This window comes from Meriones unguiculatus, chromosome 19 (assembly GCF_030254825.1).
Source record: "Meriones unguiculatus strain TT.TT164.6M chromosome 19, Bangor_MerUng_6.1, whole genome shotgun sequence".
Classification (NCBI taxonomy): Eukaryota; Metazoa; Chordata; class Mammalia; order Rodentia; family Muridae; genus Meriones; species Meriones unguiculatus.
This window is the reverse complement of record NC_083366.1, coordinates 50209085-50281173: the sequence shown is the minus strand read 5'-3', so window position 1 is coordinate 50281173 and position 72089 is coordinate 50209085. Positions and strand designations below refer to the sequence as shown.

General features: G+C 46.7%; 1 protein-coding gene across 1 annotated transcript; it reads left to right on the top strand.

Annotated features, from left to right (window-relative positions):
- The first annotated feature begins 34248 nt into the window (after positions 1-34248).
- On the top strand, positions 34249-59807 carry Pxdc1 (PX domain containing 1). The gene is made up of 5 exons (XM_021652578.2): positions 34249-34806; positions 48293-48384; positions 49121-49238; positions 56732-56843; positions 58706-59807. Exons 1-5 carry the CDS (start codon positions 34551-34553, stop codon positions 58821-58823), a joined length of 696 nt encoding a protein of 231 aa, XP_021508253.1. The 5' UTR covers positions 34249-34550; the 3' UTR covers positions 58824-59807.
- Positions 59808-72089: the final 12282 nt, after the last annotated feature.

Sequence of the window (72089 nt, the reverse complement as noted above, 5' to 3'; positions counted from 1 at the left end):
TCCCCTTCCTTGCTCACAGTTGCCAAGCTGGTCCTATAGAGCAGAGACTGGGGATCCTTTTGGCCCTTTGCTGCTCCTGACCAACAATGCAAAGGTACCATCAGACACTAGATCCTGGCTGAAGTATCCATGCAGCCAAGTTCCTAGAAGTTGGAAAAGGCTCCTTTGTCTAAGTATTATTTTGATAAGAAAGATACTTTATCGTGAAAAAAATCTAGAAACAGAATTGTGAGCGTAAGGACAGGAGTGAACACAGAATTTTCATCAGGACCCGAAAAAGGTCCTCCTGGAAGGCTCTTTCAACACTTCTGCCCAGTTGGGGAGAAAATTCCAACAAAGACTTTCACCTGTGGTCCTGACAGCTGGCGGGGGGGTTATCTGTAATACCTGTTATCAGTATCTGTAATTAATTAAAAATTAATTAACTAACGTGTGTAATACTCTGGAGCAGTGCAAAAAGTGCAAGTCTAAAGTCACACACAGTCATCAAATGTCAGGCTTTGAGCCTGAGTGTGGGGACCATCTTCTTCTTCTGGAGTTGACTGCATTGGGAGCTGCCCTGCTGGCACAGCTGAAAAGCATCATGGAGAAGGAAGCGGGGTGAGGAGATGATCTGATCCAGGCTTCCTGCACCTTATGAGAAGCAGTAAACCCAGCACTGTGGGGGCAGGGGCGAGTGTGGATTCAGCACTAGGAATCCTAGCTCTCCACTCACTTGCTGTGAGTGGCGCAAGCTCCTGGCAGGGCCCGAGGTGTAGAAACGGTCACAACCGGAAGACCAGAGGGCAGTGCTTAGCACAGGTGGCAATGTAAATGCTGTTGGCAGCGCAGCTCACACAGTCTAACCTCGACATCTGTTGGGGGAGAGGACTGAACCCTCCTAGAGCCCTGTGTCTTTCTCTGGATCATATTCCAGGTAACTTGGACCCAAAATTTCCTGCTCAAACTGTCCATGTTCTCGCTATGTGGTCAGGACGGGTGGATTCTCTGGGGTCTGTCCTCCAGGTAAGGGAATCCCAGGGCCATGGGATGAAGATAGTTAGTTGGGATATAGTTACAACACAAGCAGACAGTAGAGACGAGAGCCCGGACTATAGGAATGTGTTACCCATGCTAAGTCTCAGTTCCCTTTTCAGTTAGTCCTCTCTGGAAAAGCCCTCACCAATGTGATGCCTCAGGTGATTTGCGGGAGCGGGTTGCTGGGCATAGGACTTAGAGCCTAGCTCTACAACTGAACTACCCAAAGGCTCAGGCTTTGGTGTTTAGAGGCAGGACCTTTCTGTATAGCCTGGACTAGTCTCAAACTTAGCATACTTCCCTCTCCTGGGTACTGGGATGACAGGTGTACACCATTATGGTGGGTGACTCTAAGTCCATTTAAGTTGATAAGAAAGACTAGCTCTCATAATGTCCCAGGAGCACTCTGAAGCAGCTGGCCCGTGGGCTGCAGCTTATAAAGCTCTGATACAAACTTCTAGCCTTTCTACTCAAAAGTGTGGCCCTAGGCTGGCAGCATCACTTCAGGGGTGACAGGTACGCGGTAACCCCACCCCCTCCCTGAACCTGAGGAGAAGAATCCCCAGTTAGGCAGTACTGAGGGCAATTTGAGCACAAACATGTTTGGGAGGGGCCACCCCCGAGGCTGGTGCTCACACCACGCTACTGATCAGAGCCACATGGGGAGCTGTAAAAAGTACTGTGGTCGTCACATGCTCATTCACTTGGAACACAGTAGCACCCAGCTACCGGCAGTCTCAGAAAGCCTCCAGGTGGCTTCAGTCTATGGGGAGATTGAGAATCTAGAGCTTGTCACCAGAGCACGACTAAACGCAGCAGAGTGACAAAAAGAAAAATCGCTGGCCCTCAGAACGGCAAGCGAAGCACTGTGCATCCCTCGCTCCGCTGAGAAATTCCTACTTCCTTTCAAGTGGGACCACACTTGGCAGTGTTTAGACCTCGGCCTGGGGCAGAGAACTGTGAGGACATCTACCAAACAGGAACTTCGCCACCAACTGATTCATATTCTCCTAAGCTAGTTCCCTTGTGACTTTCACCCCTGCCCTGGGAAGACACAGGGTCCTCAGATCCAGGCCCAGGCATGCAGATGTTCAGATGCTAAGGTTTGGCTCTAGGAGAACATGGAAATACTAGATGTCATCAATCGGGAAAGAAGGGACTGTCAGGATGAACCACGTGGTCAGAGCCTTGGTTTCGTCACAGAACTTGTTTACACAAAGAACCAATATAAAGATGCTAAACACCAGATGGGTTCCTTTTGAAATCTCCTGAGGGGTGGGAAAAGGGGAGGGGAGCCACACAGCAGATGCTGCAGCCTTCAGATCTGCTGAGGGGAAGCACCAAAGGAGAGGCCTCCTGAGGCTCTAAAATGTTTTTGAAGAGAATGCCTTCCTGTAGCGCTTGCCTGTAACACTGCAGCAGTGTGCAAACCTGTTCCTCAGAGTGAATCCCTGTGATGCTTTGGCAAGGTTCAAATCAGAAATCCGCAGCCCAGTCTCTTAAGAACAGCCAAGTAGGGCTGGGTAGGTAGCTCGGTGGTTAGGCTTTATATATACCTCATGTTTGAGACCCTAGGTTCCATCCCCAGTGAGACACACATGCAGACACACACACACACACACACACACACACACACACACACCCCAAAACAACAACAACCAACTCAAGGATGTAAATGGAAGACAGGATTGGCATTGATCTAACTTAGCTTAGCTACCTTCCTCCCAAACAAGCATCTTCCTTGTTGGCGAAACGTTCTGATTTTGAGGTCCACCCAGATGCAACTTTGGGCCCCTGAGATGAAAGGATGTGAAGCCTCTAACTGAGCTTGCTCAACCATGACGTCTCACCCACTGATTTGAACTGTGTGTATTTTTGGAATGTGGTTTTGTTCTTCTAGTGTCCACAGACTGCATGTTTGAGATTTCCGGCTGGTGGCATAATTAGCACAGAGTGAGGGAATGGGTGTGTTCACCTAGGGAGACTTATCTGGCCTGTTATTTTCCAAGTCTGGGGAAGAGAGTGACTACAGGCTTTGGTCAGGAAGTAGGTATTTTTTTTTTCTTTCTCAAATTAGTGTGAGAAGCCTCAATGGACCAGAAAGAGAAGTGAGCATGGGCTGTATCGTCCAAATTGGGACTACAGCCACGCACTGGGGCTGCTCTGGACAACGGCAGTTGTCGACACTCATCTACTCTCCCCTGAAGGCCTGCAACAGACCACACTAGTGATGGCGTTGAAGTCCAACTTGGCGAATTGTTGCGTTTTTACTGGGGTGACTGACTGGAGCGTGGCGGGGACTGACTCAAAGACCCAAGGACGACCAAGGGCAGCATCAGCGCAGAAAGCCCAGCCCCCAACAAGTGACGGCCCAGAAAGCCACAACCCCAGAGCTCCGCACAACTTTCAGGCATTTTCACAGGTGGGAGATCTCCTTCAGGCAGCTTGGCTGGTCAGACTCCTCCTCCCACCGCTGGTTATTATTTCTATAAGGCAGGGAGGGGAGGGCCTTCAAGAAGCTTCCAAGTTTCAGAGTGTGGGTTTGTTTTCCTCCTGAGTCTCACGAGCCCTTCCCGGAGGGACTATTTGGATTTGGGGCACACTACCATCTGCAGAGACCCCGCCCCTTCCTGGTACTGAAGCATGTTTTGTTTCCTTCAGCAGAGCAATGGGGTTACATGCCTAGGAAATGTCCTTAAATGAATTATATGTGATTTTCTCTAGGGCGACTGAGCAGCTCAGGTCTTAAGACAAACTGGAGATAGCAGCCTGGCATGCAAATGTGCACTGGCTTTAAATAGGGAGATGTGCAAAGAACCATACAGAGACCCTCTGCTGAGGTGTTCTCACAGGGACATTTCCCTAAAGGAATGTTATTAGGGATTGTCAATACAACTGGGGAATTAAAGAATGAGTCATGACCATTTATGCCATAGGTCTATGGCTTTGATTCCTATGCCTCAAATTCCTCATTGTAGGATGTTAATAGTGTTGCCCTCTCTCAGAGAGAAAAATCAGAGCCTCACACAGGGCTTTGGGGCACATGTTTTAACTATCTTCTCCTATTATTATATTCTACTCCTTCCCATGATGAATCTCGGCGAAAGCAACCAAGTCAGGGCCCTCCTCCCCTAGAGATGCAAACTCTGTCCATCCTTCACAAGTTTCAGAAGTCCTTCCATCTATAGAAACATTATCCAGGGAAGCTCTGTGTCCCTGTGGCTCTGTGCTGCACTCAGGGTCCCTATACTTCCTCTAAGTCACAGAACTGCAACTAACTTCCTAGGTCCAGCCTAGCCCCAATGGTGCCGAAGACCTCAAAGTCACCACTTGCCACGAGGAATCGCCATCCTTTTTTCTCTCTAGCCTCAGCATGCACAGTACCCTTTAGTCTCTGAGAGAAAAGTACCACCAGCTCCTCCCAGGCACCCTGGTAAGGAAGCCTGCATATGGCTTCAATCTTCCTCTCCTTTGCTCTCACTAGTAGACTCCTAGGTCTCCCAGGGTGCTCTGCTATGTGTGAATATGGTTTGATCTCTCCGAAACTCATTTGATTGTGGTTGTGATGGTATGAAGAAGTGGGGCCGCGACGGAGAGATGGCTCAGTGGATAAAACTCTTGCTGCATAAGCATACAGACCTGAGTTCAGAGTCCTAGGACACATAAAAAGTCAAGCATGATAATGAATGCCTATAATTCCATCTCTGGGAAGTGTAGAAAAGAGGAGCTGGCCAGCCAGTCTATCAAATGGTAAGGTCTGGTCCTAGGTGCTTTGGGAGCTGTGGATTACTATGACGACCATGGCCAAGTCCAAGAACTTTACCACACACACGCAATTTTGAAAATAGCACAGAAATGGCATCAAGAAACCCCAGTCAGAAAGACATGAATCTCTTCAGTGGGTCAATGCCAAGTTCCTGAGGAGTCTGTGTTTTGCTAAGAAACACGACAGGAAGGCCTGAAGAAGACACAGGCAAACAATATAAGAGTGCCCAGGCCCGACACCTTCATCTGCCAGGATGAAAATGGACGAATTAATGCGATCTTCCTCTCTCCCCCCATGCTATTCGCAGGTTCTAGATGTCTTGTGCTCTTTACAAATAAGTGGAGGCAATATCTGTTTTTAAAAATAAAGTGCAGAGCAATAGAGAAAGATACTAGTGTTGACCCTTGGCCTTTACATGGACATGTGCCTGCACACATGTGTACACATATACAGAGTGAGAGCGAGAGAAGAGGGGGGCATGAAGTGGGGCCTGTACTTTTATATCATTGTGACCACACACCTGGAATCTTTGTCTCAGGGTTTGATCCTAGGTCTCCTGGCTTCAGGCAATCCTGTCACTCTACTCCATGGTTATAATATCTCTCTACTATAGTGTTTTAAATTTTTCCATTGTACCCTGCTGAGAAAAAGAGAATGTTATGGAGTGATGCCCAAGAAACTAGTCAGGGGCAATGTGTCATGGCCTCTGTATCTTATATTCAATTCATTAGCAGACGTTGATTCTAATGTTCTTCATATTACTCTGTCAAAGTTTAAAGATGGTTGGAGCTCAGAATATACCTCAGTGGTAGAGCATATAATCAGCATGCACAGTGCCCTGGATTCAACCCCCTATATAACTCAAAAATGAAATAAAATAATTAAGAGAAAGAATTGTATTTTTAAAATCTCTACAATAACCATTAGGAAAATATATATCAAAACCACACTGGCTTACCATTTTACTCTCATTAGTGTGGCCACTGTGAAAATAAGTGTTGGTGAAGTCATGGAGAAATTAGAACTCTTGTGCACTGTTGGTAGGAATATAATGCAGTGCAGCCACAGAAGGAACAACATGAGGTTTCCTCAAAAAATTCCAAACCAATAGCAGTTCAAACACAGGGACTTGAGTAGATACTCAGACACAGCATTATTCACAGTAGCCAGGACATCTCTACAGACAGGTGAAGTGGATGGCCATACAATGGAAGGAAATTCTGACACATGCTACAGCATGGGTGAGCCTGGTAGCATTTTGGGTGAGCCATGTCCCCCCTAGGTTTGTGTATTTAAAGATTTGGCCCCTGGTTGGTGACTACTGTTGGCGAGTTTATGGAATTTTGGGAGCATAGAGCCTAGATGGAGGACATATGTCATGAGAAGCTGGCTTGGAGAGTCTAAAGCCTTGTCCCACTTCTAGTTTGCTCTCTCTGCTTTTGGAGTGTGGTTGGATACATGATCTTTCAGCTTCCTGCTCCTGATGCCATGCCTGCTTCTTGCTGCTGTATCTTGTCCCAGTGAGGAGCTTGTCCTCTAGAACCATAAGCCAAAATAGACTTTGTCTTCAATACGTCACTTTTGGCCATGATGTTTCCTCAAAGTAACAAAAAGTAACTGATACAAACTTTGAAAACATACTTATCAAAATAAGCCAGACATAAAAGGACAATATTACAGATTCGCTCACGAGGTTCCTGTGACATTAAACTCAAAACAAACAACAACAGCAGCAGCGACAAAACAGGAAAGTGATTCCCAGAAACCATAGGGCCTCCAGGAATCTACACAGAATGTAGGTTCTACACAGAATGAGCCATCACAACAGACACTCTAGTATCCTGTGCTAGGGCCTCAGAAAACAGTCACCTTGATCCTTTAGTGCCAGTGCCGTGACTCTCATAGGTCATAGAACCATGGAACACACTCTGAAAAATACTATGTTAGTATGTCTATATTATGTGAATGTTACATAAACCTGGATTTCCAGGTCTGTCAATCTGATAGCTACAATGCAGTCAACACATTCAGTAGACAGGATGGATGAGGTGGTTGTATGTGTCACTCAGAAGGCTGTTTTACAACCATTTTTTTAAAGATATAATAAAACACAAAGCAAAGCATAGCTAATATGTAAACCAGAGCCATAGCTGATTATTATTGTTATCAAGTATCGTGAAGCGTGCATAATTGTATGTGTTCTGTTCTACAAGACTGACGGCATGGTAGATGCATCGACACCAGCATCTCCACTAACCCATGAGTAATGTGTTATTTTACTATGATGAAACCTACAATGTCACCAAATGATAAGGACTTTTCAGCTCCATTATAATCATATGGGGCCATGTATGTGGCCTTGTTTGACCAAAACATCACTATACAGTCTGGGCTTGAGTTTTGGTACAGAGTCCCATTGTGGTGAGAGTTTGGGACAGGAGCACACTGAAGAGGAGAGCCTTCACCTGGCACACCCACTGAGTAAGGGCACACTGGCCTGAACCTCCAGGCGCCTTCTCAGCCCTGCATCCGTAGGGCCCCTGCAGGAGTCATCACCATCCTGGAAAGAGTAACACAGCCCTGGCAACAAGAGAAAAGCAGCGGGCACAGGCTTCTGGCCAAATGGCATTCTGGAATCTGGGATGATTGGGAAGTTAGAGCACTGGAAAACTTCCCACTTACCACCCCCAGGATGCTCTGCTAAGCGACCTGGAGCCACACAAGCACACACTGGAAAGGGCGCATCTGCCGAACCATGAGACAGATTACTGTCCTCACTAGGCAGGCTGAAAGAGGCGGGGCACCAGCCACAGGCACCATTTCCTCAGAACCAAAGTTGGAGTATTTTTTCATATCATTGCGGGAAGGATGGCTGCTCATATTCCAAGGACAGGAAATATCTGAGATTTCACTTCAGATGTAGACACCGGGTAGCTTCAGACTGGTTTGGACGTGCAGGTTGAAGCAGAGAACAGTAAGCCATTTACAGGATTAATTAGGACATGAGTCAGGGCAATTTGTCTGACACTCTGATATCGCATTTCATGCTAATTTTTAAATGGTAGAAATGACAGGAGGCTGAGGAACCAGTGTTCTGTGCTGGAAGAAGGAGGGGGTTACAATCATGCTCTAGTGATTGATGTCATGGTCCATGAGAGATTGCAGTTCTGGGGCTTTTACTGACGGATTGTCCAAATTTCACTAACTTTGGCAGTGCAGGTCTACTAGTGCCTGAAGCATAAGAGGAAGCATAAGAGGTAAAGTTCCTCGGGTTGAATCAAATAAAGCATACAACAGATACTTTATGAGACTCACGTACCCTAATATATGAAATAATAAATTATCATGAGTGTGGTTTCGGAAGTAGACGTGGATTTCAATCACGGGCAAGGGAGGAGAAACTGAAATTATCTTCTTGCCAGCTGAACTGGCTTAACTTAAACACACATTGCTTTTCTGGTCAGGAAGGAACTGTATTTTCATCCCGAACAGGCAGCCTTGGAGATGAGCTTATGCCTGGCACACACCCAGTCATGCATGTCCGTACATACCCTTGCTGATTTCATCCCATTTTGTTTTCCTGGAAGGGAATTCAAGCTGTTGCAGGAAAATTACAGTTAAGGGCGGAAAAAAGAGAACAAGCGAAGCACAGCTTTCTTGCCTAGCCCGCAGCAAGGGGGGGGGGGAGGGGGCTGTGGGAGTCAGAAACCATTTCTTCCTGCTCTGCTGCCAATTGTCGCTTATGGATCTATTTATCTGGAGCAGAAAAGAGCAGACACACAAAAAGCCCTCTCAGGATCTCAAAGCAAGGAACAAAGGGGCCAGTGCGAGAAGTGGAATTTCATTAGAGGACTGTCTAGCAGACCTCCTCCTCAGCTATCCTGACCCAGGCAGAGAAGCCGCAGCCACCAGTTGCTGGAGTGTGCACAGCAAGTCAAGAAAAGACCCACGCTGTGCAGTTCCCACGGGCTTGCCTCAGCTGCCTCGAGTTCGCACAGACCTGGGAGTAACCACTCACCAGGGACCGCATTCTGGAGGCTGCTCCATATTGTCACCACTTCCTGCCCTCTGAAACATTTCTTCCTCCCATTCTCTAAGACAGCATTTTAACAAGTATTTCTATGGTATATTAAATAAATAGAATTAAACAACTCTTGAGTTTCAAGTTCCTGTCAGCAAAAAAGCCTTTACTGACTCAAACTCAACTGAACCTAAATCCTGTCTTCTACCCAGTGTCTCCTAGAGCCCTGTGCCTGTGTGAAAGGCTCTCATAATGGCGGAAAGAAATCCCACAGTCCATCATCCTCCAGACCTGGAATTAGTGCAGTTCCCTTTGACTATGTTCTGCTGGTACCCCTCTCCGCGTCCTCCCATGCTGCTGGAGTTCATAGCACTACCTGTTCTCCCATCCCAGATAAGAATGTCCCCAATAGTAGCTTTGCACACACTTCCAAGAGTCCTCAGCGATGACTATGGGTCTGTCTCTGTCACACCCATCTTCAACACAAAGGTGTGTATAAACACATACCCAATATGTACATTCCCAGAGAGATACCTAATATACACATACACCCTCAATATATGCATTTATCAATACAACATTTATTATTTATCATTCAACATGGATACCCAATGGACATACATATACATTCAACATTTATGCCCAATAGATAAATATATATATGATCAGCAGACACACACACACACACACACACACACACACACACACACACATATATATAATAAAACCACACTCAACATGTATATTCAACAAATAAACCCGACAGGCACACAAATTCAACATGTACCTATTCAACATACGTATACAATAGACACACCCAGCAGACATTTACACTTAACAAATACACACTCAAACTGTAAATCCAGCCCACACACATGCCCAATCCGTGTTCTCCCATTCAACTCACATGCACGCCCAACACACATACACACCTTAAACACTCGTGACTAGATACATATGCATGCCAAATATATATGTATCCAACACATAATATTATCAACAACACGTTCAGTATACACCCAACACAATACACACAAACCCGCTGCATACACATTTCCAACACCCATATGCCAACATACACATATACACACCCAAGATACACATATCTAGCATCTACCACATGTATACACACTTCTCTACGGCCTTCAGAATAACACAACTCAGCCACCCCCAGGCTACCATGCATGTCCCGTCATAGGTAACAGCAATGTGCTTCTCTATTTATGTCTCCACCAGACCCCTGTTCCAAAGATGGCACATTTTCATTTGTAGTGAAAAGAACTTCCCAGTGTTGTGTTTCATGTTTGTGTTTATTTGTTTTAAGGAAAACAGTACAGCTACACACACACACACACACACACACACGAGGTGGGGGAATGTACAGAGAGAGAGAGAGGCCTGGGTACATGAAGAAGATTCATCCAAATGCATATTCTCTGCCTGTTCTATTGGAGTGGCAATAGGTGAATTTCCTATATAAATGAGATGCTTATTTTCATTTATACTTATTCTCAGCCTATCTCAGCTCTCTTCTTGGCCATCACGCTCTATTTAAGGATTTTAGGAGGCAGGGGCCATTTCTTCCCATCTGCATACATTCAGTGATCAGCACGGGGTTTGAGCAAACTCCGGTCTCTGTGTCCTCTATACTCAGGGAAGATCCAGAGCCCTGTCCTGGAAGTGGAGAAGACATGATCATGGTAGATAGGGATGTCCAGTGATTTGGGGTGAGTTTCCTTAAGCCTGCATTTGCTGCTAAAGTAACTTGCAGATTAAACTTTCAAAATTCTTTAGCAAAATGATTTGGGGGGGGGGTGGAATACTTAAGCCAGTCCACACCACTGAGCCTTCAAAGAGTGGCAGGGGCAGGCCAGGGAGAGCTCTTGGAAGGTCACTTGCTAGGGTCCCACAATGAGATTTGACATCTTAGGAAGGCCCAGGTCTCCCCCAACCCCTGAGAATGTCTTCCCCTACCAAGCTTGTTTTTGTGTCTAGGATTCATCTCTTACAGTTGTGTGTGGTTTAGTTCTCAATTGGACTCCTTATTATCTGGGGAGCTCAGGCCTAACAGAGCTTCCACCAAACCTTCTAGTTTCAATATGCTTAGGCTGGGCCTGAGCATCATTTTTTAAAAGTACTGAGGATGTTTCCAGTATGGAACCAGGACTGAGAATCATCAGTGGAGACAGGAGAGAAGACAGTTTATTGCTGTCACCAACAACCCGAGACATTTCATTAATCTTTTAGGGATTTGCAAAACAAGATCCTTGGACATACTGCAGAAAAGAATGTGATGACCATGGGACTGGAGAGATAGCTCAGTGAATAAAGTGCATGCCAGGCAAACAGCTAAGAATTGGGGCTTGAGTTTGATTCCCAGCACTTGTGTGAACAAGCCAGGCGCAATGGCACAGGCTTGTTATCCAAGCAAAAGCAAATGGGAGATTCCTGGGCTCCCTGGCCAGCCACCTTAGTCTGTTTGACAAGTCCCAGGCCAATGAGAGATCCTGCCTCACAAAACAAAGTGGAGGGTCTGCAAAGTGTAATACCCAAGGTTGACCTCTAGCCTACACACACATGCATCTGTACACACACACACACACACACACACACACACACACACATGAACAAAGAAAAAATTCAGAGAGGGCCATTTGGAAACACAGCTAGAAATATTTAAAAAAATATTTTTAAAACAAATGTTAATAGAAAGAGAAGCACTTGGGTAGAAAATAAGACATGAGTGCGGCTTAACGGAGAGCCTTTCTTCATTGTCTTTACAGAAGTCATATGGAGAATTTTGGAGCTATTGAAAGATTGCTAAGGACTTTGAATGAGATGACAGGGTGGTTCCTGGGGGCACTTGACAGAATGGCAATTAATAAGATATAACTTGAAGGATATGGTGTTGCATTCCTTTAAAACCAGTACTTGGGAGGCAGAGGCAGGCAGATCTCTGTGAGTTCCAGCCCAGCCAAGGTCACACAGAAGAACTCTGTCTTGAAAAGCAAATAAAACATCTGTCTAGAGCATAGGGAGGCAGAGCAGTGGGCTATTTCCACTGTAATCAGAATTAATTCTCTTGTTTGTAAGATTCCCAGAAAATATATGGAAGGGGAGAGAAGTCCAAAAGTACACACTGTCAGGCCTTTATTGCTGCTTTAACATTCTTTGATAATTTAATGACTTTGTCCTCCACCCCAGAGCTGAGGACTGAACCCAAGGCCTTGAACTTGCTAGGCATACACTCTACTGGCCTTATTTTAATGTTCTTGCTTGAAAATATTTCTATATGAAAGAAATGTGTTTGTGTTAGCAATTGTCACAGCAATACTAGTAATAGCACTGAGGTCCTTGATTCTCTGCTGGCAGGAGATGCTTCAACAAGATTCCAAAGGGCATCTTTTCCTTCTCAAGTCCCAGAGTTTATTTCCTGGCCTGTCTCAGACCCACAAAGCCTGAGATATGTTCTGTTCTTTGTGGTAGGGATCCTGACAGTCTTCAGATGGTTCCAAATAGTTTCTGCCACTGAGATGCTCAAGGTACCTGCTTCTATTTTTTTTAAGATAATGAAAAAGGGCTGGAGAGATAGTTCAGTGGTTAAGAGCACTGACTGTTCTTCTAAAGGTCCTGAGTTCAATTCCCAGCAACCACATGGTGGCTTATATCCTCCTATAATGAGATCTGGTACCCTTTTCTAGTGTGCAGACACAGATGCAGGAAGAGTACTATATAAATAATAAAAAAAATTTTAAAAAGATAATTAATAAATATAACTATTACTTCAAGATGGTCCCTGGAGGTCTTGTGGCTCCTGAATGTTCTGGGGTGAGTCCCAGGGATTCTCAGTGGACAAGGTCCAGATTTTGTCTCTAACAGCCCACAGGTTCATGTTCTTTAAAGTACATGTTCTTATTGTGCGGCTAGGCTGCTGTGGGACTAAAGTTTCTCTTGCCTCAGCTTCAAAGCTGGGATCATGGTTGCTACTATATTTGGGTTATTTATTTGTTTGTGTTTTCAGTAGAGCCAGGTGGGGAGGGGTTAAACCCAGGGCTTCGTGCATGACAGCCAAGTGTTCTGCTATTGATCAACTCTCTCGGACCACATTATTCTTAATCTTACATTTTTGTGCTTTAATTCATACCCAGAATAGGCCATCAGCTAAATAAGCAAGAAATTTGGAACGTTGACATTTAAATGAAAATGTTTAAAATGTAATGTAGTTTATCCTCAGATAACGCCAACATTTTTACTGACTGCATCCACTGAGTTCAAATTCTTAGGGGACATTGAGTCTCCCATACCTCCCCACCCTGTGTAAATGAGAAAGTTGTGACTGTCTGACTTCTTTTCCATTCAACCAAATATGAAAAACAGAAGACACCAAGTCCCTGGGTTATTTTCCTTTCCATGAACATGGTCTATCAGGAGCTCTTTTAATCCTTGTTTCCCCAGATCCAACACATGTGACAGGACATTCCAAAACTGTTTGTTTTTTTTCAATAAATTATACCTTTTTACATTAAGTCAAAATGCTAAATAGTTCTAGCCATTTAACGAGAAATGGTAAAACTGTATCAAATTGTGATTACTGATAACATTACAACAAAATCAGTTTGCAAAGTTTCTTTTGGTATCCTAAAGTAGGAGAGTTAAATGAGGGGGTTCCTGAAGTACTCTGGGTAGAATTACAATCTGATGAGGAGGTAAAACCAGGAGTCGTTATAGTTGTGTTTGGGACTTAGGATATGTCTTTTTCTTTTAAACAGAATTTTTACTGTGATTACTAATCATACTATAGGCTTACATCTGGGAACGAAGAAATACCTTGAACAGTTCTTAATTGTGTTGAAATTCTTGCTTCTTTGCTAGGAAGAGGCTTCAACCGGGTTCCAGGGTAAGACACTCTTCTCATGCCCCCCAAATTTTTCCTGCATCTCTGTTGTGCCTCAGTACCATGATGGTAAGTACTGAGATGGTCATTCAATGAGATGGAGGACGGAGGCCAGCCACACTCTTTTATAACAAGTCGCATTCATGGGAACTAATTCCTGCAGAGGACAAGCAGTGATGTGTTCCAAAGGTAGTGTTCCCAATAACTTAATCTCCTTGCACTAGGTGCCACCTCTCAAAGGTTCCCCACACATCCTGCTTCCACTTACACTAGATTCCACCTCTTAAAGGTTGCCCCCCACACTCACTCCACCTCCATATCCTGCTACCACACTCCCCAGTGTGGCTTCGACATCTGTGCAGGACACACGCCATTATCACAGCTTGCTAAGTAGAGGTCTCTGGTTCTCAAGTAGGTCCAAGGTCTAGAGACTCTGAGACAGATGCTTAGCATCTGTAGTTTTAATAAGCACCCTAGATATTAACCAGGATGAACTTCGGGTTGGAAATGCCCACCTTGTCAGAAAGCAGGTTTCCGGGGCAACAAGAGGCCAGAAAAGCAGTTTCCTTGGTTGGTGTATGCTGGGCCAGAGAAGGTCAGATCTGTAAAGCCCTGCCTCCTAAGATCCTAGAAAGTCTGCCCAAAAGCAGATGTCCTGGAAGGCTCTCAGTGGCAAATGAAGAATTTTACATGCTTTAACTCATACCTGGTGGGACAGATGCAGTTCTGCACTTCAGATCTGTCTCTTCTGTGTGGAGAAGGTATTAGACATTCGGGAAGATCAGCTGACGGATCACAACATGCTCACAACAGTGGCAAAACCCAAGACAGGCTACAAGCTGGTGAATCTGCCTCAGCTGAAGGGGGTTGTTTACATACTCCTTGGCGCTAGCGCATCAGCAATTGAGCATTCTCTCCATGCATGAGCATTATTCTTCTTTGGCGTGGTCAGGTTGAACATCCAGTGAATGGGGTTCATCAATGCCGGCTTAACATAGTTTCTGTGTGGTTGTCTGGGTGAAGATGAATGCTCCAAAGAGGAGCTGTATAACACCAGGCCCTGTCGAGCCCTGCTGTGATGTTTGATTTAATTCTCGCCAAAAGCATTCTCCCATTGAACATCTTTCAGCAATGAAAACATAATTGTTAGCTGGGCTTACAAACTGGAAGTGCAATTCTGAAGACAGGGGAATAACTCATTGGAATCACACAGGCTGGTAATGAGATTAGAGGCTCAAGCCTCAGCCAACACACAGAATAGAATGCATATTAAAATGCCTCCCTGTACCCCTCCAGGAAGCTGGGAATGGGCTCCCAGGACCACCAGGTAGCTGTTATGCAAATACAGTGGGTATGTATTCATAGCAAGCAATCTTTAGAGTTCTCTTTTCCTGAGAGAAAATGGTTTGGAATTGGCCCCTTGAGAGGACCCTTCACCTCCACCCCACTTCGGGGTGGCTCTGAAGAATACAGAAGGGCTGAGCCCACCAAGCTGCTGAGAATGGAGACTCTAAAATGCAACCTCTCTGCAGCAATCAAGAGCAAAGAGGGAGAAGAATGAACTGACTATTTTCTTCTTTATTCTTGTGGTTAGGCATGGTTTCTCTCGCCACATTGTTTGAGTTGATTGTGTTTTGATATCTCCACCTTCCTTGCAGACACAATGCTCTGAACTGCTTAGAATGGTTAGCATATTTATGATTAGCACATTTATGATTTGCATATTTCAGCAGAAACTCAGACAGTAGGAGTATGCAACTCAGTGATAATACTCTTTATCACAGGGATGAAATTGGAAGTTTGAGACACTTGTTTATTACCGTAGCTTCTTCTCTCGATGACTTTTTTTTTCCTTATAGGGTACAGAATGACTAAAACCCAGGCCAAGAAATCTGTAAGTGAATTTTATAAGGAAGGAAGGACAGGAGAGCTCTCCCTTGACAAATCCAATATGCCATTTAAAATGCATTAGAAAAGCTTCCCACAAAATGAGGCCTGAATCATGCATTCAGGGCGAACATGACTTTCAAAGCGCGTGTGGAAATCAGGACAGAAATAAACTGTCTGCCTAGGAGTAGAGCTCAGTGACCCAGTGTGTGCTCTGTGTGTGCAGGGCCCTGGCTTGGTCAATCCCCAGCACCATTATAACAAGAGAGCGAAAAATAAATAAAACTTTTAGAAATGACTAGTTTGCCATCTGGGGAGAATCCTAGCCTTACTTTCCAGGAAGCATCCTATAGAAAAACACATGTATCCATGCATTCTGGCTGTGTTCTAAAGAGCTCTCTTTGATTACAGTTTGGGCTGTGGGGACTGTTGTTCCTGTTATACCACAAACTTCTTCTACTTTGAAAATGCAGCCATGGCAGAACTAAAATCTGATATATGAACTTATTGGAGACGCCAGATAATCAGCTCTTAGAATATCATTTTTCCACACCTGTAGTATTTGGCAATTGGGAAATTCATGCTTTCCCATGCTAAGGTGCTAGACAGCTTTGCTCTGCTACCACAAATAGTGGAGACGATCACCTTATAAAGAAGAAGGGTTTATTTTGGCTCACAGTTTTGGAGCTTTCAAGCCATGACTAATTGGTCCTGTTGGTTTGAACCTGTGGCGAGTCAATTCACGGAGGTGGGAACATATATATGGTGGAACATATATATGGTTCATCTCAGGGTTACGACTGAGGGTAGATAAACATCAGGGTCCTACAATTCCCCTTGAAGGTACATCTCCAGTAGCCAAATATCCTCCACTATGCCTCATGTTTTAAAGGTCCACCACCTCTGAGCTAGTTAGTTTTCCATCAACTTGACACAGGCTAGGGTCACATGGGAAGAGGCATCCTCAACTGAAAAGATGCCTCCATCACATTGTCTTGTAGGCAAGTCTAGGGGCATTTCCTCTTGCTTTTTTTAATTTATATATTTATTTTATTAATTACAGTTTATTCACTTTGTATCTCAGCTGTAGCCCCCTCCCTGATCTCCTCCCATTCCCTTCTCCAAGTCCACTGACAGGGAAATTCCTCCTCCCCTTCCCTCTAACCCTAGCCTACAAGGTCTCATCAGGACTAGCTGCATTGTCTTCCTTTGTGGCCTGGTAGGGCTGCTCCCCCTCCCCTTAGGGGGAGGTGATCAAAGATCCAGCCACTGAGTTCATGTCAGAAACAGCCCCTGTTCCCATTTCTAGGGAACCCACTTGGACACTGAGCTGCCATGGGCTACATCTGTGCAGGGATTCTAGGTTATCTCCATGCATGGTCCTTGGTTGGAGTATCAGTCTCAGAAAAGACCCCTGGGCTCAGATTTTTGGGTTCTGTTGCTCTGCTTGTGGAGTTCCAGACAGTTTCAGGTCTTTCTATCTTCCCCTTCTTTCATAAGATTCCCTGCACTCTGCCCAAAGTTTGGCTATGAGCCTTAGTATCTGCTTTGATACCCTGCTGGGTAGAATCTTTCAGAGGCCCTCTGTGGTAGGCTCCTATCCTGTTCCCTGTTTTCTCCATCTTCCAATATGTATCTCATTTGCCTGTCTGAGTGAGGATTGATCATCTTACTCCTTCTTACCTAGCTTCTGGAGATGTACAGATTTTAGTATGTTTATCCTATATTATATGTCTATAATATCCTATATTTTATTATATGTATTATATTATATACTTATAAGTGAGTATATACCATGTGTGTCTTTCTGCTTCTGGGATACCTCACTCAGGATGATCTTTTCTATTTCCCACCATTTGGCTGAAATTTTCATGATTTCCTTGTTTTTAATTGCTGAGTAGTATTCCATTGTGTAAATGTACCACAATTTCTGTATCCATTCATCCATTGAGGGACATCTAGGTTGTTTCTAGCTTTTGGCTATTATGAATAAAGCTGCTACGAACATGGCTGAGCCAATGTCTTTGTTATATACTTGAGCATCTATTCCAAGTAGGGGCATCTTAATAATTGATGTGGGAGGGCCAGCCTACTGTGGGTGGTACCATCCCTGGGCTGGTGGTCCTGGGGCTGAGAAAGCCATGAGAACAAGCAGCAAGCAGCACTCTTCTATGGCTTCTACTTCAGTTCCTGCCTCCAGGTCCCTGCCCTGACTTTCCTTCCTGATGGACTACAACCGTAAGCTAAAACAAACGGTCTCCTTACCAAGTTGCTTATCACGGTAATAGAAAGCAGACTAGGGAGGGCAGCTTCTTAACAGAGCCACCTTGGGAAACAAGACTTTGGAGGACGGCTGGGTCCAAATGACAGCAACTAATAAATTCAAACCTTAAAACAAAAAGCAGTCACCCTGTTTATTCTCAGAACACGTGACTGCTTATCTTTCATTAAGATGCAGCCAGAGGCACTGAAGATTTCTCCACTAACACGGGTGCTGTCTCTTCTGCTTTGCCATCTGGAAGTAAAAACATGCTGAGTGACTAAATGAACAGTAGTGAAGGAGGGTGAGGAAAACATGTGGTCAAAGAAGCTTTTAAAGGGCAGAAAATAGTTCTGGATGAATATATATATATGTTTGAGAAAGATTAAAAAGAACAAAACTTTTTATACATCTAAAAAAAAAAAAACCTGCCTACTATTGGAAAATAGATCTGTAGACCAGGATTTTACATGTGAATTTATACTCATCAAACTGGGGGGAAAAAAAAAAAAGAGCAACTTCTCTCAAAATCACCAATAAAATCCCAGCAGCACTTGGGAGTTTCACTTCCCCAGGAAACGCGCTTTCACATCTTGCTATACGATCACCCCTCTGAAGTGTTGGTTTCCAGCCATCTTGCTCTTCCACTGAAGAACCATGTACTATCTCAAGGGAGACTAAGAATGCTCCCCACACCTGCTTCCTCATCTTCCCACCCACACCAAGAGAACTGTGCCCTTCGTTCGACATGAGCAATCCTAAAAGAGTGTTTGCTTTAAAACCTCAGACTGTTTCACATAACTCATAGTGGGTAGGAAAAAAATGCACCTGTTAAAAAAATGATTACTTTCTGAGGCAGAAGGTGGGGGGACAGCCTTGAGAAGATATTGTCATATGGAAATGTTATCATCCCCATTTCGCAACGTATTCACTCTATATTTATGAGAAACAGCTAAACAGCATCAAAACAGGCAAGAGGATGTCAATATGTCCTGTTTGCGAGTCCAGTTTGAACAAGGATACTCCCAGCATTGGTGTCATTTTCCTCTGGCCTGTCACTTATCCTCATGTTTCCTACTTCATGAACTGACCTGAACAGCAGCAGTATCAGGGAAGTAAAATCAACCACGTATGCTCATTGTCTGCATAATGTCCCTAGCTATGTTAATCCATCATTTTGCAGTGACTTTTAATCCTTCTTGCAATGAAGTAGTTACAGCCACAGAGAACTCTCCCAATCCACCAGCTCCACATCCCTGATTCAGCCAACCATAAATCAGAAACACAATCTTGTCTTTATTCCTTAAACAATACAGCCTGATAACTATTCATATGGTGTTACAAGTTCTTCAGAGATGATTTACATTACATTGGGGTAGGGTGTGGATGGAAATGGTAGGGCAAGGAGGTACAAGGGACTAAAAGAAGGGATAGCAAGACCAAAGCCAGCCGGGGCAACTTAGCAAGCACCTGTCCTGAAATAAATGGAAAAGGACTGAGGATGTAACTCAGTGATGGAGTATTTGTGTAGCCTGCACAAGGCTCTGGGTTCCTGTAAAATAAAATAAGAATAAAATGAAGTATATGGACATCTGTGCACAGGCTCTATGGAAGAACTGTCACTGTAAAAGAAGGTTGGTCTCTTTGAGGCATCTTGGAATTAGTCCCCTGCAGGCACCAGCATAGCTATAACATTCTGTGCAGTTACAGTCTTAGAAGAATTACATTTCTTCAAAGGTGGAGTTCTCAATCATTGAGATTAATTCATCTGAAAACACTCTCCTCAGTTCCATTTTCTCTTGATTGAAAAACACTGGCTACATGTTAGAACCCGTTTCCCTGAAAGTGGAGGAAAATTAATCACCAAGAGCTATTATCATCAAGGATAAAATTACACAAAGGCCTCTGAAGACGAGACAGGGCTTAAACTACGCACAGGTGTGGTTATGAGTGAGACGCTGAGGAGAGGACAGGAGCCCCAGCTGTTTGCCAGCACAGGCCCACATGACCACCCTGGGTCTACCAGCTATTTCAACCAATTTTGAGCAAAACCATCTTTTGATGTGGTGGGAAGGAGCCCTGTGGACCCTCGAAGGCAGTGCTCTTGTTCCTTCTGCCTTTTAGAAGTAGCAAACTGGGGAGCCAAGAGAACGATCTAACTTACTGTCAGACAGGGATTTGCTGATGCTGAGATAAAGGTGGGGTTTTAGAAGAAGTGTAATTAGAATCCAAAGCGATGCCAGTTTAAAATAGGTTATCAGCAAAGAGCAGCCTGCAGTTCTTACCTCCTTAAACTATGGCACCAGAACTAGCATTCTGATCTTCTAGACTATACATTTTGAAGTGGGACAAGAGACTGGTGGCAATAGGTACCGGGAGGCCTAAATTTTTCAGTCACGTGCACACACACATGCACATCTGTATACATGCACATATGCACACCAATAAACATATGCACACATATTCACACTTGTACACACACATGCATGTATGCACACACACTTGCACACGTATGCACACACATGCACATATATACAGACACAGCCACATTTCTCACTGGAGGTCCGACATAAGCATCACAGGGAATTAAGTCTCTATTATTAAGTAGGGAATGAGTGCCCTGGTTATTATTAGTTTTCCCTCAATCATTGATCAAAATGAGAGGTTTGGTGGCTTCTCCTCATTATTTACTTACACATTTGAGAAAAATCTTAGCCTCTGATCCCTATGTTCCACAGTGTGGAGGCCAGACCTTTACCCTCCCCCACCCATGGTCAGGTTGTTTTGAATGTTCAAATTTGGAAGCCCCTGGAAAAGGAATCTTCTGTTACTTCCCTGTCTGGGTAAGTGTCAGAACAAATCCATCACAACGCTAGTACAAACATGCTAGGGTTTCAATGCTGCGAAAAGGCACCATGACCATGGCAGCTCTTCTAAAGGCGAACATTTGTTTGGGGCTGGCTTGCAGTTTCAGAGGTTTTAGTTCCTTGTTGTCAGGACAGGGAGCATGGCAGCATACGGGCAGACAGGGCGCTCAGGATGGAGCTGAGAGTTCTACGTGGTGACCTGAAGACAGAAGGAGGCTGTGTACCACGCTGGGTGTAGCTTGAGCATAGGAGGCCTCAAAGCCCACCCCACATTGGTACACTTCCTCCAGCCAGGGCGCACCTACTCCAACAGGCCAGACCTCCTGACGGTGGAGGCCTATGGACCAAACGTTCAAGCACATGAGTCTCCGGGGCCTATTCAAACCACCACAGTGTTAACACGGTAACACTCACCCCTGAAGCATGTGTTCTAGGCCCTGAGCCCTTTCCTAGGTTGGGTTCACCAGATGCTGGCAGGAAGACATCTATTAGGGAAGGTATGAATAGTTGCAAGACCAAGATTAGCAGACAACAATTAGCTGGAATGGCTGGGATTCGGGACAACAAAGGTGACATACAAATAAATGCACAGGACAAATAGAGAGAAGAAAAGGCAAAACCGGACTCCAGTGTTATAAGCACACTTGCAGTGAGCAAATCTGGGTGCCAGTGCCATAGTTCCCACCCCTTTGCCTACAGCTTTGCATTTTTCTGTCTCACTTACCCATAATTAGCTGTGCATCTAAAAATAATAAATGGGAAAGTTCAGAAACAAAAACCCACAAGTTTTAAATTGCATGCCATTCTGGGTAGCAGATGATTCTCACACCATCCCACCTGCAGTGAGCTCTCCCTTTGCTCAGTGTATCTATAATCTATGTAGATATACATTATATATATATATAATATAAATACATATGTGTGTGTGTGTGTGTGTGTGTGTGTGTGTGTGTGTATGTTATAGCTACACTGAAGCTGCTTAGCTGCTAGTCACTTGTGGGCCTCTAGGTCATCAGACAATTTTAGAGGCTTCCCAGTGCTGTAATCAGTAGTATTTATTTCTTTAGAAATAACCCCCAAACACAAGAGCAGTGGCACCAGCAAATTTACCACAGTACACTGTCACACTTGTTTTTATTTATTATTAAAGCATCATCAGTCTCTCTCTCTCTCTCTATGTCTAATTTATAAATTAAGCCTCATGATAGGTAAGCATGTACAGCATGTACGGGGAAAATACAGCATAGATAGGGTTGAATACTACTCGTGGCTTCAGGTTTCCGCTGGGTGTCCACAGGGAATGTACTCCCTGGGGATAATGGGGGATTACTATACACACAGGAACCAAGAAGGAAACCACTAGCCTTTCCATTAAAATGAAGCATCACCCAACTCTAAAGTTCTCCTGATCTGTATGCAGTAAGATCTTCAAAACTTATCTTGTTATGAGTGTTCCCATACTTCCTTAGACCAGCCTTTAAAAAAGAGAGACCTATCATCATGAACATGAAAAGAAATAAACCCGAGCCCCCCAGCCTGTAACAGTGTGCTTGGGATTCCAGAGGGGTGGTCACAGGAGAGTAGGACATGAGCAGCCTACACCCCTAGTGTGTGTAGCGGGGAACCCGGTGTCTCGGACGTGGGTAGGAAGGGACTTGAGGATGAAGTGGACTGGCTGGCAGCCATCCATCCTGCTGTGTGGGTGCCAGGCTGTGTTTAATGTATCCTTCCCCGGCCAGGATCCTCGGGGAACACCTGTTTGCCCACTCCCTAACACCTCACTCCACATACCCTGATGGGCACCTAAGAATGGTCTGCGACCTCTCCTGAATGCTCCACCCCTGTAGCTCCTCCCAAACCACAGCAGGTCTTTGAGATCCTTCCAGTGGTTGTGGAGGACATATGCTGGCCTACTGAAAAGGTGAGGTTAGGTGGTAAAACACACCGTCTTTTACAAACTCCTGTCTACTTTTAATAAACGTAGGTGTTTATCCATGTCTGCTCAGCAGCATATCCATCGCATAAGGTGAAAGACACTGCACTTCAGCCTTGATGTTCTGAACCAAAGCATCTGCTTACTTGGTCCCAAGTGATCATGTGCAAAATTAAAGGTGCACATAGCCCCTACGGTGTGGGGCATACATATATAAGCAGGTACCAAATGATGGAAGCATCATTCCAAATACTCCTAAACAACTCCTTAATCATCCCTGAAGGACTTCCATCTCATAGAATAAAATGTTTACTGGGTACCAGTCTAGGACGTCCATTATGGTTTCAATGAGAAATGCCCCCCCCCATAGCCTCAGGGATCTGAATACTCGGTCCCCATGTAGTAGATGTCTGAGAATTTTAAGGAGCGTTGCTGGAGGAAGCATGTCACTGGGGGCAGGTTTTGAGAGTTTACAGCCTCACGCTGCTTCCAGTTTGGTCTCCCTGCTTCGTGCGCATCATCGAAGATGTGATCTCTCAGGTTCCTGCTCTGGCCATGATGCCTGCCACTTGGTCCCATGCTTCCCTGACATAATGGACTCTTAGCCCTCTGGACCCATAATCCTAAAAGAAACTCTTTCTTCCACATGTTGATTTTTTTTTGTCATGGTCTTTTTATCCTAGCAACAGGAAAACAACTAAGACATCCATTCTGTAAGACACAACTGATGCACTCAGAACACTGTTGCTGCCCCACAGAAGTTTACAATCGATGTTTACTATGCTCAAATGACTATGATCATCCCTTTCCATGACCATCTGAGATGATTATGTGAATGTTTAGTTGAATCTCCTTGGGGGATTTAGGTATAAAGAGCAATATCCTAGACGTGCTTCATTAAAGGCTCTTGAGAATTTTGATAAGCCAGATATGTCCCAAACTTCAGCTCTCCAGGAGTACAGGGGCTTTCGATCTGAGAGCCACATCGTTTTTACCTTGTGGATAACTCCAGGAAGTTGTCTTGCTTGCTGTATGGATGTTCTAGGAAACTGCCTCAAATACTCCACAAAAACTCTATGAAGCTGTCTCATACATTCTGTAAATGTTCCATGTGGTCCTTTAAACACTCTGAATACTCCAAGGCTGTCTCACAGGCTGTATAAGTCCTCTGTGAAATTACAAGCTCATGACTCTGAACTTGTATTACTTACAAGATGGTGCTGATCTTCTTTCTTGACCCTGGAATCTATGAATAGTGAGAATAACTTTAAGGTGCTCTGTAAAAGCGCAGGCACTCCTGGGCTTACCCATTATGAGCCTTTAGTATTTATTTTCTTGGTGACTGTAGGAGAAAGGCAGATTCTAGTATTGATTTTAGATTTTCATTTCTTAGGGGGCTCATGAGGTAGAAGTGGTCATCCCCCCTGTGGATAGAAGGTGTTCTCAGAGATTCTGGCCCAACAAGGATGCAAGGGCAGATCCTCACGCTCTGAAATTCATTAGCCATGGCCCATGAGAATAACAGGATAAATACAGGTTCTAAAGCCCTGCATTTTCCTTCTCTTACTTTTGATGTACAGTTTATCGATTTGAAGCCATGTTTAGAGTATCTGGATATTTTAAGAAGCAGAAGTATATTATTTTTCCTCCCCAGCTTTTTCTTGTGACATCTATATTTAGTCAGAAAAGTTGAGAAAATAAGGCAGTCTGACAAAAGTCTGAACTGATTCTCTTAAGTAAAACAATTTTTAACATTTTGCTACATTTCCTTCATATATTTTCTACCTGTATGTCTCTATGTATTATGCTTATATGTCTATATGGATTATTATATGCTTAGTGATTGCAGAGTAGTTTACAGTCAGTTTTTTTTAAGCATAAGTTCTTCAACAAATAAAGCCAAAAGAGATACTTATATTACAAAGTGTAAGCATGTTTAAGAAAATAAACACATCCCGTTTGTCTTTCTGAGTGAGGATTGATCATCTTACCTAGGGTCTTCCTTCTTGCTTGGTTTCTTTAGGTGTACAGATTTTTGTAGGTTTATCCTATTTTATATGTCTAGTATCTACTTATAAGTGAGTATATACCATGTGTGTCTTTCTGCTTTTGGGATACCTCACTCAGGATCAATCCTCACTCAGAAAGACAAACAAGCTGGATATTGGAAGAGGAGAAAACAGGAAACAGAACAGGAACCTACCACAGAGGGCCTCTGAAAGACTCTACCCAGCAAGGTATCAAAGCAGATGCTGAGACTCATAACCAAACTTTGGGCAGAGTGCAGGGAATCTTATGAAAGAAGGGGGAGATAGTAAGACCTGGAGAGGACAGGAGCTTTACAAAGAGAACAACAGTACCAAAATATCTGGGCACAGGGGTCTTTTCTGAGACTGATACTCCAATCAAGGACCATTCATGAATATAACCTAGAACCCCTGCACAGATGAAGCCCATAGCAGCTCAGTGTCCAATTGGGTTCCCTAGTAATGGGAACAGGAATTGTCTCTGACATGAACTCTGGCTGGCTCTTTGATCACCTCCCCCTGAGGGGGGAGCAGCCTTGCCATGCCACAGAGGAGGACAATGCAGCCAGTCCTGATGAGACCTGATAAGCTAGGGTCAGATGGAGGGAGAGGAGGACCTCTATCAGTGGACTTGGAGAAGGGCTTGGGAGGAGATGAGGAAGGGAGGGTAGGATTGGGGGGGAATGAGAGAGGGGGCTACAGCTAGGATACAAAGTGAAAAAACTGTAATTAATATTAAAAATTAAAAAATAAATAAAATCCAAACCCACAAAGTAAAAAAAAAGAAAAGAAACACAAATTATAAAATATCTAATATTCCATTTATATTAAAGATAATTTCCAAGTGGCCCAAGAATTACTTTTATGCTCATGATATAATTTAATTTTACAAACTAGGAGTGAATTATTGACACTTGGTTCATTTCTGCTGCTCTTAGATTTAGGGCATTGTAATAGCCAAATGATCATTTGTACCCCTAATCTTAGTTACTATGAAGCACATTTTATTTTCATAACAAAGTTAACTTGGTTGGACCTCTAGAAATCCATGCCAGTTATCTGCTTCTGTGTATAAACACACAACAATTAGTAAGTACAAATTTGAAATTTTCTCAAGTTCCAGGCACCATGGCAACTATGGGGCAGACAACACTGGGTCTTGACTGTCTCCTCATTGTTTAAGGAAGCTCCTGGCCTACCAGGATCTTCAGTGGCAGGTTCTCTTTGCCCAGTCACTATACAAAGCAGTCTTCAGGCGTGAGGATTGATCAGACATGAACATGGCATTTTATGTGATATCCATCCTACAATCCCAGTTCTTGGCTACCATATTTTCAGAAGCACACAGAGATAATCTCAGTCAGGAAAGAAGATCCCCGCCCTCTGATCCTGACCAGAGAACATGCCTTCCTTTATCTGACAGGTCCAGGATCCAGCCATGTATAAAATCAGGAAAAGCCCCACCCCCACCCCTCCACAGAGTCTAGCACCATCTAAAAGCTAAATCAGACGTATCCGTGCCCTGTGTTGTGAAGAAATATAGCTTGAATGTACCCCCCTCCACACACACACAAATGCTCAGTTGTTGAAAACTTAGCTCCCTTATTCATATGCTGATGGCATTCGATGAATGGGGCCCAGAAAGATCTGTATCAGATAATGAAGGTGGAGGGAGTGAGACTGGAGCTTGTTTGTTCTCACTTCCTTGTTACCCTGTTACATGACCGTGACCATGTCATCTACCATGTCATGATGCAGCAAAGAAGGCCCTTGCCAGTTGCCAAACATATTGTTGGACTTCCAGCCCCTACAATTATATAAAACTACACTTTAATCTTTATAAAGTACCCAGTCTCAGGTATTTTGTTACAACCGCAGAAAACAGGCAAGGTCACACAGTACAGAGAAGAGGTAATGGGTAAGAGTATACCATGAGTCCTGGGAGGTACTCCAGGGTGACAGTCTGAAGAGGTGCTAGATTTGAACTATAATGAGGAAGGGAGGTTTTTGAGGACGGAGGGGACCATGCTACCCTATAGTAACTGCTGAAGCTTAGCTGGTATATCTATAGGAGAATGGACCACAAGAGTGTGAAAGTGTCAGGGAATGGGATGGAAGATGGGGATAACAAAATGACAGGGTGATGAGTGCGGACCACGCAGAAGTGTGGAAGCCACATTAAGTTTTTGAATTTTCTTTTGACACAGGAAGCCACTGGAGGGAAACCACTGCATATCCACAATGATCAAGTAGATACACTTCCATGGTCTACTTATCTATGTACCCATTTTCCTGAGCTTCAGGTCCTAATTTGTGCATGTTTTATTGTATACCAGTTTGGGCAAGTTATCTTAAATCCTTTGTGGGGGACATCAAACATATCTCCATTATGTTTTTATATCCACTATCCACGTCTCTATTCCTCTATCAACTTACGTGGCAAAAATTTTATAATTGTATTACTTTTTTTTTTTTACAACAATTTTGCTGTTTAATGAGGAGTTCATTAGCTCAAAACAGGAAAGAATGACATTCAGATCTGAGGACTTTCGCTCTGCAAGGAAACGCTGAAGCCTGATAGTAAGAATGAACCTGAATTTATCTGACCTCACAAAATACAGGCACTCCCAGGAGCAATAGCACAGACCAGCATGACGTCACTGTCTCCAGTCACGGTGCTGACCCATAAAGGTTTCCAGTTTGACCCTTAGACTTTCCTTATTTTCCCTACAGTTTCCACGAACACAGTCACTAGCTCACCTGCTCAAGAGGAGCTCTGGCGGCCCATGGAAACTGGGTCGAGTAGGCGCTTCCACCAGTAAGAAACACAAAGCCCAAAGATAACACTCAAGTACTCCTGCCAGTGAGGGACAGGACAGAGTGGGTGGGGGAGGGATACCAACATAGCATGACCACAGGCTGTTCGCCGACTGACTTTACAGGTTCAGTATGAGGAAAAGCGTAAAACTCCAAGCGTTCCTTCCCAGTGGGGTTACTTGCAGCTGCAAATAGTCTTACACTATCTCGGATCTTGGGCCCCTGCATGCCAGGGAAGTACTTCATTCTTGAGCTGTGGACTCTCACCTGCTAATCAATGCACAATTACTACTGGCATTGACACAGGGTCTTTCAAAGCTGTCTATTCTGGTCTTGAACTCACTCCAGCTCAGGCAGGCCTTAAACTTTCACTCTTCCTGTCTCGGACTCCTGAGTAGCTGGGGTTATTGATTTGAGCTACCAAGTCTGGATAGTTACACACAATCTTGAGTTTTCTTTGGATTTTTGGAATCTCAGTGTTCAAGAGTGGTGATTCATGTACAAATCTTCACCGAAGCCAGATAATATAATCAGACCTCCACATCCATGGATCCAACCAGTCACCGAGGGAATATTTACAGATATTTCTTTTTGTAATTGTTTCTAAAATACTATATACATTATTTAAACATTACACTGTGCCCATATTACACGTCACTTAAACATGACTTAAAGCATTTGGAAGGATTGTGTACATTCTGTGTACACACTACATACCATTTGGTCAAAGGGATCTGAGTATCTCTGGTTCTGTTGCTATGATAAACACTGTGACCAAAGGCACCTTGGGGTGGAGTTGATTTCAGCTTACTTACAGTTGTGATTCAGCATGAAGAGAAATCAGAGCAGGAACTGAAGTAGACACGTGGAAGAATGTTGCTCACTGATTCGTTCCTCATAGCTTGCTCAACCTGCTTTCTCTACACCACAAAGGACCACCTTCCCAGAGGTGGGACCACACATGGTGGGCTGGGCGTTGCACGTCAATCATTACTCAAGGAAAAAAACCCATGGACTTGCCCACAGACCAATCTCAGTTGAGGTTCTCTCTTCCCAAATAACTCTAGCTTGAGTCAAGTTGAAAAACAAAAAACAAAACCTAACTAACATGGCGCATAGGAAAGGCTCCTAATAAAATAAATGTTCTCAAAGTACTGTGGGGTAACTGTATGACTATAGAAGGAAAAATGTAAGTCACTGTTTCTTACTAATGTCTCCAATCCAAATTGTGATCATGGGAGTTTCACTTCTTTGATTTTAGGTTTACTTTTCACAGAAAATTTAATTTTTTCTTGACCATAATTTTTCTTATAAATGGGTCTTACTATGTAGTCCTGGCTTGCCTGGAACTCATCATGTAGAACAGGCTGGCCTCAAACTCACAGAGCTCCTCCTGCTTCTGCCTCCTGAATGTTGGAATTGAAGGCACACACCGCCAAACCTGACCAACAATAAGGTTGTATTCGCTTTATTGTACCAAAATAAAAACAATCTACTTAAATTTACGCTAAGATCCTCCTAGGCAGCCAAAGGTGAAATATGTGACCTAGGTCATGAGTAGCTATTCCTATCCTCAGGAAACAGGCAGACAGGACAGAGTGCAGGCTGGTGTGGGTGGCAGAGACGAGGCAGTCAGGAAAGGTCCTTGGATTGCCTCATCTTGTGAGTGGCGAGGCCAAGATGGAATAGCAAACATACGTTCAAAGACAGAATCATGGAGACACCATACTGGGAAGGCCCAAGGCCCCAGAGCTCATTTGTAGCCAAAACTTACTTTGTGACTTCTGTGGTTTGGATCTTAAATGTCTCCTGAAGTCCCACGCTAAATGTTTAGCCACCAGGTTGTGGCACTACAGAGAAGTAGTAGAACCTTTAGGAGGTGGAGCCTGGTAGGGGAGTTAGGTCCTTCCAGTCATGCTCCTGAAGAGATCCCGGGACTCCTAGCTCCTTCCTGCCCCTCTTTGGCTTTCTGGTTGCCAGTGAGCAGATTTCCACCCTGTGCTTCCACCTCTATGTATGACCTCTGCATAGGCCCAAAGCAACAGGACTAAGTGGCCATGGACTGAAACATACCTTTCTCCTCCTTTTAAATCGCCTTATCGTTGGCTTTTTTGTCACAATGATGGTACGCTGACTGACGTGAGCAGCAGGGGTAGACAGTGGCCACACCCTGAGTTCACTGTCTGCCAGGAGGAAAAGAATGTGATTGCTGAGAGCAAAGAATTTGCTTGGATGAACTTTGAAATTACTTTGCAGTTACAGCACTGATGCTCTGACTCTGTGTTAAGTTTAGAAGAGGTAACCATTGTTTAAAGGACAACCTCACGCTCTAAGACCCCACTTCTGAGGGACAGTAACCATGAGCATTGTACTTTTTCAAGGAGGCTCAGTACATAGGGCTTGTGTCACTAACAAACCTCCGGGGTCTGTGACAATGGGTTGTGAAATGCTCCCAGTGTCCCATGACTGGAAAGGGAAGAATGGCAGTTTTATGGGAAGGCCAGCTTGTCTCTCTATCTCATTCAGTTCTTCATGCCATTGGTTCACTCATTCAGCAGATAGCAAGCATTTACCAAGTGCCAGGCCCTGTGACCTGGTAATAGGAACATGAAAGATATGTTTGAAGCAGGCCTTTGTCTTGTAAAGAGTCCATTTTAGTCAGATAATTCTGAGGACTACTTCACAATGACTATGAGAATGAACCCTGAGACCACAGCATCTCCCGGCACCTTCCCGACTAAGTGAGGCTGTGCCATGGTCAGCCATGCTACCTACACAGAGCAGAATATAGGTGACCCATAAACTCTAGGTACTCATGAGCAATGCAAAAGCCCAGGTACACAACATCTTGATTTGTTTTGTACTGTAGTCATGGGGAATTCACAAGCCCATTGAGTCTGAGAGGCGCTGGAGGGAAGAGTGATGAGGGAAGGCCATTCCACAATGAGAGCTTGCCAGCTTTGAGTGTGGCCCCGGATGTGAAGATACTTGGTGTTCTGGGACAGTGAAGGAAGGCCAATACTCTGGGGACAAGGGCTGATGAGGATAGTGGATGTGTAGTCTGAACTGAGCAGGTCCTCGGAGGTCCTTGGTTTGGAGCTAGGTCTCTGCTCTGGAGGCCCCTACCCCCAGCTTCCTCCTCTGTCTGTCAAGGAGTGATGACCTCCTCCCTGTGCCCTTGGGCTGCTGAGGCCCATCCCATACCTGTCGGCTTCTGAAACCTGTTCCCAACTCTGAAGTCCCTGCTATTATGCAGTCTGTTGCCAAATATATGGGTCACTCAGGGTTAGCTTGGGGAAAGGCTCCCAACCTTTGTGTTTTCCTTATCTTAACTTTTGAAAGATGAGAAAGGACAAACTTCAAGAAAAAAATAAATAGACGTAAAATAATCACAGAAGAAATTGAACTGAAAGCCTAAGCACCCCTCTTAAACACAGGCTTTGAATTTCATGCAGACTTGTGTACAAGCCTTCTATTTACTCCTATGGATCGGATTGAAGTATCCGATTCTCAAAGCTCTTACCGGTGAGCACAGCTCCACCTTGGATACAACTAGGTAATTGTAAACCAGGCTTGGATGTGGAGCAGGTGACCCAGAGAGCTCCTGTTGGCTCTCCATTTTCACGTTCTATTATGTAGCCCTCAGCACTGAATCGGCCGATCAGCTTGACTTATAACCCGAAACCACTCCAAGTCCTGTGCCTCTGTTACTGACATTTATGTAACACGGGCCCTCAAAGGCGTTCACACTTGTCACTGTATACCTTGTCAGCGGAGAGCTTTTGAACGCTTCCTTTAAGTTCTCAACTTTATTCGAGATGCTTTTCAAAAAGTTACAGCTTTTGACTCATTCTGGGTTTCAGATTAGAGCTGATCAGCCTGGTCATGTCTATGTACATATCTGAAATGTTAAAGGACTCCAAACTCAGAAAATACCTTTCGGTTCCAAGCATTGCTCTAGTGCCTGTAACCACAGCTCCTGGGAGCTGATGTCATGTCCAGAAGTTAGCATTTCGTGGCTCCTCCCCACCCACCAGCTTGCGTTCTTTCTGCCCCTTTTTCTCGATGTTCTCTGAGCCTTAGATGGGGGAGATTGATACAGATGACTCATCCATAGCTGAGCACTCACAGCGACTTATATTTGGCTGTTAGGCCAGTTATGAGTCTCTGTGCTAACCATTGCCCACTGCAAAAAGAGACTTCTCTAACCGAAGTCGAGAGCCACACGAATCTATAGGTATGACCATAACATTTAGAAGGCAGTTTGACAGCACAATCCTTTAGTTATACAATTATACCTTTCCCAGGGCCTATGATCTCCCCAGTCATGGGCTTTTGACCAGGTTTACAGTACCAGCCATGAAATCCCTTCAGGGGAGCAGGCCTCACATGCTCCCATACCTACGAAACCACTATTGTTCTAGCGGGCACACCTTGCCGGGCAGGTCCATGCTGTGGCACTCAGAGTTGGAGCTGATTCATTTTTGCATCCGTAGAGAAGGCCTCTTGCTTCCATGCCAGTAGTTTATTCATCCCCTTTGGAAAAGCGTCTACTTCATCACTTTTCACACCAGCAAGAACTGCAACCACAGTCGCTTGGTACGTGTCTCCTAGTATGCACACTGAGGCATTTTTTTCTAGAATGGGGAAACACGCTCCCCGGAGGAGTTGTTGGGCCATAAGTTACACATATTTTTAGTTTTAGCAAGTCATGCTAGCTGCCTTCCAAAGGGCTTGTTTCAATGGAAACATCGCCGTCAGTCTCTAAAAAGCCCAAGTTTCCCTTAGAACTAAGCGAACGCTTTTGCTCTTGTCAAGTCCGCCTGATTTTTAAAGGTTAGAAATACAAATCCCAGATGTTCCTGTGGAATGCATATGTGCCAAAAAGTATTCTGCTCAATAACCAGTGGTAAAAATTTTAAATACGAAGAAAAAAGTAGATTCAAGGACCATTTCCGAGTGGCACATTCCTCCAATCTCAGCACTCTGGACGGAGGCAGAACGATCAGTGGTTGACTCAAAAAAGAAACAGGCATGGAGGGACACTTGGTGTTCATTCTTTTCATGAGGGGGGAGAGAGAGAGGGAGAGGAAGGGAAGGAGGGGGGCGAGGGAGGGAGAAAGAGAGAGAGAAGGAAAGAGAAAGGGAGAGGGAGGGGAGGGAGAGAGAGAGACTTACTTACCATGGAGGCCCCCCCCCCCCCCCCCCCCCCCCCGCTGCTGGCCTGGAAGGCACTATGGAGCCCCAGGTTGGCCATGTCCCAGCCCCTGCCTGGTTCACTTGAACTGCATAAATGAGCCACTACTCCAGACCCACACAATGTTATTATTATTATTATTATTATTTAGTGTTAAAATGAAGTTTCTAGACTGTACACAGAAATGATTCATGTCCTATGGGGCATAAAAGATAATGTGTTCTAAACTAGTGACTTTCCAGCAGCGACTTTTTTCTCTGCCATCCACTTTTCTTTTTTCCAGATCTCTCCAGGCTGGTACTACCAACAGGAAAACACTTTCTTCAGCGCTCAGGAATGCCAGGCTCAAAGCGCAGGCCAGCCCCACCAAGCTTGGCCACTTGGGCAGCAGGGAACTGAAGACCTGATTGTTCTCAGCAAACCCTAACCTGAAGGTAGGGTGTCTTGAAGAGCAGTATTTCTGTAGGTCCTGGGGATGATGTTGGGGGGGAGGGGCAGGAGGACGGCTTCAGAAAACAGAAAAGACCTGGGTCCAGGGAGGAGGGGGGGGAAGGAGGACAGACACAGGAGTGCCTCAGGAGAACTCTTTGGTTAATAGGAGGAGGAGCACTCCTTTGCCCAAGAGGCACTGCGATCTAAATATCCCCCACTCCCAGGGGTAGGGGACAGGGTCAGTGGCGTCCAGAGAAGGAAGGCCTGTTGCAGGCTTCTAATCTGCTCCACCTTGGGCTTCGGTGACTCTACAACCGTGTAAAAGCCTTAGTCTCTCTCCCCTGTTGTGGGCGGAAGAGTGTACCTGGAACGAACTTGAAATTCTTAATACTACACACTATTTTTCAGTTGGGAGCAGTGCGGGGCATTCGTTCTCAGCTGGCAGTCCAGCCAGCGGGACTTCATAAGCTCCTTCCAAGTCGCTCTCTCCAGGGAGACCCCTGTCCTCCACAACTTTATCCTCTGTGCCCTTTTGGCGGACAACCCCTTGGGAGGCCGGCCGACCTCCGGGAGGTGGTGGTGGTGGGGGGTGTCCTCCTCTAAGAACCACAAGGTCTTGTCTTCTGGTCGGTCCGTCCCGCCACGTCCCCGGCCTCCGCCAAGCTAAGGCACGACCGGAATGCGCGGGAGGACCCGGGGCGGAGACGCCGGTAACGGAGGGGACCCAGGGCGGGTCTGCCTGAGTCCCGGCCCAGGCCGGCGCGGCGGGGACCAGCACCGAGCCCACTGCCCCGATTCCCGCGCAGGGCGAGCTCGCGTCCCCGCCCCGCCCCGCCCGGCGCCGCCCCGGGACCCGGGGACTCCAGCGGCCCGTCCGTCCCCACCCCGCGTGGGCCGGGAAGAGCGCTCAACCCCGGGCTGGAGAATCCCGAGGATCGGGAGCAGGAGAGAGGACAGGCTCCCTGCACGCCGCGCAGGGCCCGCCCCGCTGTAGAGCCGGCGGACTAGGGGGCGGCGCCGTGCGTGGAGCGCTCGCCCGCCCAGGACGGCTCACGGCGCGGCCCGCGGCGGGTCAGCGGGAGGCGGGAGGGAGGAGGTGCCGCAGCCGGGGCTAGACGTCGCCGCCCCCGCCGCCCGCGATGGGAAGTGCCTTATAAAGCCGCGACCCGCTTCGGCAGGACGGAGTCCTGGCGGCGCCGCCTTGAGCGCGGGGTCGCTCGCAGCCGCCCCCGGAGTGCGTGCGCATCCCCGGGCATCCCCGCGGGGTACCAACTTCGCCCGGCGGAGACTCCGAACCGCCGCGGCGGACCGTCGACCGTGTCCTACGGAGGAGCCCCCGCTCGCCCCTGCCGGGACCCCACTCTGCCCAAAGCGGACCCCGGGAGGGGGCCGAGGGCGCCCCCCGGTGGCAAGGGCATGCTCGGGCCGCGGCATGGCCTCGGCGGTGTTTGAGGGGACGTCGCTCGTCAACATGTTCGTGCGCGGCTGCTGGGTGAACGGGATCCGCCGGCTCATCGTCAGCCGGCGTGGCGACGAGGAGGAGTTCTTCGAGATCCGGACCGAGTGGTCCGACCGCAGTGTGCTCTACTTGCACCGAAGCTTCGCCGACCTGGGCCGCCTGTGCAAGCGCCTCCGCGACGCCTTCCCCGAGGACCGGCCCGAGCTGGCGCGCGCGCCGCTGCGGCAAGGTGCGGGGCGCCGGGCGGGTCGGGGGCTTGGGGACCCGGGAAGGGCGCTGGGCAGGGGAGGAACAGAGCTACGAGGTCGCGACAAAGTGCAAGGAAGTCGGCGGGGAGACTTACTTAAAACTGAGACCGTTTCTTCCCTCTGCCGTTTGGCACCTGATGGAGGACGTCTGAGACCCCCCCCCCCCCCGGTTCCCCGAAGAAGGGCACCGGACGGTCGTTTAGGAAGGTCTGGGTGCCGGCGTGGGGACCCGGGCGCGCACTCCTGGAGGATAAATGAGGTGGGTGAAGAGGGGACGAGGTCAGCAGGACCGTCCCAAAGAACAAGTCGCTTCTGAAGAAGGCGTAGCTTTCTGTTGCGGAGGCGACGGCGGGGACTGACAGCTGCTGGGTCCCAGCCGCCTACCCAGCTATGGAGAACCGGTGGCCGCCCGAGTGGGTTTGTTGGAGAGAGTATGCGGTGTCGGAACTGGGGGATCCTATCGGGTGGGAGAGGCCCCGTCCGTATTCTTCCCCCAAGGACAGCTGACCCTGAGCGCAGGGTGCCACGCAGCAATCTTTTCCACCTCTCCTAGGAGGGGACTGCCCCGCCTTGCATCCGACCAGCCAACCCAGGGTCCCCACCCCAGAGCTGGGTCCGCATTCGGATTTGATTAGCCACGGCCGCCTCCTCCCTGGCCCTGGTCCTGGTTGGCTGTGATTGTTGTTTTCTCAAACAGTGGTGGCTTCCCCTTTCCTCCCGCCAGCAAAAAAAGGGACTGGAAGAGCGGAGGAAACCGCAGAGAGGCCTTGATTGAGATTGGGAAGAGCGAGGTGTGGGGCAGTTAGCTAGGGACGGGAGGGACAGTAGACTTCTGAGGAGACTTCCTCCCAGTGTGTGGCCTCCAGGGGCTCCGAGACCCAGAGAAACTCTCCTTTTGGCAAAGTCCTCCGGGCAGCAATCGTGGGGCAGTTTGGGGCGAAGTTCTCACTGCTACGCGTCTGTCTCCTTGGCTGCATGTCTGGCCAAGGCTTGAGATAGCCTCCGTTTCCCCCTTGGTGATAGACCCCACCCGTGTGTGGATTATGTGGATAATTAGCTCCATTCTCAGGACACATCCCCTGGCAGACACATCATTTGGACAGGGTCCCAAAGCCACGCTAGTGTGGAGGCCCCTGGTGACAAGCCTGCCCTAGATCTCCACCCCGAGCCCTCCCAGTGGCTGAGTACCACTTCAAGATTAAACCTGCTTTTATTGCTTTGAATTTGCTATTTGTTATATAGTTTTAACTTAGCAGATGAACGTCTGAGAGAGGAAAGCATGAGGAAGGCTCCATGGTTTACTTGGTTGACTTCGAGGGCCGTAAACAAGCTTAACTTCCGCGCTCTCCCTCTGAGCAGGTCTCAGAGGTCTGCGCTGAGCCCAGACAAATGACTCAGGTTGTCGTATTTGAGAGTACCTATGATTGCCTATGGGTTTTGGTGGGGAGCAAAATGCCTGATAGTGTCTGATGACAGTGTCTGTAAATGCCACTGGTTTCCTGTCAACACCGGCCTCTTCTGGCCAGAGGTGCTGCTTGCAGAGGGTGTGGGAAGGGGTGGCATCACAGGTGAAAAGGCCTTCCCTGGAGCAGAAGGGCGGAAACCGTCTTACATTGTTCACCTGGCCTCTTTTGCATGTATGCAACCCTCTGGAGTCAAGTCAGGCTCTGCAGTGTACCCAGACAGTCTCCCAAGGGTAAAGAAAATATTTAGAAGTGGGTGGCTATCATGGAGAAAATCAAGAGCTATGAGAACATAACCCTTCAAGTATCTAAAAGGGTAGGAAGAAGCAGAAGTGGGGGTTTAGACGTATCGATGGAGCTGACAGGAGCAGCTGGGGTGAGGCCCAGTGGCTCACCACCTCCTATGTGACCATTAGAACTGTCCATCACTGGTGCCAAGTCCCAGCTGATGCAGACCTCTTACAAGGGTCCAGCCAGTACTCCCTAGATGGAATGAAGATGAATCCCGGGAGCAGTAGAGGGGTGACCCTGTATCATGATCTATTCTGGGTTCTCTTTCTCTGCTCGGTTCTTCCCTAGTACCATCTGAGTTCTGTTTCACCAAGCCAGAAAAGCCCCTTTTCTCTCTTTGATCCTTTCAAGTCTAGGGAAGTCATGTGCCAAGTAAAATACCTGAGGGGGAACTCAAAAGAAGACTCCACCTCTTCTCCATACAAATTTGTTATTTGCATTAAAAAATTGTCTGGAATTTCAAACCATCAACAGGAAAGGCATCCAGCTGTGCGTAGTACTGGCAATTTAATCTTGTCAGTCTGATTCTGAAGTCTCTATTTATTGAAATTTCTAGACCGGGTTAGATTTATGTCCTCTGGTTTCATTAGAAAAGCTTCCCCGGGAAATCTGCTCCTGAACTGCTCCTGGCAGGCTGGTGGTAGCTCCTGACACAGAGAGTGAGGAAGCTCCACTTTGCATTTCTGAATCTTCATGCAGTTGAGGAGCCTCTGAGCCCTCTGCCTTGGTTCCTCCAGTTTTGCCAGGAGAGAGATTTTAGGTGGGGAGAGTCAGACTGTATTCTTCTTCTGTGGTGCTGTGTTTGGTGGATGTCTGTGGGCTTTTTAGGCAGGGATGATGGTGCTCACATCCTTGCCTTACTGGCATTCTGTTTGGATGAGATGGGGTAGTGTTGATCTCAAGTCTTGCTTCTGTTCTGTATCGTTTTCTTCAGGAACCAGGTCTCTCCCCAGACACTAAGCAGCAGGTTTGTAGCTTATGACCTAGGGCTGATATAGCTCCCTCTTGCCGTATTGTCCTCCAACCCTGGGAGGAGGACGTAGCTGCTTCCAGTGGATGTTATGTCTGAGTTGCCAAGGTGTTCCTCCTCTTACTTTTCTGTTCTCTTTCACCACGGGGCTGTGTCTTGTGTTTAAGTCCCCTGCGGTGTGTAATACCTACTGGTTCAGATTCTGAGCAAGTTCTCTTCACTTTGTTTACATCTCACATATATGGAAAGGTCTGTGTTTAAAAGCACAACAGTGCAAATGTTTCCTGTTGATCATTTGAGTCTCTTGGAGTATTTTGATCCTCTTTTTCGAAGCACCCGTTGCAGACATGTGACGTCTGAGCTGGCCTGGTTATCTCTGCTGATACAGATTCTATTTCAAAGTGGTCAGGTGAGCTTAGACTTCTGGTGACTATGTCTTAGGTTTACCTTCATTTGTGTGGTCACATATCGGCTCCCAGGCACCATGTGGGGACAGGGGACAAGGAAATGAGTACACAACAACAGCGAAAACCCTGCAACCTGTCCTTCTGGCTTTTATATTTTGGTTAATGCATTAATAGACAAGATCAGTAAGCAATAAAATATGTTACATACCGATAAATTCTCAGAAGAAACAATAATATATATTATATATATATATATTATATATATGTGTATATATATATATATATATACATATATGCGCCACAAAAGAAGGAATGACTTTAGGGGCAGGGAACATGTTTAGATAGTTTAGATAAACGGATCAAAGATGGTCCTACTAACAAGTAGAGATTTGAAGGGAAAACCAAGGCAGTAGGTTTTGGGGGGGCGTCCAGGCAGATAGAGAGTGGGTGCAAAGACCTTGATTCTGGTGTGCTTTGGGGTTGGGGGGTTAGCAGTGAAGAGATCACTATGGCTGTAGTGGAGAGTGTAGGTTAGGGAGCTGGAGAGAGGCCGATGATGGTCAGTCATGATCTCCGTCATCATTGAGCGCTCTGAGTCAGGGAATTGATTCAGTATGAGCTGAACTCCAGCTGAGGTGCTGAGAAAATGAACAAGAACAAAGGAGGGCTGCTGGGACCAGGTGTAATCAAGCAGGTGTGAGAAGGAGCTAGAAGAAGGGGCTGGATTGGGCTAGATCGGCCTGGAAGAGAAATCCATGAAGAGACCAGCGGCTGGTGTGTAGCACACAGCACAAGCCCAGAATTCTGGCACAGGGCTTGCACTGGGCTGCAATGGGGCCACCTCAGGGGGTTATGGAGCAGGAACCTGGCATCTAGCAGAACAGCTTGTAATACAAACCTATACATGGTGTTCCTGTTCAGTTCCGTCACCAATGATGAGCATTTTCGATGTATAGGAAGGACATGGACTCTTCCTAGACTTGAGAGCCTCAGCTGGGACAGTACCAGGAACACTCAGACACTGATACAGGACATGGCTCCCACATCCCAGACTTGTGCTCTGCTACCCCAGTCTGTCCCAGTTCCCCATCACATTGTCCTCATCTGGACATCAGAGAGAAGTGTGATGTTACCACCAAACAGGGAGCATGGTTCCTGATGGATGGACCAGCTGCTGCCCAGCTGTATACAGGTCTGGACAGCACAGCAGGACATGGATGCCACCTCTGCTTAGCCTTTGATCTTGGAGTGCCCCCAAACTTTGCTGCAGCCCCATCCCCATATAGAGCCTCTGCAGGGACACCTTGCCATCTCTCTGGACACTTTTCTCTCCTCTGGGGATTTAGGCATCTCTTCTCACTCACTCACCTGTTTTTGATTCTTCCGGGTATATAGGACCCCTGACCCGTCCTGTTGTGGGATGCGTGCTCCTCCCCTCCCTTTCTTGTTTTGTATTTGTTCCCAAATCCACGTCCTGCTGCCCACACCAGGCTCCACTCCAACATCCTTGAATCTCTTCTTTTCCCATAAATGATTTCTCAGTTGCACTTGGTCTGTTTCATGCCTTAGGTCCTGTACTATGCCCCAGACCACCTGACACCTGGGTTTCCTGTCCCAGCTGTGGTTGGAACCAGTTAGAACAGCTTGCATGGACGCCACAGCTTCTCCCCGTGGGATGTGGAAGGAGAAACATATCCCTTCTTCTCCACTGGTCGTCACAGTAAGCCCACAGGCAAAGCACCCCTAACCCTGTGCACTCAGGCTGCCCTCCAGAAACTTAGGTCCAAAGCCAGTTTCAAAAAAGTTTGGGCCTGATATTTCTTTGCAGTCTGTTTTGACAGACATGTTCCAGAAGTAAAAGGGGATCCATTCATGCATTGTGCGTAGTTGAAAATAAGAGCAGCCACAATACGTGTGGACAGTGATGCAGAGAGAATCAAAGACGAGGCCTGGGTACCTCTCCACAGAGCTCAGCTCGCTGCAAATGAGGAGTGTGGGCTTGAACTTGGGTGCAAGGGGCTGGCAGTGAGGTACAAGCCAGCCTGTGTTTTGCTTGAATATTTTTAAAGGTGAAAGTGCAGGCCACGGCTCCTTCCCCTGGGCCAGCAGCAGGCTGGAGACAGTAGATTGAAGGTACATACTATCATGTATTGGCACGGCCATGCCACAGAAAGACAGTTATGGTGTTTTAGTATTTTGTGTGCTGGGGATCGGACTCAAGGCCTTGTGCATTCTAAGCACCCACTCTGCTTTGGAGCTATGCTCCCAACCCCGCATTAATGCTATTTTTGGTCCATTTTGGCATCTATGGGTCACAGTATGTGTCAGCTGGGCGGTTTTAGTTGCCATCACTTTAAAATGTTGTGTTTTGTTACTTCTCAGTCTGGAGAGGCCAGGCTCTCAATCTGAGAGCCCCTCAATATGACTTTTGTGCCTGCTGGCGGGAAGATGGGAGAAGAGTAGCCATGATCCTGTGCTCAGTTTATTCCTGGAAACTGTGGTGTCTCCTGAATAAGGCCAGGTGGCTGGTGTATATGTTCATTGGTCACAAGTTATATCTTTCTCATAAGGTACCTTTCACATGCAAACTCCTTTCTCCCATTTGTTTGGAGAACAAATGCCTCCTTACCCTTTGCTGATGAGGAAAACATGTTGCAGCACCTGGGCAGAACAGGGAAAGGAGGGGAGTGAAATATTACTTTGGACGCAGTAATATCTTATCCCCACCATTGCCTCTCCTGTGTGAGAATGTCGACAGCCTGGGAGATGGGGTGGCAAGTCGGGACACAGCTGGGTTACCATGGCAGGTACTGCCTGTGTTCCCATGCCTCCTCTGTGACTTGCTGGCCATGTGGCTTTAGCCAAATTGCTTGATCCTCAAGGTTTTACCCTCTGCCCCTCCTCCTCCTCCTTTGCCTCTTCCTCCTCTTCTTAGAGTAAGCATACAAAGTAACAGGTTCCATGGTGACAGTCCATACTCTTATTTTCATTTGCCCACCCAGCTGCCCTCCCCTCTCTCCTCTTCTCTCCTTGCTGATGGCTCATTCTTGAGATGATACCAATAAGAAAATCTGTGTGGCGAGGTGGTGAGTCCTACTGAGCAGTTGTAGCCACAAAGGACCCAGCACCAAGCTAGACACATGGAGTTGCTAGCTTTCTCGGGCTGTCTATCCTCTGCCTCTAGTAACCCCCTCCCACCCCTGTAACCCCAATAAAAGGGCTCGAGGTAGGAGAATGTGGAGGCCTGATGTCCAGCAAGACCACAGGCTGCTCCACCTAAGAGCCTGCTCACTGCTCCCAACAATGTCCTTTATAGTGTGACCCCGCCTTCCCAGTGACTCCAAGCCGTGTACCACACTGGGGACTGATTGGGGCCTATGTTCCCAAACTAGTACTTAGTGCATGGTGTGGGTCAGACTTGAATGACCGAGGAATCCCGGGTCAGCGTGTGCGTCACTCTAAGAAACAGGATTGTCAAGCGTGTGGAGCGCTTGCTGCCAAAACATGCCGGGAAAGCCGTGGTCTCTCTGCCTCAGCTCTCACCCCTCCACACCCTCCCCAGCCTCAGGGCCTCTGGTGGGCCTCCACACTGCCTTCTTCCCTTTGTCCTTCTCTCGCCTTCTACATCAGCTCATCCTTCAGGCCTCCTGCTACAGTGAGTAGGGCCTGCTCTGTGTTGTTCTGGGGCCTGGGCCCTGTCAACCGTGTGCCGTAGGTGTGTGCCTCCTGACCACCTTGTGACAGGTGCAGATGTCCAGGAGAGGTCCTGCCACAGCTTTGGACACGGCATCCCCCAAAACCCTGGTTTGTGAGCCCTTCCTGTGTGGAGAGGTGAAAATGGGCGGTTACTTTATGCCACTTATTTGTGCCCAGTTGGCAGGGGCTGGAGGGGTAGCTCAGTGGTAGAGCATATGCCTAGTATGGGAGAAGTTTTAGGACTGATCCCCAGCACAGGGGAAAAAGAATGGCCAAGTGAATGTTTTTGTTGTTGTTGTTTTGTTTTGTTTTGTTTTGTTCGTTTGTCTTGTTAAAATAGTCTCATCTTGTAGCGCTGGCTGGCTTCCTGCCCCGGCTTCCTAAATGCTGGAATTACAGGCATGTGCCACCATGCCCCGTTTGTGAATGGCTTCTCAAAACTGAGTCTTAGGAAGGAAGTTTTTGCTTTAGTTGGGGAAGAATAATGAACAGGGAGGAGGGATTAAGAAAACGGGAGAAGAAAAATCAGAGTTCAATTCAGATCTATATTTTTTCCCCACTTGGAGAAAATAGCTTGGTCCCTTTAGTAGGAGGGCCCTACTGGGAGCAGGAAGCTTTACAAGAGGAAGGAAGAGCAGCTTCCTTCTGTGGGTCCCAGGGAAGTTTCTTTCTGGCTCCACCTCTTCTGCCTCTTGCGCCTGTGGCCTGCGTTCTCAGTTCAGCACTTCAGCGGGCTCCACTCCTTACCTTTACCTCTATGGTCCCTGTAGGCCTGGCTGTGTCAGGCTCAATATTACTGAAGGGAGGGGTAGGTCACCCAGCCCGAGGGCGCTGCTGAGCCTTAGGGGTCAAGGGAACTTTCCATGTTCAGCTAAGTTCTTGCCTATGTGCAAGGCACGTGCTCATCCTGCGCAAGCGCACTAAGCAAAGACTCACTGCGGGTTTTCCAGCCTCTAGAACCTCCACCGGAGCGCCTGATTTATGTCTTAAGTCTGCGTTTTGAGCCGGTGGGAGCAGCTGTTTACAGGCTGGGCTTCCCGCTCAATAGGGAGAGCACTTGCCTTACCCGTTCAAGGCCCCGGGTTCTGTCCCCAGCAAGCCAGCGTACAAGAAGGAGGAGAGGAGAAAAAGGGAATGTTTAGAAATAACTGAATGTTTTTCTTTTCTTTTCTTTTTTTTTTTTTTTAAAAAAAAAAGCAAATCATGTTGTTTCCAAAATTTATGGCGAGTCTGTGTATACCTCTCTCAGTGCACAAATGAATACAGTCAGCAGAATGCAGTGTGTTGATGGGCGCATTTGTTAAATGGACAAGAAGCCATTTCAATGCAGCTTGATATCTGGCCCCATTTGAAAGTGCTCCCAACAAAAAAGCTGCCCCCAGGGCTGTCCTCTTAAGAGAAGCAGGTGCCGGGGGCCGTGGACCGCCCTTATTGTGCTCCTTCTCTGCTGGCCTCTGCTGCATCTTGCCTTTATTGCCAGAATTCCTCTGTAGAAGAAGCGCTCCCATTAGGACCCCCGCCTCCACCCCGTCCACATCTTCTGCAGAGGAGGCCTGGGGCAGTTGTCACAAGTGCGGAGACCAAGCTCTGTTGAACAGAAAATGTGGGACTTGAGAGCAGGGTTCCTGAGATTAGGAAACTGAATTGTTTGTGCTTGCTTCCTTCAGTTTTGATTCCAGGAATAACGCAGGTGTTTACTCTTGCCAAAAGCGGCTAATTCTAAAATAACCACAAACTGCGTTCTCATGAGGCTAAAGTCCCTGCTCCCCCCACCCCCACCCCCGCCCTGGGGTGAACGGAGGGTGGAGGGGTCGGGTGTTTGCAGCTCTTGGCTGACCGTTTTTTAAAGATAGGGTCTCACTATGTAGCTCTAGCTGGCCTAGAATTCCCTGTGTAGAATGCCAGGATTAAAGTAATACATCACCGTGCTCAGCCAGGCTGACATTTAGTCCCTGGGTATTCATGTGTTTGGCTCGCAGAAATTCATGTACGATATTATTAATATATTTTTTTTGCGCTTTTAACTGCTTATGCTAAACTTGAATAAAATTCTTATGTCACAGACTAAGGTTTTGGGGAAACTTCAAAAGTTAGAGCTATATGAGTAATTATACTTTTTCAGAAATAAGAAGGTTTTCAGGGACCATGAATTCTTTTGGTGTTGAGCAGAGGGCAATTGTCCCTTTCTGCGAGTGAGCAAAATCCTTAGACTTTCGTGGTGTGTTGGCACCCTCTGCCGGCCAGTCTTCAGAACCACAGCCTCCCAGTGGAGAAGCGGGATTTTAGCTTTGAGTGAGTACATCTGTGCACAGTCTTGTCCACTGAATTTGATCAGTACAACCACAGACAGCAAAATCACGTTAGAAACGATTTGGAAATCACAGGTGTCTATGCTTCATTCAGGGCTGGTTCCGGGACCGGAGCAGGTGCTTGCTTTTGATGAAATCAGTTAAGCACAAATTCTCTGTCCTTTTCTTGTAAGGCTACATCCGTTTGGAGACAGGGCCCCTGGCCAGCTCCAGGCTGACTTTTCTTAAACCACCAGCTGATATTAGGAATGTAAAACCCAGAAGCACCAGGGTCTCTGAAGTTCTTATATTTAAGCACATTTTAAAAAATGAAGTTGAAAATAAAGTTTATTATACACAAAAATAAAGTTTATTATACACAAGTGACATTTGGAAAAGCTGGCCCAAGCCTTTATGAGCCAAATGACTTGAGTTCCAGGGAGAAAACAAAGCGGGCGCAATAAGAAAGTGCAAATGTGAGCAAGTAGGGCACTGTGTTGATAGCCACCCTGCTTGGACCCAGGGCTCTTGTCGCCCGTTCCTGAACATTAAAGCAGAGGCTCATGTGGACAGCTGCCATTCTCAGATGGTGCTTGGAGAGTCTCACAGCTGTCAGAGAGCCCCCAGTCATGTGAGGGTCCCACAGTCTTCCTTTCCCCATTCAGTTGTCTCTCTTTGTTCGGGTCTCAAGCACACTTAACATTTCCAAAGAGCACCACCTGGCTTTCATTCAGAAACATAAGGACTGGTCTAAGGAAGCAGATGCAATGAAACCAGAAGAGCTTGTAGTCTGAATGCCACTGTACCCCTGACAGCCCCTCTCATGGCTGCCTGTGTCAGACACGGGCCTCACTGTGAGTGTGGGGGAGACCTGTCGGCCAGCTGGGCCTGTTTCTCGGTGTTATCCCAGATAACTGGTAAGATGTGCTGAGGCCACGTCCGGCATGGCCAACGTTCTGATGCTGTTTCCAGAGGCCCGAAGGGCACCCTTGCTTTTCCTGCAGCCTGGAAAACCGGACATAGCAAAGACAGTGCAGGGCTTGAAGTACATGTTGAACATGAGACAAACTGTAAATGTGTTTTCAGTAGACCGGCCCTTACTATTGTGTTCTTCCTGGTTTATCTGAAACTCACAGTTCCCAAGGTGAAATCTGGCTGCCTTGGAAGACTGATTGTTTGTATTAGATGCTTACCTCTTGCTGTATAAAACAGTGACCAAAGCAACTCATGGAAGGAAGAGCTTATGTGGGCTTATCTATAGCTCTAAAGTCCAAAACGGTAGGACAGTGTGGCAGCTAGCAGTGGGCATGCGGCAGGAGCATGGAGCTAAGAGCTCACATTTTGAACCATAAGCAAGATGAGTGAGAATTGGAAATGGTGTGGGTTTTTAGCTTGCCTGCCTCTTGTGACATGCTTCTTTTCAACAAGGCCACACCTCCTAACCTCCCCAAATAGTGTCACCAGCTGTTCAAATATCTGAGCCTATCTGGGGACCTCCTCATTCACACCACTCCACTGATCTGAAGTAGAGTGTGTTTATGTCTCTTTTGGAGGTTGTAAGCCCAACCAAGAGAAACAAAGGTGTAACCAGGGCTCTTTCATCACTTCTAATGAGCAAGAGTCAAAGCTTGCTCTTTGAGATCCAGAACGGATGCTTCCACCCCATACAGTGGTGTAGACTGGCTGTACACTGGCTGTACAGGAGGATGGTCTCCTATGAACCATGCTTTCAGAGGATAAATGTAGTCGCTGTGTTGTTTGGATGGGCTCAGAAAGAGCATTGTAGCTCTCAGAACCCAGAGGATGGCTCTGAGGAAAGCAGCTCTCTGAGGAACTGTTATGTGTTGGGATTTTGTTGGTGTCGCTCTTTTCTCTTTACAAATAAGTTCTGAATGGGTTCTGACCTCTGTGGACGACTCTGTAGCAAGGAAGGATGGTCAGAGCAACCAGGTGCATAGAGTAGTGCCTGTATCCTCCAGTGTACATTGCCACGCCCTCTTAATGACAGTGATGCTGAGAAAAGTGTCTTTGGGAGAGGTCTGTCACCATGTGAATGTCATGAGTGCATTTACAGAAACTGAGCCAGCTGTGCTGTTGCTAGGTGATATCTCTTTTAGCACCACTGTCATACATGCCACATTGTGTCCAGAATACCATCATGCCACATATGACTCTGTTTCTGTCTGTGTGTCAGTCTGTCTATCCACATAAATATTTAGAAGCTGTTTGAGGAGTTCAGGGCTTTGGGCAGAGACATTCAGAAACCCCGGCACCCTGGTATTTTCTGCTTTTCTTTCCATTTCCTTTCTTCAACAGGCAGGGGTAGGGTGGGGCTTAGAAAGAGGGGGTGGCTCAGTCCTTTTCTCTGTGATGGTTGGCATGATGTTGTGCTTGAGCGCATACAGACGCAGTGTGGATGAAGCCTGAGGTTTTCCAGTGGGCCAGTCACAACCCACTGTCACCTCTGGGTATTGCGTATTTCATGGCTGACCACCTGTGGCTGAAGAAGGAGGGAGAGAAAGAACGAGGGATGGGCAGGATCAGAAAACACTATCAACAAGCAAAGACGCTTGCAAACCTGGAGGGCCAGGTGAAGGAGCGCTGCCATTAGGGATAGCCTAGGCTAGCCTTTTAGCAGTGCCCTCTTATTTCATCTGGGCACCCTCTGGTAGTAGCTCCCAGGAACTACTGCCTGTGTTCTGGTGCTTCCCAATTTCAGTCAGTTTGTCTTTAGAGATTATTTTGATGATGTTTGTTGGTGCAGGTGGTCAGTTGCCTAAATCCTTAATACTTTACCTTTTGTGAACAAAACCAAGCCAGAGCCTGAGAGAGACTTTTTGGGACTGACCATGGTTCTGGGCTGGAGGTCTCTGGGCTTCCTTTGTCAATCACAAGATTGCGCCATTCTGGTCATAACAGAATCTAGAGCAGGGCCAGCATACAGAGGAGTCTTAATTCCATCCGTTGAAAGCTGGTAGGAGAAGCTGAAGTAGGAAGGCTCACGTCTACATTGCTCACAGGAGACAGAGAAAACTCCACGTCTCCCAAGTATAGCCTTGAGCTGTGAGGACTTTAAAAATAAAATACCGCACAGCCCCACAGCCAGTCAGAGCCTGAGGTGACCACTCTGTGGTGCCCATAACGAGCAGCGACCGATGGGGTTCCTGGAGAGGGCCGTGAGTCATGCCCACATGGGTTTTCCCTGAGATGTGTTTTTCCTTCTGAACATTGCCTTTACATGGCTTGCCTAAATATGGGCTCCGTTTAGACAGGCCCTGTGGTCTGGGAAACTGTCCTTGGTAGAGGGACTCCTTTCCTTTGTCATTAGGGGTGGTGGATCCTGGGCCACCCAGCCCTTGTACAGTCATCATACTGGAGGCAACTGGGGGGTTTCTGGGTGTGTCTGGGTGGTAGTGGCATGGCCCCAGAAGGCCCCACTGCAGGGGAGGATCTTACACCCTTGTCCTCCTCCCAATGTCATTTTTGGATGTGTGGCCTCTGGCAGCAGTCATACATCGCTGAGATGCTTCTTAGGGGGAAGATCAGCAAGGAACTGACAGAGTAGCACTTGCCACACAGGAGACAGAGCGAGTACTGAGTCTCCTTTGTCTGAGACTTTGTTTCCTGCTCCTTTAGGTCAAAAGTTCCCCAAACAAGTAACTCCTTAGTTTCTAATTACATTTCATTCTGAGTAGCAAGTTGAATTGTTTAAGCCATCCCACACTGTCTCCCCTGGCATGAGACTGATTCCTTTGTCTGTGTCACCAGGCTGTACCACCAACCATTAGCAGCAGTCTTGGTTATCAGGTCTCTTGTGTTTTGGCATCTCAGCGCTCAGGGTCCTATAACCCCCTTTTCGCTTAACGCTGGTCATAAAATGGGAAAGTAGTGATGCCAGCCATCCAGCCATGCCAAGAGAAGCTATGAAGCCCCTGTTCAAGAGAAGAGGTCTTGCCTGGATAAGGAAACCAAACCCAAACCCCCATGCATGCCGGGAGAGGTGTGGGCTCTACAGCAGAGGGCATCAATCTGTCTGTGAAATTGTCAAGGTGAGATTCATGGAAGTTTTCCCATCTCAGTTCAAACTGCAGAAGGCAACAGCTATGGCTATGGTGTGTGCTTTGAACTGAATTAGGATGGAAAAGGCTTGGTGTTTGGGGGTTTGGCTCTGTCCGTGGTTTCAAGAACTCATGGGAGGCACTGAAGTGATCTACCTTAAGAACAGGACATTTTGCTGTGGAAGGTGACATTGGCTTGGTGTCCTCACCGTGGGACACCTGTTGTGTATCTGTCACTTGTTTCATCATGGGGTGCTCACCTGACTGACCTGGCCGTTTCTGTCTCTGTTGTAGGACTACTTGCCATCAAGGGTGCACAGGACATAGAGACCAGGCTCAATGAGGTGGAGAAGCTGCTGGAGACGGTCATCAGCATGCCCTGTAAGGTGAGGAAGGGGTTCAAGGTGGGCGGGGAGCCAGAGTGCCCCATCACCACCCAGACTCAAAGACAGCTGCTTCCATCCCGTTCACCATTTCACCCCCACTAGCAGTCTCTGTGGACAATCAAGGGAAGGAAAACTTCCGTGGGCTTCCTGCAGGAGTCCTTTCTCAAGTAGAGCCATGAGGTGTGATGCAGGAGGGGACAGAGGCCTTTGCTTCTTTCCCTCCCCTCTGAACTGCCCTTCTTACTTAGGTTTAGGACAGGCACCAGGAAGCCAAGGGCAGTGCCAGCATCCACACTGGCAGCGTGGTTTTCAGTGATGTCTCCCAGTACACTGGGTCTGCGAGCTGGATGCAGAGAAATAAGAAGAACCTGCAGGGTCGGGCAGAGCATCTTAGCCTTAAAAGTTCTGTTTTCCACCGACAAATGGAGGATGTAGAGAGGAAATAAGAAAGGAAAGGAGAGAGCCGGGTGTGAAATGCCAGGCGTGTGCCAAGCATTCCGCAGAGCCACCCACCCTAGCCAGAAGCCTCACCTGTCAGCCACTTGTAGACAAAGAAACCGCAGTGATCCTGTCACTGGGCATAGGCCGTCAACCAGCCCCTGTACAGGCCTGGGGCTGCCTCCTGAGCATCACATCAGTTGGGGGTCACTTCTGTGCAGAAACATTGCCCCAGCACATACACGGGGCCTGCTGTGGAGAGCTTTCCGTCTTCGGTAATCAGTGTGTTTATTCCCAGTATTCTAGGTCTGAGGTTGTGCTCACCTTCTTTGAAAGATCACCTCTGGATCAGGTGTTAAAAAATGATAACGTCCATAAAATTCAACCCAGCTTTCAAAGTCCCGTCAAAATATCAGGTAAGAGCCATGGTCAGGGTGTGGGGACTGCTATCAGTGGCTGTGGTGATCAAGGCCTTTCCGCTGTGGCATTGGGGTGGGTGGGCTCAGCCTCCTCTCTTGGGCTCCAAAAAGTCGCTTCCCTAGAACAGAGGAATATCGACTGAGAAATGATCTCCCTACTCAGTGTGCCTTCCGCTTGGTGACTGCACAATATTGCCATTCTTCCAAATCGGCTTAATTGGCATGTTAATTAGAACTTACTTAAATAGTATTATGAGGAAGTCTTTTTAGAAAGTTTATTATTTTAAATTTGTATCTGTGTATGTGTTTTATCTGCGTGCATGTATATTTATATATGTGGGCTTGGCAATGCACGGAGGCTACAGAAGGCATTGGAGCACCCAGAACTGGAGTTGTAGACGGTTGTGAGGGCTGGGAACCTAATGGGGCTCTTCTGGAAGAACATCAGCATTTCTCCAACCCCAGGAAGGCATTTTTCAAGGCATGACTGGAGTCATGTAAGCTAACCTGTGGAAGGAAGCTCCTGAGAGGGGGCATTGAATTTGGCTATTGGCTTTAGGGAAGCTCTTAGCTTCAGTACTCTGCATAGACATTGGACTGTGCCTTCTAGCACTAGAGGTCAGCCAATGTAAGGTCGAGTCATTATGGTAGGATCTACAAAGGAAGGAAGGAGCCCCTTGCCCTGTTTGCTGTTTTCTTAAGAGCTTGTTATACTTGTTCAGAGAATACTAGGTTTGCATTTCTGTTACTTTTTTATTTTTTTGTTTCTTTGAGAGGCTGACCTTGAACTCTCAGCAGTCCTCCTCAACTTTGTCTGCCTCCTAAGTATTGGAATTAGAGGCACACACCTCTTGGAGTGCGACTTTGGACCATGGTGCTGATGAACACTGTGTAGGAAAGAGAGCACATCCTGGTGGCTTCTGGGACTGGGTTTCCCCAGGCAAGGGGTAATCAGCTGGTGGCCCAAAGGCTGATACCAACGTTTGCAAGAGGAGAGGGGGACATGGGAGAAGAACATGGCTTGACCTGTAGAAAGGAGAGGTGTGATTTGGTGCCCGCTGTCCATCGCAGCCTCTCTAGATGGAGGAGGAACAGGGGGTGTGTGACGCGAAGCAGATGGGACAGGAGCTCAGACCTGTCTGCAGGAGGGGTAAGTAGAGGAAGGAAGCCAGGCAGATACAGTGCTGCTGCTGCTGCTGCTGCGTCTTTGCTATACAGGGATGACAGGCCCAGCTGTGTGATGGGCGAACTGGCTGGGTGGGTTTTAGGACCTGGGGTAGGAGAGTGCTGGATATGACTGGGTGCACAGGGTGGGGGTCCTTCTGGGCTGTTCATTGTCTGGCAGATCTCTGGGTTATCTTAAAGGGGATTGGGCAGTGCAGGGGCCTAGGAGCCTTTTGTTAACCGGCACCTGGGCTCCAGAACTACCCAGCTGATTGCGTGTGGTGAGGCTGTCTGTCTGGGTTGTGTGAGCAATGGATGGATTTTGATCTGGTCCATCCTGGGTCATCCTGGACCCTCAAGGGTCACCAAGGCGAACCCTTCCCACCCGCCGCCATTCTCGACAATTCTCTCCATTTAGGAAATAGATGTTGATGGTCAAGGCCTACACCGACCTTTCTTTCCTTCTCTTGGGGGGTGTCTTCGTGCACTGTAGCATCTGGGGAGATGATGGGTGCCGTGGAGTTGGCATAGGCCCCCCCCCCACACTCTCCAGATGGTGATTTACAGGGCCCAGCCATATGAGTGTCCTGACTTTTCTCTTTGAATGTCGAGGAGGCTGTAGATGGTGAGGGCTCCACCAGAGGGCAGCAGGCACCGGTTGTCAATATTCTGGGGCCTCAGCAAGGGTAGACACTCAGACTTTAAGCATTCATTTTCTGCGTTGATCTAAATGTTTATCAAACCTAAGAGCACACAGTTCCTAAGTGTTTTGCACTGCGGCTGTGACTGTGCAATAAAGGCTTCAGCCTCATCTAGTAATGGCATAGAACCAGTAGACTTCAGCCACAAAAATGACTGTTCCTATTCCAGGTTTGAAAGAAAGTACACTTTTTTTAAATCCAGTATCTGTTCAATGTTGGCCATGATTTTAACTATATGGGATAGAAAAGTCAGCCAGTTAATAAAGGGATATTGTTTGTACTTGTGTTCTGTTGCTGGAGTAAACTGAAAATATAATGCCAGGGAGGACTTAGAAGGGGGGGGGGGGGGGACTGTACTGTGAACTCATCCAAGGCTGACTGAAGATCTGCAGAAGAAAAGGAATCAGACCTGAAGGGGTGGTGGCATAGGACGACTGTAAACTTAGCCACAGTTACAAATTGGGAAAAATCACCATTATAGCACCATGAACACAGGCTTTGAGCTGCAAAAACAAACAAACAAACAAACAAAAAACATCCATTGATGGAGATAAGCTAAGACCAGTGGGTGAAGTGGGTGAAGGAAAAACAGGGTTTGGGCAGTATTAAGACCTTATTCTCTGAGATGTTGATGACAGAGAGAGAGAAAACAGACTTACTTTGAGGACATCCTGTGGAACATCCTTAGCGATCACAGTCAGGATATCCAGTAGGCCTGTGCACATTATGCGGCGTGCACGGATGCATGTGTGTGCCATGTTTTCACAGAGGTCGCTTGGCATGCCCTGTGGGATCCCTCCCAATGACTCATCACTGAGGTCTAACCACCTAGAAATCTAGGTCCAGGAAGAGGAGTAAAGTAGCTCACCCGACTTCTTTACAAGACACGGGAAACAAGGAAAGACCAGAAGCCATCAGGATCAGGGAGATGAAGACACAGGGGCTCAGTGCAGGAAAGGAGTTCTGGACTGGATCTGTAGCAGAAGAAAAGTGCCAATGGCGGGACACTAGTGAAACCCCACTGAAAGGGCTCTACACTTAGTAGCATCATCCTCTTGTCGTTCCCTGGATGGTATGAGGGACCCTAACCGTATGAAATTTTGCCAGTAGGGGGAGCTGCTGTGGGGTATGTCTTTATGGCTTACCTGTCATGCTAAAGTTAACCATAAATTAAACATTACCAAATATGGACATAGGAATATAAAAGTATCTTGAGGTCTGGAGAATGGCTCAGGGGCAGAACCATTGCCTAGCAATGTTGGGCCTTAGGTTTGGTCCTTGCATAGGGCATGGGACCAAAATGCACTGTTTCTAGAGTTAGGGATGTTACTTAAAAAAATTAAACTAGCTAGTGATTTTTGTTACGTGTTCTAAACTGACAGGCCAGAAATTTGTATCTTAAGTTTGTTTGAAAATAGGCTGCTATAGGCTGCTAAAAATAGGCTGCTATAATTTTCTTTAATTATAACATTTTCTTTCAGATGATGGTGATGATGATGATGATTATACCACATCAGGTAGAAAATCATGACCAAGAGGGGTGGTAATAATTAGTATTATTTGAGGCCCCAAGGTTCGTAAAGGTCTTCAGACATAACCTATTTAATGTGCAACCAAGTCCATGTAGAGGATACGAAGCAGAACTAACCTGTTCTCCAGGCACAGGTAGCAGGAACAGGGTTGGAAACAGCTGAACTGGAGGTCAGTGTGATGGACACTGATGCCATGGATTGCCGGCAGCACTGTAGTCTGTGGCTCTGTAATATGCCCATCACAAGCCTTTATTGAGCTTGAAGGCACAAGTCCTCAGTCCACCCCTGTTGGCTAGTTTTCTCATTGCTGTGACTACCTGAAACAGCGTGAAGGAGAACAGGTTTATTTGGGCTTACAGGTTAAGAAGAGATGCAGCCGGTCCTAGCAAGGAAGGCTTGGTTGTGGGAATGTGTGATAGCAAACTCACCCCTAGCAACTTACTTACTCCAGTTAGCCTCCTCTCCTAAAGGTTATCCCAACCTTCCAAAACAGTATGGCTGGCTAGGGACTAAGTCTTCAAACACACAAGCCTATGGAGGATACTGCACACTCAAAGCACAGCCCCACCTTCCCGGGAAGACTGATCCCACTCAGGCTGTTGTTGTGCAGTGTGTAGCTGGTGCCTGCGGAGGGCGCCGCTGCGGGACTGTTGGCGAAGCAGTCATTATAAACAGGTGGCTCCCGGCGGTTAGACACACGCTAAGCTCAGGCTGTCTTTGTTGTAAATTTCGGATAGCTCCTCTTAGGTCTTTTAAGTGACAGTTCTTCTTAAGGCATTGTTTTGAAGTGAGCGGGGGAGATACAAAGATAGACTGTCACAGAATCTTTGCTCCAGTTTTAGCTAGCACAGGCATGGGAGAGCCATGAGTGTCTGGCTAGGATTTGAGCCTGCTGTGGTACCTGCTTTTGTGTCACCATTTCTCGGTGAGCCATCTCCCTCCAGGCCAGTTTGGAATGAATGCACTGAAGGCATAGACTCCAGTCGTATGCTCAGGGGTTTGAGAACTGGTTGGCTCAGAGTGATGAGGATCAGGGTGGGCATCCAAGAGGAACCCAGAGCTTCTGCAGGCCATAGTTTGTGAAATACCAGCAATTTGAGAAATATTCCTCTGTGGCCTGGGGCTAGGCCTTTGAGACACTGGATACCGATATGCTTTAGTGTCCTCAGGGCCCAAATGGACTTGGGAACTTCAGATTTCATTTATGGTTCTTAGTGATAGACATGTGAGGGGCAACTTGTTCCAAATCTGTTCTGGAAGGACCAGGAAAGATTCCACCTCCTTGACCTTGCAGTTCACGTTTAGCAAAGGTTAGGCATGATGGCAGCTTCAGGAGTTTGCACAGAAGTGATGTGCGGCAGTGACATCTGTTTGAACTCCTGGGATCCCTTCCCCACCCCAGCTTTCGTTGGTGGAAGAAAGAGCCCTGGCTGTCAGTTAGCAGTGTGGAGGCTGTACCGGTGCTGCTGCCTGCACTTCCTCAGACAGACAGATTTGGGTCAGAGTTAATAAGAGCAATGAAGAAGGCGGCTCTCTGCTGCCACACCCTTTGATCCCTTTGATTGCGGAGGCTAGAGGATACGAACTCCCGTGGGGTTTAGGGAGTTCCAATCTGACTCGCTAAGCAGCTAAGCAGCTCCCCTTTGCTGTCTGAACACAGAGATGTAGCTGGCCTGAGTTCCCAGACCCACTCCTTGGTTCGTAGAGTCCCCCTCCAGTGCTGCAAACCACTGGGTGGAGGAAAAGGGAAGAGGGCAGGGGAGGGAGCCAGAAGCTGATATCCCATGAGTGTGACTAAGATAGTGCTGGAAGAGGCCAGTGACAGTGCTGGCCCCTTCTCCAGGAAAACAGAACATTTCAGCAAGTACTCGACAAATTGATGAATGATTGTTTTTGCAAGAGTGACAGAAAACCTATTTTTCTTTTCTTTTCTTTTTTTTTTCATTCTGGGTAGTTCCCTGATTCTCTGCATGGGGACAGAAGTTCACAGAAAGGAACACTAAATGCCTAGAAAGGTTAAAAATAATCAGGAAGACATAAGTTTCATCATGAAAAAAAAAAGCAAATTTATATGCTCAGGAATAAATTAAACTGTGGTCAGATGGGGGGAGAGGACTAAGATAATCCTTTAGAAGCAAAGGCATTTGATGTTCAGTGACCCTTAGGATAGGGAGAGATTCTCTTGTTGGCTGGAGAGGAGGAAGGGTTAAAGTCAGCTGTGTCTCGAATGTGTGGATGTGATCTTGATGATTAAGCATATCCCAGAATCTGGGGTATGTTGTTATGTGTGTCTTTTAGGGCTAGAGCCTGGCTTGAAAGGACTACAGAGGTCCTGAGCATGTAGCTCAGCTGCCTGGGAGTCAAGGACTAGGGGTGACTGAGGCTCACAGAGAGGGGAAGAGTCCAAGGATGGCAGCTAGCCTACTGATCCCCTAAAAGGAGAGAAATGCAGTTCCTTCTGAACTGTCAAAGCTATGGTAGGCAAAAGAAGAGAGCCAAGCCATGCTAGATTCTTACACAGTCAGCTCTGTGTCTGTGGGTCTAGAATCTATGGATTCAACCAGTCACAGGCCAAAATACTGGGGAAAAGTACTGTGTCTACTGATGATGCTTAGCCCTTTGTCCTCAGTCATTAAAACAACGATTTATGTATCATTTACATTGCATCAGGTATTATAAGTGATCTAAAGATGATTTAAAACCTAGAGGGAGGATGGGTGGAGAGGCTAGAAACGATGTCCCATTTCGAATAAGGGATTTGAACATCCGGGCTTTGATGTTCAAAAAGGGTGTCTGTAACTAAATGGATGCTCACTTGCCATGATGGATTCCTGGGCATCATGGGATACTAAAGTGCGGTAAATCCTTGGAGATTCTGAAATACAGTCTTGAAGGTTTCCCACAGAGGAGAAAAGTCCCAAGGCCACAAGGCTGCGGCCTGAGTCTCCAGCTTAGTGCCAGCCAGCACTCCTTCACTCCAGCCCTTCCGTAGGAGAACCATAGGAGAACCAGTAGAACCCTTGTGAACCAACAGCCAGTGTTGATACAGGAAGCTGTTTTTGTTTGCTGGTTTCTTTACCCACATCTGGGCTTATTGGGGGAAAGTATTAGTTTAAATATACAGTTTTATGACAAACGCAATCTGATCTCATCTGACACTTAGCACCACCCTGGATGTCGATGCTGCCAGCCCTGTCTCCACCACGGGCTAGAGAGCTCCGAAAGGGCAGGGAAGCTGTGCAACGTCATGTGTTACAAGGGTAGAGAGATCAATAGAGGGATTTTCTGGGAGAGCAGACCAGGGGCATTAGGCGATGGGGAAGGGGGGATTGACTTAAACTTCAGTTCTAAAATTTTATTTCACAATTTCATACACACACACACACACACACACACATATACATACAACACACACACATACATACATACAATGTGCTGTGATTATGCTCCCCTTACCCACTGTCCTCTCTTAGCACCCTCTCCCTCCCATACTAAGCCCCTTCTCGTTACAAGTTCCCCTTCCTGTTTTCATGCCTTTTTACCTATTTTTAAATGATGTACTATATCTAATTAGAGTTGCTGGTGTGACCATGGCAGAAGCTTATTTACTGAGCAAGGGCAACTGGACTGTGTCTACACCACCAAGGACTGTCACTTCTCCCACAGCTCCTCAGGAAGAGGTGGGATCTTCTGGGTCCCTCTTCCATCCATGACAGTGTTGATGGGTCCAACCTTGTGCAGGTAGCCATTGTTGCTGTGAGTTCCTGGGTACAGCCGCTCTGTTGAATCCAGAAGGCAGCAATTCACAACCCTGTTTCCCATCCAGCTCTTACATTCTCTCCATCTGATCTTCCACAATGTTCCCTGAGCGTTGGAGTGGGCATTGTAGAGGGCATTGTAGATGTGCTGTTTAGGGCTGAGCACTTATTCTCAGCACTGTGATCAATTATGAGCTTGCATTAATAACTGCCCAGTGCAGAAAGAAACATCTCTGGGCAAGGCTGAGAGCGGTCGATCTATATTAAGTCCTGAAATACTAAACCCCAGGTACTGACCTCTCCTGAATGCTTACGTCATGGCTTTGGTTTTTCAGAAATCATGAGGTCCAATGGATTTTGTTTGGCAAACACAGAAACTATAGTCATTGACCACAGCATACCCAACGGGAAGGACCAGCTCCTGGATGCGGATTCCACAGAGCATTTGTGAGTACATGGTTTCTAATGTGATTTCATACATGGGTTCGAAAGCTGGTGGCTTGTGCAATGAGCTGTAGCAGTGGTTCCTAACCTTCTTATTGCCACAACCCTTTAATGCAGTTCTGTATGTTTAAAACAGTTTCTCATGACTCCAACCACAAAATTATTTTATTGCTACTTGTACTATGTAGTTTTGCACAACTATGCAGATGGTATACACCTCCTGTGAAAGTGTCATTCAACCTCCTTCCCCCAAAGGGGTTGCGACCCACAGGTTGAGGACAGCAGCAGACTCCACCAGTTTGGGGGCTCTGTGTTAAAACTGTGTCTCATAGTCTGGTGAGAGTTTGATGAATTGATCTAGGGGGAGGAATAGTCACCCAGTCACTCAATGTGAGGGGCATTCAGGCAGAGTTGCAAAACTCCAGGATCTAGTTTGGGTTGGCTCTGAGGTGTGAAACCCTCTCCTCTGATCCAAAATCCAGGATCCACACGCCTCCACACTTCCTAGACCGGGGCTGTGACACATATGTTTGCCTCCCAGGTTTACGTGTGATCCGTTAGAACCCTGCTCTAGAGAGGAGCTTTGATTCCTGAGGGCTGGACAGCCAAGGGCCACAATGTTGCCCGCTTTCTACCCACCTCTGCAATGGAATTCTGGCTAGACTGTGTGTGGAGGGCCTGCCACCCAGAAGCCAGCAGTAACATTGCTCGGCTCCTGCCAGTCAGCTCCTTGGTGAATTACATGGGGAGCAGAGTCACCAGATAGGGTGACAGGAGGTCAGGCTTTGTTGCTGGGTGTTCCTGGGGACAGACAGGGGTCCCTGGCAATGCTACAGAGGCAGACCTAGGCCCTGTAGAAGTTGGTGATGTGAAAAAGCCTCCATCGGACTTTTCTACCACGACAGTCCCCGGCCATCATGATCTCACGCAAAGCTGAGGGGCTTTCCTTCTCTTAACACCCACTCAGTGTCAGCTAGAGGTCCCCAAGAAACCTCATATGGGTGAAGCATCCCATGGTGTCTTGGTGAGGCACGCCTAGGGGCTAGGCAGGCCGTGAGAACTCCGTTAACATAGCTTCTCACCACATTCTCATGCAAGCTTCTAATATCATGCCCTCTGTGAAAGTTCTTTAGTAGTCTCAGAAATGGTGCTCCAGAATGAGGACATCCGTCTGTTAGGCATGTTCTTCAGAAACAGTGCTCCAGAATAAGGACATCTGTCTGTTAGGCACAGTCTTCTTCCGGTGTCCTTTCTTTCCTCCCATCTTCAGGACATCCTCTAGTCTGAGGGCAGGTGAAGGCTGAGCAGGTGGAGGGAAGGTCAGGATGGTCCCGTGCACACACTGTGTAAGCTTCCCACATCCACACAATTTTCATCCTTCAGAGCCTGATTCACTGTAGATCAAACCAGGCTTGGACACCAGGTAAAGCCTTCCCTCATGCCATGGGAAGCCTCCTGTGGTGTCCCTCCCTGTTGTCCTTGCAAACTCCTGTTCCTTGAGGACACATCACCTACATCTGTCTGTCCACTGCTGACCTCCAAGTTGATACAGGGCCTGGCACAGAACAGGAGCCAGAATATCAGGAAGTGTGAAGGCCCCACTTAGTAACCTGCAGATGCAGAAAGTAATTGCAAAGACCGCAAAGCTCAGAAGCGCCACCCATTTTAGACAGTTTATATATTCATAGTTCTTCCCACGTGTCGGCCGCATACCTGGGAAGGACCTCCTCTTGTTGATGTCCCTCATCCTCTTCCATAGAGCCTGGATCCCTCAGTATCCTTGCACTGTGCTGGCTACCCCTTATCTTCCCTTTCTTCTAACTCGAGTCCTGTAATGTGTCCTTCACCTCTGTCATCTCTTTCAGGTTTGAGAATGGTAGTGAGTTCACCTCAGAGCTGGAAGATGGTGATGACCCAGCAGCTTATGTCACCAACTTGTCCTATTACCACCTGGTTCCATTTGAGACAGACATTTTGGACTGAGCCTCTCCATCAGGCCTTCTCTGCCTCGGTTCTTGACTGCATGTCCTCACGCCGTTCACTGTGCGGGCCCCAAGGGCCAAAGCTGCTGCTCAGCCTGGGCCGCCCAGAGTCCTGAGGTTCACCAGGCCTGAGTGTCCTGAAAGTGGAGGCACAGGGGCCCTCGACCTCCACAGGCTAACCGTAGGTCTCCAGCAACAGGCGGCTATGGGTCCTGCAGCTCTGTGGGGCCTTCTACCTGCACTCAGCTCTGCCAGCCTGCCTCTTTTCCCGGGACTCACTGTTCCTGCGGGCCATACTTCCCCTTGTTCTCACTGCCTACTGGAGGGGAGCATTCCTCTTGGTCACATGGCCCTGACTCTCCACTTTCCTCTCGTATGTCAAAGGCACAAAGCCTTTCAAGCGGACTTTTGATAAGTCACCAAGTTCTGGACCTAATGGGCAAGGGATATTAAGTGAGTCAGGACTTCCCTGAGAAGGATGTGTGGCTTTCAGGTTTTGTTTGGTTTTCCTTTACATCTCCTTGGAAACTGGGTTTGGCGTCAGCTTGGAAGGAGACACAACATCAAGCCTGAAGAGGAGTGCTGGCTTCCAGGAAGGGAGAGCATTCACAGTCAAGTGCACGTGAACCCAGTGTAAAAGTTTTCTTCCAGAGAAGAGAGCGTCTTCCTGTCTGCCAGCACCTGTCAGTTCTCCTGCCAGGCAGCGATGCTGTCACCACACCCTAGGGTGCTTCAAGTCCCTCCCGTGGTGCACCCAGTGGCATAAATGCCAGGATGAATCATAAAGAAAAGGATGGGGAGGAGGGGAAGCTTACAGCTTAGACCACAGGAAGGTCTGGGTCCTGCAAGCTCATCTCCTCATCGTGTCTACTAATGACCAGCACTTGCTAATGTAAATAATAGTAACTTATTGAAAATTCTAATTCTTTTACACAGTCTGTTTTTAATCTATTTTAATTAAATAAAATCTATTGCTCTACTTTGATCTAGTGAGGATGTTTGCATAAAAAGATGCCCTACTAGGGAGGAGAAAGAAGACAAATGATGATATCCACCCCTACCCCATCTCCATCTTGAGATCTGGCCCTCGTACTCTTCCTGATACACTCAGGAAATGTGTTCTCACTTCAGGGAGTGATCAATTCAAACAAGATAATGAACCAAATAGCTTGGGTTTGCTTTCATTTTAACTTAGGGGTTTTCCCTTCTCTGCTTTCCTCTTTGGCAGTCACAGGAAGTGTCTCTGGTGACCCAGAGCTACAATACAAATGGTATTTCCGTGAATTTTGCCTTCCAGCTGTGTTCAACTTGATGCATCCTGCTTTTCATATATGCTACTGAAAGACTGACTGCGGTTGGCCAGTTACCTTACTACCAAATTACAATCGGTAGAAAGATAGTTTCCTTTAGCAATTTACAATGAAACCAGTGTTTGTGGTCAGTACACCTTCAATCCCAGCACTAGGCAAACAGAGACATGGGAATCTTTCTGAGTTCAAGACCAGTCTGGGCTACATAGTGAGACTCTGTCTCAAAAACAAATAAAAACAAAACCAAACAGAACCCAGTGTGTTCAGTGAATTCCAATCCATCTTTCGGTGCTCGATGCATGGATAATCTCCATTGATCACATTCTACAGACATGCTTCTCAAACCAGCATTTTGCCAGTGACGTTTTCTCTTTGTTCAAACTATTGGCTCAGACTAGTTCTCTGTCACACTGAGTTTAGTTCCTCAGCCTCTTTCAGCCCTCCCCTGAATAAAAGCCCTCTTTTATTTTTTTCTTTTTCCTTCCAGAAATTGACAGTGAGGCCTCTAAAATAGCACGTTCTCTGTCTGTGGGAAACTGTACTTCCAAACCAGTTCTTCATGTGTCCACATTGCAAAGGACCATATAGTGTGGGAAGGGGGCAGAAGGGGTGAAGCTCAGTTTGTAGAATGCTAATGTGCCGTATGTAAGGCCCTGGGTTCAGTCCATAGCACCATGTAAAACCGGGCATGGTGGCACATGTCTTTTCTCCACTCTTGGGAAATAGAAGTAGGAAAATCAATTCAAGGTCATCTTTGGCTCTATATGGAATTCAATGACACTTTATGATGCATGAGACTCTATCTCAACTTTTATCACTCCTACCCCAGAAGGAGAAAAAGAAGTATAAATGAATATTCCTTTGGATTTTTTTTTTTTTAAGACAAGTTCTGGCTGGCATTAATCCAAAATCCCCCATCTTCAGACTCCTGAGTGCTGGGATTGCAGATGGATATTCCTTACGGTGTAATGGAATGGTTCCACTCAGCACCCTCATGGGGCACATCAGACAACAGAGCTGTAATAGGCAAAGAACCCAGGAAGCTGCCTCCACTGTTCAGTATGGCTGCCCGTGGTCCTATAAGATATACTAGTGTGCAATACAGAGAAAAAGTCTGACATCTTAGATGAGAGATCCCAGTTATGCACAAAACAAGGACAAGAAACTTGACCAAGGAAAAGAATCATGAGCTTGCAGCCTCTAAATGGTCAATTCTGAGAATGGACAGAGGGGCAGGTTCAAGCGTGACTTGTGCGCTTTGCTTCCTGGGCGAATGACCACATTCCTCCAGCTGTTCTGGCAGCCAAAAGACCATCCTGGTCTAAGCAGTCCCCTTTGTTAGTTGAATTGTGTGCTGGCTGCTCTTCTGGGTCCCATTCACAATGGACAAACAATGTGCAATTAAAGGTGTTTTGGCCAGCAAGATCATCTAAGTCAACTAAGGTGGAAAAGACTCCTTGGATACGTGTTATTCACAAGCCACACACAATAAATGCTGGGTTTTTTCCTATGAGGCTTACATAAAGTAAAAATGCAAAATACGATCATCCACAAACAGGATGTGTCCTCTGGTCACCACACGCAGAATTCACGTGCTCTGTAGAGCATGCCGTCCTGGAAGACCAGACACTCACCACCCAGACATTTTCTGAGCCACAGGTCTTGCCCAGAGAGCACTTAGTAGACCTTCTTATAGGGGTGCTGGCAGCCACCTTGCCCAGAGCCAAGTATCCTTGTTGGTGGCACAGAGGCCTTGTACTCGCAGAGGAGCACAAAGAGAGCCAGGAATGTGACTCATGTAGGAGTGTCTTCTCAATGGAGAAGATGAAAATCAAATAAACTGCATTCCATCCAGAAAGCTGAGAGTGGATTTTTGTTAACGACCTGGTGACCTGTTTGCTATCTGTGGAGGCAGACCTCACCCAAATTCCCCAGAAGGACTATACCAGACTCTCCCCTCCCTAGACTGTTACCCATCTTTAGGGAAGAGGTCACGTGTACTTTGTGGCCTGCTGACCTCCGTGCTATTGGTCAGAAACCACAGGAGATTCTAGGCTTTTAGCTATAGAAGCCACCCACGTCGTCACATGTACTTTGTAAGAGTTTACCCCTTAAGCTTTATCGTGCACCCAGAATTGCACTGATTGGACTGATGGTTGCCTGGGAACCTTTTCCCAGATTGTACTGTGTTTTCAATATGCCGACAATGAACCGCAGAGCCTTAGACTCCCCGAAGTCTGCTCCAGGTTGACAGAGTCAGTCTGCACCGGGTTTTCATTCTTACCTCTTCCTGAGGTTTGCTTCCCTGTGGGATACCTGCAGGGACCCCCTCATATCCTAACCTTCATTACTTCCTCCTCCTGGGGAGAGGTGACATTCTTGGCTTTCACATCCCCAATAGATCAGGAGGTGACAGCCACTGAAGGGATAGTTTATTATCTTTGCAGTTCCCCAGTGGAGAGACACATGTCACGGGAGCTACCTAAGAAAGGCCAGCAGAACATCTAGCAAGCGCCTTCAGCCTGGCTTCTGTGGGAAGGACCAGGTAGGGCATATGGGAAGAGCCAATGTAGAAAATTTAACTCTTTCAGGGGCAGGAGACCATCTGGACTTGTTGGGTATCTGGGCCCAAGCTGACTGGGGCCTGTGGATAGTCCCAGAATATCGAAGCCAGCAAAGGAGGTGGCTGGGGGGGGGGGGTGGTTCTGGATTGGTGAATCTTTATTACGGATCTCTAAGAACTGGTTAACCCATGAGAGACAGCCGAGTCAGTGTGTCCCCAAGGTGCCAAATCCTCAAATACAGAAACCAGAAAATGTGGTTATCACATACCTGACTTTATGAACCCTAATACATGGGTACATCTGGTTTTACCCCATTTAGGGATACCAAGAAAACTTAAAGTGTAGCACGTCTATAGGCCTCATGATAAAATCTACACTCTGCATAGGCTACAGGGTTTCATGTAGCTGCTTTTTCTTATTCTCATGGTCCAAAAACTAGAATAAAGAGGGTTTCAGCATTCTTGTTTCCACCCTGCTCCTCACAAACATTGCTTAGTGTTTAATGTAACCATCACATATATGTGGCATTTTTCAGTACTAGGGATCAGACCCAAGGTCTTTTACTTTAGGCAAGTGCTGTGCCACAGGGTATATCCCAACCCTTTGGGTTTTTGAAATGGGGATTTCTCTCTATATAGCCCAGGTTGGCCTCTAACTCACAGTCTTCTTGCTTCAAATTCCTAAGCATTGAAATTACAGGTGTGTGCTATCATGCTCAGCCCACCCAACGATATAATGCAAATACTTAACAGGTAATGCACTTCTTAAGCAGCAGCTCGAGATCCTCTGTAACTCTATAAGTTGTCATTTGTGATCAATCAGTAAGTCTGGAACCATTTGCTCTATAGGCACATCAGAAACAATTTTGCCACCCTTGTTAAATTTTACCTCTCACCCAAAAGTATGCATGATGTGTTGGTTTTTTGGTTTTGTTTTGATTGTTTTTGTATCATTGTGACAAAATAGCCAACTGAAACAAACAGGAAAGATTTTTTTTCCTCTCAAGATTTCAGTGTTTCTTTCTGGGTACGTGATGGTGAGAAAGAGCCTCCTGACAGCAGCAAGACGTAGTAGCATCCACCTCATCACACACAAGAAACAGAGAGACAGAAAAAGGCCTGGACGTGAAAATCTCTTAAAAAACGGTCCAGTTTCTCCAGTCAGACCCACATTTTATGGTTTCCACCACTTCGCAGTATCCATTTAGCTTTGAATCTATCAATGGAGTAGTTCATTAATTCAGCCAGTACCCCTATGATCCAGTCCCTAAACAGTGCACCAGGGACTAAGCTTTCAAACACCCAAAAGCCCCAAAGCACACCAAAATATTTAAGGGTTTAGCTAATAAGAACACATGATTCTTTAGATATGTTTGATTTTTTTCAGGCTTCTAGGTAATAGATTTTCTGTTATTTGGCTCCCATTTTGTGGGTAGGGTAAACATAGAGTATTGGAAGGTTCTAGAATGGTCAGATCACCATATGCTAGGGGTTGCTGTCAGACTTGCAGAAGGTAGATTTGAATGTCAACCTCATGTGCAAACACACATATTAGACTATCCTGAGCCAGGTGTCCAGATGTCCAGATGTGAATGTCTCAGAAATCACAACACTTAGAGTGGATGGATGGTCAGTGCATTCATCTACTTATTATCAGTAGAACAGTCCAAATGACTTAAAAGCTACAGGAATTAGAATAGAGAGAATTCATTAGATCAATACTACTGAAAACAGCATCGGTACCAATGTTTGGAATCTTCCTGGAAGGTGTTTCTTACCCGCAAGACCTGATAAATCAGTAACATAAAGAATTTGGTCCATTGGTTTGGCTCAGTGGGTAGAGGCTCTTGTGCATGGGCCTGACAATCTGAGTTTAATTCCGGGATCCCACAAGGTGGCGGATGAGAATCTACAACTAAGAGTTGTCCCCTACTCTCCAAACATACTCTGTGGCACATATTACATAAATGAATAAATTGCTTTAAAGTGACTGTTCCTCATTTCCCTACAAGTGAGCAAACACGTGACATAGACAGGCAGTGAATTTATTGGAAACCTTGAGGCAAATGAAGAGGCAATAGGGTGGTGTCACCAAGGGGAAGCTGAACTCTCGTTGCTCCTCATCTAAATGGCCCTGCTTAGGCGATGTGACTGAAATGGTCAGAAAAGGAGTTATGAGGGAGGACCCTCTTCCTTGTCCTGGAGCACCCTTGATCATCAGGAAAATGCTTCTCCAGGAGGAGAGTGTCTGTGGGACAGTAGGAGGGTACACGTTTCATACTCTAACCGTGTCCTTGTGGATGGAATAGCCAAAGTCTGGATATGATACTCCAAGTTTGTTACCTTGGTCAAGATCCCTTTTCTACCAGCTGGTGTTTGATGGGGCTGAACAGCTTTGCCCCTTCAGAGCCAATGCGGCTGACGGCCCTTCCTGGGATGCTCCTTTTATTATTTTTGCATATATTTCTTTATTTTTATTTAGTGTGTGTGCACACGCACACATGCACAAGTGCCTCAGCATGCTTGTGGAGGTCTGACAATTTGCAGGAGCGTATCCTCTCCTGCCACCGGGTGAGTCCCAGGAGTTGCACTTATATCATCAGTACCATCACCTTCACCTGCTGGGCCATCTTGCCAGTCCCTGAGTCCCTTCTTTTCTAAATATTTGAGTCTGCTCAGATGGGTCTCACACTGAAGTCTTGGGACGAAGTCTTCCTACTAGAAGAACACGCAACTCATTCCTAATCAATTGAGTGATCATTTGTGCTTTGCAAATTATAGCTGCTGCTCTTAGGATTTCATTGTAAATTTTGAATTAATAGATACCGTTGGCACAGTAATGGTACGACATTCAAGAGTGAAGTGTTGCCCACTGAAATGCTAGTCTCTGCTAACCCTTGTTTCCCAGCTACTCGCTTCCCTTATTTAGGAACAGCTGTCATTACCAGTTTCCCGGGTAACACCCAAAAAGCATACAATTTTGTTAAAAGCTAGCATACTCGCTCATGCACCTGCATTTCGCACTTAACGATTTGGATGCGGATTCTTGGTAGAGCCATCTCGTTCTTTTTACTGATGTCGTTTTATTTGGCTAAGCTAGGCTTTTTCCTTTCTTAGAGTTCCTCTTAAAACTTCTGTTCCCTTCCTCTTTTAATTAAAATCTCAAAACCATATACTTCAGAATATTACCCGCCCACTCTTACTTTAAAAGCTAGGTACAAGGTCTAAAAGATAGGTCGCCTGCAAGGACACAGGCTGTTCTAGCACTAGGGGTGCAGCAATGAACAGTGTCCTTCATTTCCAGCAGATGCGGAATGCAGTAGACAAGTGAACCCTGTGTAGATGGTTGGAAGATTGGCAGGAGACCTGGAGAAAGCTGAACAAGGAAAATGAATAAGGTAATAGTGCCGTTTGAAATGTGGTGACCACGTAGGTTCACCTGGGAAGGTGAAATTTGAACAAATACTAGGAGGGGCGGGGGAGGTGTAGGGCAGGTCCTTCGGGAGCCTCGAGGAGCTCAGAACCATCAAAGACTTAAGCCTTATTCTGAGTGAGACAGGAAATGCTATAGGGTTTTGAGCACAGACGGGCTGTGTGTAAGGGTCATTCTTGGTTTGAGGTAGAGAAAAGATTCGAGGGTGTGAGGCTGAGGAGACTAGTATCAGTCCATTTGGGATGCTATAACAAAATGCCTTAAGCTGGGTAATTTATGAAGAACAGGAACGAACTCATTATTCAGTTCCGAGGACTAGAAAGTCCAGGATGAAGAAGCCAGTAGATCTGAGTCTATTGAGAGGTCATCACCTTGTATGCGTTTCCACACAGCAGAAGGGCCAAGCAGGCTCCCTCCAGCCTCTCTCATAGGAGAGCTCATCCCATTCATGATACTGAAGACCCATGACTAGTTGTGCCCCAAAGGCCCCGTTTCTTATTGACCAAAATTTTTTATTCTGTTACATTTTGAAGTATCGCACAGTAAAGAAGCATGAACTAGAGAGAGCAGGAAGACAGCCAGAGTGATGAAAGGCCCGAGTGGAGGTGGAGGATAGGTGGGGTACAGGAGTCAAAGGAATATTTTGGAAAAAAAATAAGCTTGTGGGGAGGAGGCATTTTGCCACTCAGGAGGAATAGAATGATTGTCTTGTTCTTAGCAAACAAACAAACAAAATCCTGCAGTATGAACTGAAAGTTTCTGGTGCTACATTTAATGTAATATATGTAAATTTTCTAGAGATGAAAATTGGCTTCATTGGAAAGAGAAACATTAAAAAAAAAAAGAGAGAGATAAGTGATTTCCAAAGTGGCATCCCTGAACTGTTAACTTTGGAATCATCTGAAATAGTTCATGATTAATTATAATAATTGCAATGAACAAAAGCTAGTAGAAATAATACAGTTAAACCAAACTTACTTTACTTGTGTGAAATTTTAAGATAAATTATTTTGAAATCAAGATAGAGTTTGACCAATTAATGTTAACGTTCAATAGAGATTAAAAACTAATAAAATAATGCTTAGAGTCTTAGCATAATTATTTTAGCTTAAACTCTTCAACATGGAGCTATTTCCCATCAGTTCTTAGTATAAAATTAAGTTTGTCTTTGAAAATGAGTGGGAACTTTCTCAAATAGACATACTCGAAATGAAAAGACAGCTGTATCAATAGTGGAACCTGGTAATGATTTAAGAGGCCTATACTGGCTTTACAACCATTCATGTCAAACTACTAGGAGGGAAACCAGGGGCAGCTGGTAGACAAGTTTTCCTGGTTTGTTTGCTTCCTTGCTCTGTGAACCACTGAGTTTAATTGGGGTTAATTATAGGAGTATGGCCAACTTACAGGTGGCTACACCACTGATGAAAATGTCTTGCCATCACTCCCCAAAGAATGGAAAGAGGAGAAGGGGAAGGATTTTCATAGAGTCCCAAACACTATACAAGGCACTCTATTCAGGGATGTTTAAGATGCTGTCTCTGTCCTCTAAGAATAGAAGATAGCATGTTCCCTACCATACAGAAGCGTAGCTTGAACAAGGATGAAGGGAAAGGGGTGAGATGGGTAAAGGAAAAGAATAAAAAGCATGTTGAGGGCCACCAGGCCATCTGGAGGGTTTCTTTAGCCAACATAGAGAGCTCCCCTCATGATTTCATCCTCTGATTAAGCAGTGCATTCGCAGAGAACATGCACATTTAAATCATCGCTAGCTGTAGGGCTGAGATCCACGGCTTCGTAGCTTTTGCCTTGCATGTGGCTCGGATTTGATTGGGCTTAGAACCAAGCCTCCTTCAGAGCTGACATTTTCTGGAGTGTGACTGGCATCCAGATAAAAAACAGCTTGAAAGTCTCTCAGAACTCTTCAGCAATGCTTAGCTCTGACGAAGTGAGATCAGATAGTTAAGAGTCATGCTCATCCCACCAGAGCCCATTTCCAGCTCTTGGAAATGGTGTCTGTGTGAGAGAAAGGCTGAACAGCCATGTGAGGAAGAAACATGTAATAGCCTAAACAGAACTTTTTCCTGCAACACCTGTGGGCCTAACAGAGTCCTGGTTTTCTCTGGTAATCCAGTTTAACTTGATCCTCAGTAGCTTCTGGGGGAACTTGCAACCTCTGGCCCCACAACACACTGGGGAATAATGTCTTCTCTTACTATAAAGAAAGTAAGAAAGAAAATTATGGAGCTCCCTGCTTATGTGCTCTGAGCCTGACTCAGCTACTAAAGGAATACTGGAGGATGCTGAGAGCCCTCAAGTTTGGAAAACCACAGGTTGGCCTATGGCGGCCCCCTACCCTCCACAGGCTTTGGCAGGGTGAGCTGGGTGCCCGAGAGATCTAGTTCCTGTCATGTTGGCCCAGTGGGAAGGCTGGCCTTAAGTCTGGATTTGCTGGAATGGCCAGACATCTGACAAGGTGAGACCTTTTGAGCATGCGCTTGCATGTGGAGCCTCCTTCTGTAGACACTCTTCCCCCTGAACCTACACTGAGACTGGCTGACCTCTCAGATCCTGGGGCCCGCAGAACTAATGTCCCTGCCATCCACCGATCTAGGCGTCGCATCTCTGCGGTGTTCCCGATCAGCAGTGTACTCACTATCCCAGGTGTTTCGCTGCCCACACTGCTGCAAGCCCCATCACCTCTTCACCCTTCTCCAGAGTCCGCAGCAATGCAGAAGCCCGCTGTAGAGAGGAATTCAGTTGAGCATCTTTAACTTTTGCAAGTCTTACAGACATCCAGCAGGATCGACTAGACTTCATAACCTCCTAGATAATCAGCTGGAAACACTGACATTGAACAGGTCCTAGTTAAGAGCTCACTGTTTAGTACTGGACAACAAATTGGTAATGCTCTTCCCTGAAGAGGATCACCTCTTCTTCTCCCAGGTTTACTAAGTTACCTATAGTTCTTTGTGTAGGGTTGAACCTTCATGAGCATGCCTTGATGGTAACCAAACACCTCTCCAATTAGACTGAAGATCCACCCAACAAGAGGGGTACTATGCCTAGTACTGGAAACCCACATAACCACTCAGTGCTAGTGAAATCACGGTTATTGGAGGAGAATCCACAACCGTTGAACCAACATAATCCCGAACAGCAATCTATAAACATTGGTCCTTTTTTGGACAGACCCTGTAACTTTGACCTCATCACATGACCTCTCTGAGCTGGTCATATGATATCAGTTTCCTTAATTGAAAATAGAGATAAAAATAACAACTTATCAGCATTGACCTGAGAATTAAATAAAAGAAAAGATTCAAGAACTCTTAGCCGTGTCTAGAAAATGTGGCCAATAAGTGACAGATTCCATTATTAGATTTCTATTTTTCAGTTGGTGTTAAGAGTTTGGTCTGGAACAGCTTATATTTGTTTCCCTAAAAGCAAAGCAAGCTGTTCCTGGCTAAAAATACACACTTATATTTCTAAATGATTCTAGGAAGGGTCAGAATAATTCAGTTCGCATATGTACTACTGGTTCCAGAGGGAAGCTAAAAACATGGGTCCGAGCCCTGTTTATTTCTGAGGTTGGAATAGACCTGCTCTCCCCAAAGCTGTTAGGCCCTGATAGTAATTAGCAGCTTTGAGGGTCACTGGTCTAACTCCAGAAAGGACCTGTCAAAGTTTGCCCAGAACTAAGTGGACTTCAACTTAGTGATTGGACCTGAGAATATTAGAAAGTTTGTTACAAAGCTCTCTCTCTCTCTCTCTCTCTCTCTCTCTCTCTCTCTCTCTCTCCATCCTTCTTTTCTTTCTTGTGTGAGTGTATGTGGTGCTCATATATGTTTATGTGGTTGTGTTCATATGTGCATGTATATTCATGCATGTGGAGGACAGAGGTCAACAATGAGTATTTTCCCAAACACCTTGCACCTTGCTTTTGAGAGTCTCTAAACCTTGGGCTAGGTCACTTTGGCTAATGAATTGGTAAATGAGCTCCAAGGATCCACTGGCCTTTGCCCTCTCCCCCTTCATCCGGGGGTATCTAGACATGTGCCACCAAGCTCAGCTTTTTGCATGGGTGCTGGAGGTCTAAACTCAGGTCCCCATGCTTGCACTGAACCATCTTCCTCTCCCCAAAGCCTTCACTCTTGGAAGCAATGTATGGGGCACACAGCTTGTACTCTCAGCACTTGGAAGATGGAGATAGGAGGAGCAGAAGGTTACAGCCAGCCTTGGGATACAGAGTGAGTCAGAGGCTAGCCTGGGCTACATGCAAAAAAGAAAATCTAAAGCAGAAGCTCTTGGTCTGCTTCCCATTTCCTTCATGCAGCTTGTGAAAGTTCTTAGGTGGATGGTGATAGTTCAGTTCACAACCACCCAATAGCTGTAGCCACAGTTTCAAAGTGTTTTGGAGCCCAGGTGATGTGGGATTAAAGTACCTTCTTGCCTGCATTCAGTTGTTCATCTCTAAGTAGATACAGAGCAGCTACTCTGCAGGGAGCCTGGGCATACACAGAAGGATAGATGTGGACCCAACACGGGGAGCACTCACGCTGTAGCCAGAGTGGCATCCCAACAGTGCTTGGTTGCAGCTAGAACACACATCCAGATAGAAGCAAGGACCACAGAAGACCCGGGTGTAGCTGAGACTGTCAGGGGCTTTCCTTAATAAGTGATCATCAAGCTAGAATGTGGAGGTAATTGGGGGTTCCTTAGTGAAGAGCTGCCGGAGAGAGAAGGGCATTGGCAAAGGGCTTGAGGCAAGGCAGGCTTGGCCCATAGTGTTGCACACTATGGTTCACTGCCAACATTCTACAACTGTTCAAGAACCAGTTAAAGGAAACAGCAAGCATGGAGTATCTTGCCCAGAGCTGGTGAATTGTAGCTCTTCTCTTTCCTACCTACTTATTATTAAAGGCAAATTTCACTCCCTTCACAAGCAGTGAACACCTGGAATTTAGGTTGATTTTTCAGCAGTTGGGACCCAGGACACCAGGAGCCTTGTATAGCACCAGGAATTTTCTGATCTCCATCTGGCCTGTGAAATAACAAGGAAGAGAAACTATGGTTTTTAGCAGCCTGATGAGTGGCAGCAGGCTGTTGCCTCAGCAACCTCCTGGTGGAATTGCATCTGGGGACCAGAGGCTTCTTCTCTGCCACCTTTCTTCGTCAAAGAATTCTTGGTTCCAATCTCACACAGTAGGACTTCTGAACTCTACATCTAAGCCGAGCCACAGTTATCCTCACGTGGAGCTGGTGGGTTTAAGCAGGGAGATGAGCCACAGTGGGCGTAAGAGCCACAGCCTGCTGTCTTCCTAAAGACAGAAAGGCTCCCTCAGAGCTCGCTTGCTCTAATGCTCAGGGGTGCACTTCCTGTGGGTGTTGGGAGGAATCCTATCTTACCCTCTACACCAGGTGCCTCCTGGGAATAATGCCTGGGGCAGGAAGTGCTGATCTCATGATGATTATCATCCTCCGGACTTCTCCCATGTTTTTCTCTTGATCATCACATGTTCACTGGCACACACCTTGAGCAAAAAATAATCTCATCTCAGCATGGAGTATGTGAATTTAGAAATTGACAGAGTCAGGAGAGGGAGCCCAGCCTCTAGATGAATGTGGCCCAAGGTGGTAGATCACCGAGACACCAGAGAAGCCTCTCAGGGGTATCTGGGACTTGCCCTGGCCATCTTCACAGTCATCCTAGCAAAGCCCTGGTTCTCTAGAGAACCCCACTCTCCTTCCCCTCTCCCATGCTCATTTCTACAGCAGACACTAGTGTGTGATCCTGCTAGCTCCCATGGTGAGCTTCTGTATCTTCCAGGTTTCAGGCTCCACCCCTCCACATACCTGCTGATCCTCTAAAGCCCTCACCATGCTTACTAGTCACAGATGGTCTAAGTGGGAGGTTTTAGCTCTGTGCTCCTGAGCCCCCAGCTGATGTCCTTTAGCTGC

Coding starts and splice junctions, on each gene's coding strand:
- Pxdc1 (XM_021652578.2), top strand. CDS start 34,551: ATGGCCTCGGCGGTGTTTGAGGGGACGTCGCTCGTCAACATGTTCGTG. Junction 48,385..49,120: donor TCATCAGCATGCCCTGTAAG/GTGAGGAAGGGG, acceptor GTTTATTCCCAG/TATTCTAGGTCTGAGGTTGT. Junction 56,844..58,705: donor GCGGATTCCACAGAGCATTT/GTGAGTACATGG, acceptor CATCTCTTTCAG/GTTTGAGAATGGTAGTGAGT.